General features: G+C 29.4%; 2 protein-coding genes across 5 annotated transcripts; both read right to left on the bottom strand.

Annotated features, from left to right (window-relative positions):
* Positions 1–10,501: 10,501 nt before the first annotated feature.
* On the bottom strand, positions 10,502–41,567 carry LOC147817056 (enoyl-CoA delta isomerase 2-like). 3 transcript variants are annotated; one of them, XM_087154300.1, is made up of 10 exons: positions 41,498–41,567; positions 39,928–40,030; positions 37,050–37,170; positions 33,921–34,044; positions 30,373–30,451; positions 30,243–30,293; positions 26,701–26,849; positions 21,282–21,492; positions 17,334–17,477; positions 10,502–10,802 (listed from the first exon to the last, which is right to left on the bottom strand). In XM_087154300.1, the coding sequence occupies exons 7-10, from the start codon at positions 26,703–26,705 to the stop codon at positions 10,641–10,643; spliced, it is 522 nt and encodes a 173-aa protein (XP_087010426.1). In that variant the 5' UTR covers positions 26,706–26,849; positions 30,243–30,293; positions 30,373–30,451; positions 33,921–34,044; positions 37,050–37,170; positions 39,928–40,030; positions 41,498–41,567; the 3' UTR covers positions 10,502–10,640. The 3 variants fall into 3 exon arrangements, with proteins under 3 accessions (XP_087010426.1, XP_087010428.1, XP_087010427.1); XM_087154302.1 differs by lacking the exons at positions 39,928–40,030; positions 41,498–41,567 and adding an exon at positions 38,960–39,119 and having other exon boundaries at positions 37,032–37,170; XM_087154301.1 differs by lacking the exons at positions 39,928–40,030; positions 41,498–41,567 and adding an exon at positions 38,960–39,119.
* A 1,491-nt stretch (positions 41,568–43,058) lies between these two features.
* LOC147817055 (nonsense-mediated mRNA decay factor SMG8-like) lies at positions 43,059–57,490 on the bottom strand. Of its 2 annotated transcripts, XM_087154299.1 has the most exons (7): positions 56,765–57,472; positions 51,991–52,117; positions 50,280–50,363; positions 49,194–49,261; positions 45,769–45,917; positions 44,229–44,317; positions 43,059–43,192 (listed from the first exon to the last, which is right to left on the bottom strand). In XM_087154299.1, exons 1-6 carry the CDS (start codon positions 56,836–56,838, stop codon positions 44,292–44,294), a joined length of 528 nt encoding a protein of 175 aa, XP_087010425.1. In that variant the 5' UTR covers positions 56,839–57,472; the 3' UTR covers positions 43,059–43,192; positions 44,229–44,291. The 2 variants fall into 2 exon arrangements, with proteins under 2 accessions (XP_087010425.1, XP_087010424.1); XM_087154298.1 differs by lacking the exons at positions 43,059–43,192; positions 44,229–44,317 and having other exon boundaries at positions 45,255–45,917; positions 56,765–57,490.
* Positions 57,491–66,157: the final 8,667 nt, after the last annotated feature.

Below are 66,157 nucleotides of genomic sequence, written 5' to 3'. Positions count from 1 at the left end.
TAATAGCTAATAAGCAGATAAATTTTGATTATTTTTTATTAAAGAAAACAAATAGTTTGGGGAGGAATTTAGACGAGAGAATTTTTTTTAAGTATATAAATAAAAGAAGCATTGTCATAATATGAGTAAGCAAAGTAGCACTATTTCGAAGAAGCTAACATGGAACTGGGAAGTCAGCAATTATTTTGTGGGGAGATGGGGGCCACTGGGTACCATCTCGTCTGCAGAGGATCAAAATTGGGTATAATATGAAGAAAACACAACTACTTCGATTTAGCAGGAACAACATATGACGCAATGCTAAACGAATGGAATTTAGTTGTTGTTTATTTACTTATTGTTATTAGTAGTTGTTGTTATTTGTTTTAGTTGTTGTTGTTTATTTTGTTGTATTTAGTTTCAATAACTTTTCTTTATAATGCAATAAAATCTGGCGAGCAGCTATTTAAACGATCGAACACTTCGTTTGTTTATTTGTGGCTTGAAGTTAGGCTCGCAGAAAATGCCGTTCATGGGTTAAATATAGTAGGAACAACACAACCTGTGACGTAGGCTATATTATACCCAATTGTTTGTTACATTAAACTCTAATTTCGGGAAGAGTTTGAAAATTATAGGTTAATATTATAGGGAGTAACGGAGTGTGATGTGTGTTCCTCATGATACGACTTTTGGCCCTTTTTCAGCAATTATTCGCTCTTTAACAGAGAAAAATAATTCTCTTCATACATAGAATACTTTATTCACTTACAAATATTGAAAAAGAAGTTTAAAAAATAACATTAAATAAAATAAATAAATAAATAAAAAATAATCAACATTTATCTGTTTATTCGCTATTATTCGATATTTCATGAAGGAAAAATAGTTATTTCGATTTACAGAACACTTTATTCACGCTAAATTGTCGAAAAGTATATTAAAAAACATAATATAAGATAATAAAAAAAAATTTCAAGTCGACCCTTGCAGGGTATCGAACCCAGGACTACAAATCATCCTTGTCCATAGCGCTACCAACTGCACCACGTTTCACATACCTGCTCCGCGTATATTTAGCTAAAAGCACCTATTCCATGTTAGTTAACAAAACATATTTTGGAACATTATGGGACCACTAATTAGTCTATAAAAAATTCCTTTCGTACAATTGTTTGTTACATTAGACTCTAATATCAGGCCGAGTTTGAAATTTATAGGTTAATATTAAAGGGAGTAACGGGGTGTGATGTGTGCGTGCCTCCTGATATGAATTTTGTCTCTTTTTCAGCCATTATTCGCTCTTTAACAAAGAAAAATAATTCTTTTCATATATAAAACACTTTATTCTCTTAAAAATATTGAGAAAGAAGTTAAAAAAATTACATTAAATAAAATGAATAAATAAATAAAAAATAATCAAAATTTATCTGTTTATTAGCTATTATTCGCAATTTCATACAGGAAAAATAGTTATTTCTATATACAGAACACTTCATTCACGCTAAATTGTCGAAAAGTATATTAAAAAACATAATATAAAATAAATAAAAAAATTTAAAGTCGACCCTTGCAGAGTATCGAACCCAGGACTTCCGGGACTACAAATCATCCTTGTCCATAGCGCTACCAACTGCAACACGATTCACTTACCTGCTCCGCGTATAATTAGCTTTAAGCACCTCCTCACGGTTAATCAACAAATAATATTTTGGAACATTGTGGGCCCACTAATTAGTCTATAAAAAATTCCTTCAATACAATTGTTTGTTACATTAGACTCTAATTTCAGGCCGAGTTTGAAATTTATAGGTTAATATTATAGGGAGTAACGGGGTGTAATGTTTGCGTGCCTCCTTATACGACTTTTGTCTTTTTTTCATCCATTATTCGCTCTTTAACAAAGAAAAATAATTCTTTTCACATATAAAACACTTTATTCACTTAAAAATATTGAGAAAGAAGTTAAAAAAATAACATTAAATAAAATAAATAAATGAATAAAAAATAATCAAAATTTATCTGTTTATTAGCTATTATTCGATATTTCATGAAGGAAAAATAGATATTTCTATTTAGTTGGCCCACAAAGGGCAAAAATAAGTTTTGTTGAGTGACCGGGAGTAGGTGAATTAAGCTAAATATTCATGAGGCTGGCATGTGAAGCGAGGCACGGTTGGTAGCGCCGGGTGCAAGGTTGATGTGTTGTCAAGGAGGTCCTGGGTTCGAAACCCTGTGATGGTCGATTTTAAATTTTTTTATTTATTTTATATTATTTTTTTAAAAATACTTTTCGGTATTACAACGCGAATCAAGTGTTCTGTATATAAAAATAACTATTTTTTCCTTGGAAAATAGCGAAAAATAGCTAATAAACGAATAAATTTTGGATATTTTTTATTTATTCATTTATTTTATTTTATGTTTTTTTTTTTAAACTTCTTTTTCAATATTTTTAAGTGAATAAAGTGTTCTATATGTGAAAAATGTGAAAAGAATTATTTTTCTTTGTTAAAGAGCGAATAATGGCTGAAAAAGAGACAAAATTCATATCAGGAGGCACGCACACATCACACCCCGTAACTCCCTATAATATTAACCTATAAATTTCAAACTCGGCCTGATATTAGAGTTTAATGCAACAAGCTATTGTACCAATGGGATTTTTTATAGACTATTTAGAAGGCCCACAAAGGGCAAAAATAAGTTTTGTTGACTGACCGGGAGTAGGTGTATTAAGCTAAATATTCGAGAGTCCGTCATGTGAAGCGTGGCGCAGTTGGTGGCGCTGCGTATAAAGTTGATGTGTAATCCCGGTGGTCCTGGGTTCGAGACCCTGTGAAGGTCGAATTTAAATTTTTTTTTATTTATATTATGTTGATTTTTTAAAAATACTTTTCGATATTATAACGCGAATCAAGTGTTCTGTATATAAAATTAACTATTTTTTCTTTGGGAAATAGCGAATAATAGCTAATAAACAAATAAATTTTGGATAATTTTTATTTATTCATTTATTTTATTTTATGTTATTTTTTAAACTTCTTTTTCAATATTTTTAAGTGAATAAAGTGTTCTATATGTGAAAAGAATTATTTTTCTTTGTTAAAGAGCGAATAATGACTGAAAAAGGGACAAAAGTCATATCAGGAGGCACGCACTCATCACACCCCTTAACTCCCTATAATATTAACCTATAAATTTCAAACTCAGCCAGAAATTAGAGTTTAATGCAACTAGCTATTTTACCAATGGAATTTTTTATAGACTATTTAGTAAGCCCTCAAAGGGCCAAAATAAGTTTTGTTGACTGACCGGGAGTAGGTATATTTAGCTAAATATTCATAAGGCTTGCTTGTGAAGAGTGGCGCAGTTGGTAGCACTGTGTACAAGGTTGATGTGTAATCCCGGTGGTCCGGGGTTCGAAACTCTGTGATGGTCGATTTTAAATTTTTTTATTTATATTATATTATTTTTTTAAAAATACTTTTCGGTATTATAACGCGAATCAAGTGTTCTGTATATAAAAATAACTATTTTTTCCTTGGAAAATAGCGAAAAATAGCTAATAAACGAATAAATTTTGGATATTTTTTATTTATTCATTTATTTCATTTTATGTTATTTTTTAAACTTCTTTTTCAATATTTTTAAGTGAATAAAGTGTTCTATATGTGAAAAGAATTATTTTTCTTTGTTAAAGAGCGAATAATGACTGAAAAAGGGACAAAAGTCATATCAGGAGGCACGCACTCATCACACCCCTTAACTCCCTATAATATTAACCTATAAATTTCAAACTCAGCCAGAAATTAGAGTTTAATGCAACTAGCTATTTTACCAATGGAATTTTTTATAGACTATTTAGTAAGCCCTCAAAGGGCCAAAATAAGTTTTGTTGACTAACCGGGAGTAGGTGTATTTAGCTAAATATTCGTAAGGCTTGCTTGTGAAGAGTGGCGCAGTTGGTAGCGCTGTGTACAAGGTTGATGTGTAATCCCGGAGGTCCGGGGTTCGAAACTCTGTGATGGTCGATTTTAAATTTTTTTATTTATTTTATATTATTTTTTTAAAAATACTTTTCGGTATTATAACGTGAATCAAGTGTTCTGTATATAAAATTAACTATTTTTTCTTTGGGAAATAGCGAATAATAGCTAATAAACAAATAAATTTTGGATAATTTTTATTTATTCATTTATTTTATTTTATGTGATTTTTTTAAACTTCTTTTTCAATATTTTTAAGTGAATAAAGTGTTCTATATGTGAAAAGAATTATTTTTCTTTGTTAAAGAGCGAATAATGACTGAAAAAGGGACAAAAGTCATATCAGGAGGCACGCACTCATCACTATGTTAACTCCCTATAATATTAACCTATAAATTTCAAACTCAGCCAGAAATTAGAGTTTAATGCAACTAGCTATTTTACCAATGGAATTTTTTATAGACTATTTAGTAAGCCCTCAAAGGGCCAAAATAAGTTTTGTTGACTAACCGGGAGTAGGTGTATTTAGCTAAATATTCGTAAGGCTTGCTTGTGAAGAGTGGCGCAGTTGGTAGCGCTGTGTACAAGGTTGATGTGTAATCCCGGAGGTCCGGGGTTCGAAACTCTGTGATGGTCGATTTTAAATTTTTTTATTTATTTTATATTATTTTTTTAAAAATACTTTTCGGTATTATAACGTGAATCAAGTGTTCTGTATATAAAATTAACTATTTTTTCCTTGGAAAATAGCGAAAAATAGCTAATAAACGAATAAATTTCTCATATTTTTTATTTATTCATTTATTTTATTTTATGTGATTTTTTTAAACTTCTTTTTCAATATTTTTAAGTGAATAAAGTGTTCTATATGTGAAAAGAATTATTTTTCTTTGTTAAAGAGCGAATAATGACTGAAAAAGGGACAAAAGTCATATCAGGAGGCACGCACTCATCACACCCCTTAACTCCCTATAATATTAACCTATAAATTTCAAACTCAGCCAGAAATTAGAGTTTAATGCAACTAGCTATTTTACCAATGGAATTTTTTATAGACTATTTAGTAGGCCCTCAAAGGGCCAAAATAAGTTTTGTTGACTAACCGGGAGTAGGTGTATTTAGCTAAATATTCGTGAGTCCGTCATGTGAAGAGTGGCGCAGTTGGTAGCGCTGTGTACAAGGTTGATGTGTAATCCCGGAGGTCCGGGGTTCGAAACTCTGTGATGTTCGATTTTAAATTTTTTTATTTATATTATATTATTTTTTAAAAAATACTTTTCGGTATTATAACGCGAATCAAGTGTTCTGTATATAAAAATAACTATTTTTTCCTTGGAAAATAGCGAAAAATAGCTAATAAACGAATAAATTTCTCATATTTTTTATTTATTCATTTATTTTATTTTATGTGATTTTTTTAAACTTCTTTTTCAATATTTTTAAGTGAATAAAGTGTTCTATATGTGAAAAGAATTATTTTTCTTTGTTAAAGAGCGAATAATGACTGAAAAAGGGACAAAAGTCATATCAGGAGGCACGCACTCATCACACCCCTTAACTCCCTATAATATTAACCTATAAATTTCAAACTCAGCCAGAAATTAGAGTTTAATGCAACTAGCTATTTTACCAATGGAATTTTTTATAGACTATTTAGTAGGCCCTCAAAGGGCCAAAATAAGTTTTGTTGACTAACCGGGAGTAGGTGTATTTAGCTAAATATTCGTGAGTCCGTCATGTGAAGAGTGGCGCAGTTGGTAGCGCTGTGTACAAGGTTGATGTGTAATCCCGGAGGTCCGGGGTTCGAAACTCTGTGATGTTCGATTTTAAATTTTTTTATTTATATTATATTATTTTTTAAAAAATACTTTTCGGTATTATAACGCGAATCAAGTGTTCTGTATATAAAAATAACTATTTTTTCCTTGGAAAATAGCGAAAAATAGCTAATAAACGAATAAATTTCTCATATTTTTTATTTATTCATTTATTTCATTTTATGTTATTTTTTAAACTTCTTTTTCAATATTTTTAAGTGAATAAAGTGTTCTATATGTGAAAAGAATTATTTTTCTTTGTTAAAGAGCGAATAATGACTGAAAAAGGGACAAAAGTCATATCAGGAGGCACGCACTCATCACACCCCTTAACTCCCTATAATATTAACCTATAAATTTCAAACTCAGCCAGAAATTAGAGTTTAATGCAACTAGCTATTTTACCAATGGAATTTTTTATAGACTATTTAGTAGGCCCTCAAAGGGCCAAAATAAGTTTTGTTGACTAACCGGGAGTAGGTGTATTTAGCTAAATATTCGTGAGTCCGTCATGTGAAGAGTGGCGCAGTTGGTAGCGCTGTGTACAAGGTTGATGTGTAATCCCGGAGGTCCGGGGTTCGAAACTCTGTGATGTTCGAGTTTAAATTTTTTTATTTATATTATGTTGATTTTTTAAAAATACTTTTCGATATTATAACGCGAATCAAGTGTTCTGTATATAAAAATAACTATTTTTTCTTTGGGAAATAGCGAATAATAGCTAATAAACGAATAAATTTTGGATAATTTTTATTTATTCATTTATTTCATTTTATGTGATTTTTTTAACTTCTTTTTCAATATTTTTAAGTGAATAAAGTGTTCTATATGTGAAAAGAATTATTTTTCTTTGCTAAAGAGCAAATAATGACTGAAAAAGAGACAAAATTCATATCAGGAGGCACGCACATATCACACCCCGTAACTCCCTATAATATTAACCTATAAATTTCAAACTCGGCCTGAAATTAGAGTTTAATGCAACAAGCTATTGTACCAATGGGATTTTTTATAGACTATTTAATAGGCCCACAAAGGGCCAAAATGAGTTTTGTTGACTGACCGGGAGTAGGTGTATTTAGTTAAATATTCGTAAGGCTTGCTTGTGAAGAGTGGCGCAGTTGGTAGCGCTGTGTGCAAGGTTGATGTGTAATCCCGGAGGTCCTGGGTTCGAAACTCTGCGATGTTCGAATTTAAATTTCTTTTATATTATTTTTTCAAAAATACTTTTCGATATCATAACGCGAATCAAGTGTTCTGTATATAAAAATAACTATTTTTTTTTGGGAAGTAGCGAATAATAGCTAATAAACGAATAAATTTTGAATAATTTTTATTTATTTTATTTTATGTTATTTTTTTTAACTTCTTTTTGAATATTTTTAAGTGAATAAAGTGTTCTATATATAAAAAGAATTATTTTTCTTTGTTAAAGCGCGAATAATGGCTGAAAAAGGGACAAAATTCATATCAGGAGGCACGCACACATCACACCCCGTAACTCCCTATAATATTAACCTATAAATTTCAAACTCGGGTTGAAATTAGAGTTTAATGCAACAAGCTATTGTACCAATGGAAATTTTTATAGACTGTTTAGTAGGCCCAAAATAAGTTTGTTGACTGAACCGGAGGTGGTGTTTTTCATCTTAATATTCGCTGGACTGACACGTGAAGCGTCGCACAGTTGGTGGCGCTGTGGGCAAGTTAGATATGTAGTCCCGGAGGCTTTGGGTAGGAAACCCTGCGATGGTTGACTTTCAAATTATTTTATAATATTTTTTTCGATATTTTAACGAAAATAAAGTGTTCTGTATATAACAATAGAATAGCTAGAAGCATTCATTGTTTCTTTCTCAATTTCAGTTATTTGGGCAACAAAATTAATTACTCAATTTTTTCATTACTATTTTACGTTTGCAAAACTATTTACAGCAACATCAAAAGAATCCCAGTGTTTTAAATGGTGACTGGTGTTTTAAATTCAATTTATGCTAAAAAAAAAAAAAACATCCCCAGGAGTATAGAAAAGTCTTCCAATAGTCTACTTTTCCTGATAACAGTTTCTTTTTTAGTCTTTTAATGCAAAAAAGTTGCCATACTCGCCTCATGCTGAAAATAGTTGCAGTTGAATTCAAATTGTAACAGAGGGTAAATCACACAAGCATTTTATTCTAAAAAATATATTAAATATTTTTGAAAACAAAAACTCTTCTAGAATATGCTACTTTAAGGTGCAGTGTTTAATTAATAGGCATAAAATAGCCTCATAATTAAATTGTACGTTAATTATATGTAGTTGTAACAGAGGGGACAAATAAAATACCACATCTTTGACATGCACTGCTATTGATGCTTAATTCTGTGATTTGGACTATCCTAAACACTATCTGTAAATTTTTTTTCTCTTTATCACATTTCAAGGTAAAATAAATCATCATACTCTTATGTTATTTAAAGTTGGCAGCACTGCTATAATTGAAACCCATGCTACTTCTTTGTAGTTATATTTGAAAGTTTTTATTTTACCAGACCCTGTTTAAAAAAACAAAAAGTGCATTCTTTGTTTCTTTCTCAATTTCAGTTATTTGGGCAACAAAATTAATTACTCAATTTTTTCCTTACAATTTTACACTTGCAAAACTATCTACAGCAACATCAAAAGAATCCCAGTGTTTTAAATGGTGACTGGTGTACATTAAATATGTCGGGTCCCAAAGTCCTCCAAGTTCCCAAAACAAATCAATACTTCTGTGGGTACTGATCGAGGAGTATCCTTGTATTTTGGAATAGATTCAAAATTTCAAGGCTATGAAGCTAAACATTGGGAACCGTTAACTCAAATTTGGATCTGCTGTTCAACGACGGTTATAAAATAAAAAGTCAATTGAGCGATTGTTGCAAGTCGTTATATTTAGTAATTTTATGCAAGTGTTAGGCAAACAATTGTGATTTTAATAGAAAATTCACATTTTCGTGAATAGCGCATACGCATTTTATATGGTGTTTACCTATGCATAAAATATGGATAGGTCATAGTACAGCAAAACTTCCTCAATTTTTAAGTTTGGTGCATCTGCCTTGATATGCTTCCATCAAGGTGCACATTTGGCTTTGCGGACTTTCTGTCCATTTTCGCTGATAATCATGCACTCAGCTCTACCAGAAGTCTGGCAAGAAAGTTTATCAGATGAATAAAAATTTATTACAAGTTTTTTTTTGTTTCATCAGAAACTTTGTTACTAGGCTATTTCTTTTGTTTTGGTAGTAAGGTTACAGAGTATGCATAGAACAGTACAATGTTTTCTTGGAGATACAGGTAATACACGGTTTGTTTTTATAATAGCTTTCTTCAATGCCTATGAAATATTATAAAGAGAATATCCTTCCTGAATTTCTTCTGCTTGAATCAGTGCCTTTTTATTTTTTTAAATTTAAATTTTCTCTTAAATTTTCGTTTTATATTCTTTAGCTTTCTTCATACAAATATCTTTTTTACTTGGAACATTCTATATTCTCTCATTCTTTCAGCTGCTGTTTTCCCCATATTAATTACTCACTTAAAAAACTTTTAACAATAAACTAAACACACTATTAAATAAAAACGGCACAGCGTTGTGTAAAAAGTGTGCTCTTATAATGGAGAAACTGGTTTAAACTAGTTGAATCAAGATGCATTGGCACTTGTTTACATTCCTAGAGTTCCTTTTGAATTATCAACCTATCAATTTTGTGTAATTGAGTTTTGCCCTCTCTGTTACATAAGAAACTTTAAAAAAAATTTCAAAAATATAACATAACATGATTGTATTAATAGACTTTATTGTAAAAATCAAATAATATTAAGTTAAAAAAGTTTTTTGCGTAATGAATAAAATAAACTTAAAGAATAAGAAAAAAAAAATTTTTTTTGACGGTAATCACTGCATAATTAGACTCAGGAACAGTTTATTTTACAATATAAATCAAACTATTTGTAAAATCGTAATATTTTTAATAACTTATTCTTCTTTAAAATAGAGTTTTTATTTGGTACAATAAATCAAAATCATGAATGCTCTCTATTTATAATAAATTTTACTATAATCATTAACAACTCCAAAAAACAACATATGAATTCATAAATTACAACAAATTTTCTTTAAAATGATACCAAATACAAGGATATAGCTGAAACATTGAAAATTCAATACTGGTTTCAGTTGGCATGCAATTCAACCAGGGTTGCAAAATACCCAGGTTTTCCAGAAAAACCCAACACAGGTGGGTTTTATTGGGCTTTTCATATTTTATTGGGGGTTTTTTCAAAAGAGAGGGTAAGGATAAGTAAGTATCTTATTTCAAAAAAGCTTATTTTACTAGTAATAATTAAGTTTAATTTTATGAATTGACTTCACATATAGGTAATTAATACAAATAAATTGATGCAAAAGTCTGAGAGAAGTTTCTTCTGACATCCCAAAATGTTATATGCACTCACATACATCACACATTTGAAACTTATTTTGACACAAGATATTTTTTTATTTATATTCTTACTAATCAAAACCCTCTTTAGGGTGGGTTTTACCCAGTAAAAGCCACCCGGGCTTAACCGGGTAGGTGGGTTTTTTTGCAACCTTGAATTCAACGGCACTTTAGTTGCCCTGTGGCAACACTGAATTTATTTCCCAGAAAACTTACACACAACTAATTATAAATAAGAGAGACAGAGTCTACATTGAGATATAGTTTATTTACACAATAGAACATATTGATAAAAGCATTATTATTTACATTTCTGATAATAAAATAATGTTTATTTAAAATATACTTTTACTGATTATAGAATGAAACGAGGAACATCGATATATCATCAACAGTCCTCAAAGAATCCAGAATTCAATGCACTTTGAATGGCTTTTTGGCAGGTGGGAGAAAGCCACATTTGCGGTAGAAGCATCGCCTCCGTCTCCAACACCAGGGGGAGTTGAATGTGCAATCGCATCTTTATCATTGCTTTCGTTGCTTGCACACTCTAATCAATATTAAAAAATAAAATCATATTCTTAAACAAGTAAAATATTTAAAAAAAATTTAAATTCAATTACTACATATTTTATCGAAATGAAGTTTTCAAAAGAAATTAACTTAAGACTTTGAAGTTAACTGTAAAAGGAATTTTTTGACTAAAATTCTACATTAATTCTCAGTATAAAAATATTAACTCTCTAAATAGGGTGCAGATAAAAAAATGTAATAGAGAAAAAAAATTATTTAGATTTTGAGGTTGACAGCAAAAAGTTTCTCCAAATTTTTTAGAATTTTAAACGTATTCACCTACATTAAACTTTCAAATCTTTTAACAAGGTATAGAGAAAAAATATACTACAAAATTATAAATCAGAAGAAAGGAATTCAATAATAAAGAAAAATTAAATCAAATTTTTTTTGTTTAATAATATTATGCAAAACATGCTTAGGTGTAAGAAATAATGAAAAAATATTTAAAAGAGAAAAATAATTATTCTTTAAATGAAATTCTAAAGCAGAGGTAAAGGCTATTGTGTTATATAACATCATTCTAAATTTTTTTTGAAGATAAAAATTTCAAAACATCATTTACTTAAAAAAAAAAAAAAGTATTTAAGAATCAAATGCTAATCTGAAAAATCAGAACAAATATTTTTGTAAATTTAAGGAAAAAGAATTTAAAAGGCCATTTATGTTTAAGATTAGAGACACCAAACCTCAGGATTTTGCAGTCAACTACTATAAAACAATATATATATATATATATATATATATATATATATATATATATATATATATATATATATATATATATATAAGTTCAAAATGAAGAATAAAACAAAGAAAAATTAAAGACATATGAAAAAAAGGGGGTGGGAAATAATAAGTAAAAAAAAAAAAAAAACAACAAACAATATTTTATTTAAAAAAAAAAAAAAAAAAAAAAAATGAAATGTTAATTAAAAAACCGGAAAAAAAAGATATAATCTTTTCTTCAGCCCACACGATTATATCCGCAAAACAGAGTGCTTTCTGATATTGTATCAATAAAGCCAAAGCAAAATATATTAATACAATAGTATGAGGAGCACTCAAAAAAATTTTTTTTTTTTTTTTTTATAAAGTAACTACGTAAAAATAGATCATAAAAAGTAAATATAACATGTAAAAACAGATAATAAAATAAAATAAAAAGAAAAAATAAAATAAAAATAAAAAACATTAAAAAGGGGGGACTATAAAGCGAGTAGCAAAATCATAACAACTTACTTGGACAGTTATTTTTCAAGAATGATTTAAAAATGTTTTCGCATCCATTTCGGGCCCATCCTTGGTAACTAACAAATCAAAACTCAGAATAACAAATCACTTCAGCAGTGCAGTAAGAACGACACTTTAGAACCCTTTTGTTACACTCAATTTGCGCTTTTGTTTTCATATTTTGTAATCTGGCAATCTTTCTGCGAAAACATTTTTAAATCATTCTTGAAAAATAACTGTCCAAGTAAGTTGTTATGATTTTGCTACTCGCTTTATAGTCCCCCCTTTTTAATGTTTTTTATTTTTATTTTATTTTTTCTTTTTATTTTATTTTATTATCTGTTTTTACATGTTATATTTACTTTTTATGATCTATTTTTACGTAGTTACTTTATAAAAAAAATTTTTTTTGAGTGCTCCTCACACTATTGTATTAATATATTTTGCTTTGGCTTTATTGATACAATATCAGAAAGCACTCTGTTTTGCGGATATAATCGTGTGGGCTGAAGAAAAGATTATATCTTTTTTTTCCGGCTTTTTTTCCGGTTTTTTAATTAACATTTCATTTTTTTTTTTTAAATAAAATATTGTTTGTTGTTTTTTTTTTTTACTTATTATTTCCCACCCCCTTTTTTTCATATGTCTTTAATTTTTCTTTGTTTTATTCTTCATTTTGAACTTATCTAATGAGTGCTGTTTACTTGCAGCTTAAGCGCAATAAATGTTACTTATTGTTTTTCTTAACTTTCTTAGTGTTTTCTTGTATTTATTTATTTATATATATATATATATATATATATATATATATATACTTGTATATATATATATATATATATATATATATATATATATATATATATATATATATATATATATACTTGTATATATATATATATAAATATAATATTAACATCGAGTGTCATCCAATATAAGTTTTAAAAAATGTATTTGAATTTGAGTGGATGAATAAAACATATTTTATTAACAATTGAAAATTTGAACAAGATATATTGGGAGATTGTGAACTAATAGCAGGAAATGAAAAAAAAAGTTCACAAAAAATACACATTTAAAAAAAAAAAAATTTCTGTTGGTTTATTGTCTTTTCTTTAGTTGAATTCACTGGTGAAATTTAATTTTTGAAATTAAAATGAATTTTAAATAATGTTACATTAGATCTAACAGAACAACTAATGATTTATCAGCATTTGAGTCCCAAAATATAGTTAGAAAAATGAATAAAAGAAGAAACAACATATTGAGTGGCTTCGTCTTTAATATCCCTATGTAAAAAATTAACTTGTGTACAAGAATCATGTTATGTAATGTAGTAGTATAGCATTTTTGAGAAAAGGGTAATTCTCTGCACACAAATAGACTAAAATGACATATTCAGTTTTAACTATAGATAAATGAATGTAGTTCCATATTGTTTGAAGTTGGTCCTTTTTAGATTATCCCCTAAGTCTGAAGTAAATAGCTGCCAACATGGATAGGAAAACAATCCAGTTGATTTTACGGAATAATATAAATTTCATAACTGTTGCATAGTATACAAAATATTTTACATATAGGGAATTTTAGGGATTTTTATCGTCATCAAAATACAAAAATTTGATTACACTAAAAACTATAAATGGTCTGCAATATTGGTTGACAATATAACTATAAATGGTTGACAATAGATGAATTTGAAATGCTTTTTTATTATGGTAACATATAATTTTAAATAGTAGTAGACATTATTGATGATTAAAATATTTTGTAATTTAAAAAGGGAGTTCTGTATAAAAATAATCTGAAAATTTCAGAACAAAGAAAAGCTTTAAACTGATTTCTAAAAGTGAGGCTTGCTTCATTATGTATTAGTAATACTTATTTAAATAGTCAAGCAAGCAATAAACTGAGTAAAAAATTTATTTCACCAGGGATTTTTTTTTCGAATACCTTCTCAATTTTAGGAAATTTTCAAAAATGCACAAAATTCAGAAAAATTCTTATTATACCAGTAGACAAGGAGAAACTGGCAAAATCCAGTAGAGTTGACAGCTATGGAAGTATTACTTGAATTTAATATTTTTCATTAATTTTGAAATCTATAAAATCTCATTTCCTCGCATGCAACTCTTAGCATCTTACAAATACATATACTTTTCTTTTCGATTTTTATCCTTAAAATCAACGCTTGTAGCATTCTACCTATGCATTATGTAAATTTTTTGGTCCGTCAATGAATTTTCAGAAGGATTTTCTGGAAGGTCAGAAAGGGATGTCAAAGAGGCTTTCCGAGCTCTCGAAGCTGCTGCCACAAATATGGGCCTTTCCATTAACGAAGATAAGACAAAATTTGTGGAATTTTCGTTCTTAACTGTAAATTACAGTGCCCTTTATATATTAATGGTTATACCTTTGAAAGGGTTAACGAATTCAAATACCTTGGCACTGATGTTAACGATCCAAACATACTTAAAGCAGAAATCGACAATAGAATCAAAATGGCTAATAAGCGCTTCTTTGGATCGAGGACAGCTAAGATATAATCTTCTCAGCCGAAAAACAAAGTTAAAACTCTATAAGACATTCATACTTCCTGTGCTACTTTATGGAAACTTGGACCCTAAACTCAGATATACAGCGGACACTAGATATCTTTGAAAGAAAAGTCCTGAGAGCCATCTTTGGCGCAATTCAAGAAAGGGCAATAACTTCGAGCTTTACCGACTCTATAAGCAGCCCCAAATTTCACAAATAATCTGTATTAATAGGCTGAGATGGCTGGGCCATCAATAGAGAAGTTCTGAAAATAGCGCCATGAGAATCGTCACCTTGAGAATCCTGAGGGATCACGCCCCAAAGGCAGACCCCCTACTAGATGGCTCAAGGACATCGAAAATAATTTGAAAACCCTAAAGATAAGAAATTGGAAGGGAGTTGCTCTGGATAGGAGGCGCTGACATTTGTCAGCTGTTGAGGTAGCCAAGGCTCGCAAGGAGCTGTTGCGCTGACGAAGAAGAAGAAAAAATGGATTTTTATTTGGCAAAATAGTTCAAAACTCATGATTCCTACACTCATAGTGATTTGAAATGTTTCTGAGAAAACTGCAAAAGAAATTTCATTTAAATTGGGCTAAAGTATGTAAAAAGAAACTGAATGAGCAAATTGGACAGATGTTAAGATAACATTTTTATTCCTTCATTTAAATTTATGAAGGTAATTTATTTTCTAAAAATGTATTTAAGAAAGTTTTAATTTCCTTTAATGGGATGGTTTAAGAATAGACACTGCTATTTCATTCTATTTGTGGGTATAAACAATACTATTTTCTCATTCCCTAACTATTATCATTCCTTTACAAAGAAAAAAATAACACTTGTGAGGGATTGATTTTATGTTTCTAATGACTAGTTAAGAAAGATATTTTTGTTCCTTTTTAATACTTTTGAAAGCAAAGGATTGTCATATAATTAAATACATTCATTAAAATTATTTTTTATAACTTATCATAAACAAAAATTATCATTCCTACACTTTAATAAAAATAATATTTTTTAAATATTAAAGAGTGACAGCCATGTTTTTTTATTGTTTTTGAACCTTCTGTCATATCTTACTACAAAAAAATTAGAAATTTTAGACACAATTTTTTTTAGCTATCACTACCTGAAAATAGTAAAATAGCTTATTTGTAGTGAATGACCCAAAAATCATTGATGTATACCAAGTTATTAAACAAAATTTCTAAAAGGAGTTATTATGCATCTTAAGACAGTTTTCTTAATTTATTCAGTAACTAAATCTATTATAATTAGCTCAATATATTACAAAAAATAATTTATAATTAACAATTTATCTCTGTACAGCATTGAAACAGATAGTTTAAACTACAATACTCAGTATTTAATTGAAATTTAAATGCTAGGTTGACTTATTCATAAAAATTATCCACACCAGTGGTCAGAAAAACTACATTAATTTATTAGTTTACTACAACTACTTTTTTTTTAAATGTAGTGACTACCAACTACTTTTGAATTGTAGTAACTATTTCATTGCTTACATTAACTTACATTAAATGTAAGGGAGTAATAATTAAAAAATATTTATTGCTGTATACATGAGCCAGTTTGCTAATCCCAAAATTTTTTCGTTCATTTAACCTTCAAGTTTTTGTCTTTTTCGACAGTGGATATTTATTTTAAGAAATGCAAAATTATCAAATACTTCCAAATTTTTTAGTTGCTTAATGCTCTTTTATTTCCTCTCAGAAATTAGGTACACCGAAAATGCGTTCCTTTCCTTTGAAATAACATCAACATAGCTGCATACTATACTGGATTTTGTCCATTTTAGAAAATTCCCTAAAATTGAGTAAATTTTCTTAAAAATTCCTTATTGAAATAAAATTTTGTGCAGCTTATTGCTTGCTTGAATATTTAAATAAGTGTTACTAATCCATAATGAAGCGAGCCTCATTTAGAAAAATCAGTCAACCGTCCTTGATGAATTAAATGGTTATTACTGTTCAAAAATACGAGTAAACATAATATAGTTTGTCTACGCAAAGAACCCACAACCCTACTTGAAATAGTTATACCTCATTACCATAGTCATCGTCACCAGTCTAACTTTAGTCAGGAGTTCTAACTTTAGAGAAACTATACATAATATTTCAAGTTCATTTAATGTTAGTTATAACTTAAAAATATTGCAGTTTTTCTATTTCGATGACTATAAAAATCCCTAAAATTTTCTAAATGTAAAATATACTTTGCAACAATTATCATAAAATTTCTATTGTTTCATAAAATCTACTGGATTTTTTCCTATCCATGTTGGCAGCTATGCATCAATATTTCATGAGTGAGTATTTGTATATGAAAGTGTGACATTAATTATTCATTTTTTATTATGGCTAGTTTAAATACTTATACAAGATTTTCAAGCACTTAATTTCTGTTAAAGCTCAGCTACAGGGTCATTTTCATTGATGGACGAAAAAATTAGTTACGTTAGAACCGGGTTTCTTTTCTAAAGTAACGTTAAAAGAAGTTGCCAAGAAACTATTGCTTTATTTTATCGCACTATTCACTACACTACTTTTGTAACAGAGTAGCACATTACAACACAAACTACGAAAAATAGCAGCAACTACTAGCAGCGCGATACTTCTGGTTTGAAATTTTCTAAGAAGACTAATACTAGAAGAGTTGGCAGAAACTGTTAGTTTTATGATGATATTATTTCGTAATAAAAGTATGAGAAATGAACTCACAGGTGAAGAGTTTTGAGCTATTGCTTTAACACGAGATACTAAATCTTGCGGCAAGTGACGAACCTCAACCACTTCATTAACTAGTCCAATATCTCTGGCTTGCTCGGCTGTTATGACTTGACCTCTTAAAATCAAATCCATTGCCTAAATCAGAAAATAAGCACACAAAATCAGCATTTTTTGCAGGTAAAAACCACAATTTTGATATGAATGGGTCAGAGTTTGAAAAGTTTAGGACAGAATGGATTAATCCTGGGTTTAATCTGTTTTGTCCAAAACTGTTTAAAACCCTTTTACTCCAATCACGACATATTAAAAAATATTGTGAAAAATTAAATGTTAATTTTTGAAAAAGAAACAAAATGAAGAAAATTTTTTGTTTTATTAAAAAAGTTGATTATTATTTTAAATATTGCATTACTTATCCTTATGGGAAAACATAATTTATCAGTATTAAAAGCATATTTATTCATACTTAAAGGATTAGGTATTCACTTTTGTAGTTCAATGAATTGTGAAGATTCACAAATTATAAATATTTTCCTATTATATCATTCTAATTTAACAAGTTAAAGCAAATTGTGTAAAAAGTATCAAATATTTATTAATATATGTAATTATTATGTGTACAATGATTACACAGATAGAAATTTTATCTTTTACCAAAGTTCTAGGTTTTGGACACTTCAAGACAGTTTAAGACAAGTTTAGGAAGTCCAAAACCTCAACCCTGATTTTTAAGTCAGGATTAATTTGCAGATAAACAAAATCTTGACGTATAGAACTCTTATTAGACCTATTTTGGCCAAGGGCTCTCAGACTAGGTCTGATCAGTAATACTTAAATATTTTTGAATGAAAATTTTTTGCCTAATACACTATCAAAGGTTTATTTATTTCACAAAAAAGATTTTAAAGGAGGGGAACAGAAAAAGACTTCCTAGATATTCCAAATTTGCAACAAGTTTTCCCTTAAAAGATTTTAATTGACAGCGACTTTGATAACCAACTTGGCAGACATTAGTTAGTTTTCCATATACCTATGCAGTTAATTGATTCATCAAAGTAAATTATTGTTAGATTACCTTCGAAATACCAATATAACCTGTGCATCGTCAGGGGAAACTTTCGGCAGAGAGCAGCATTCAAGAAAAGTGAAGAAATGTGACCAGTAACACTTTTTTTTCTTTAAATAGACGCTAAGTATATTTTCATGACTAACAGATAGGTCTGCGCCAAATGGCTCAGGAGACAGAGCGCTCGCCTTCCAATGAGGAGAACCGGGTTCGAATCCCAGTCGATACCGACCACAGTGCTGACGTGAAATATCCTCAGTGGTAGATGGATCATGGGTTAAAGTCCCTCCTCTCCATGTAACGCAAATGCGGGTTACCTCCATCAAAAAGTCCTCCACGAAGGCAAATTTCTCCCAATACTCGATCGAGCAGTTCCCTTGTCTTCTGGATTGGGTTCAAAATCACAAAGCTACGGAGTTGAACATTAGTAGTCGTAAACCCATAAAATTGGGTCTGCTGTTCAACGACGGTTATAAAATATAAAAATAAAATAACAAGTAGGTCTACTCCATTTTTATATTTTTTGTAAAAAATAGCACAGAATGGTAAAGACCCTTTCACATGGTGCAGTATACTTTTGTATCTCAGGGGTGATTGTGAGTCCAACTCAAAAATTTGGAAAATTTCTGGAGTAAAATCATTAACAACACATTTCAAGAAATTAATGTCTTTATAAATTTAAATCCTTGATATTTTCCCAACTTAATTTAAATGAATAATTATGTATAAGTTTACTTTTAACTCTAATCACATTTATTATTCTACCAGAAAAAATATTTACAAATGAAAGATATGCCAAGTATAAAAATTCTTAAAACAAGAACTCTTTAACGCAAGAATGTCGCTGTGATTTCCTAGAAAACTTTACAACATCTTGGAAAAAGTAAACAAACTAGCAAACCACAGCTTGACATAATAAACAATAATGTAATCATTAGCAATGGTATTACAATATCTGAGGTATTTATACAAAATACGGTAGGGCCATTAAAAAAATTAGTCACTGTCGTTAAAAAATAAACTTGTAATCCAGGCATTCTACATATCATTAAAATGGAGAAACATTGACAAGTTTAGTTGTATGCCTCCCTCTCTTTAATTATTACTTAATGAGTTATACAGAAGGTATGAATCTGGAATCTTAGCATATTTGAAGTTTACCTTCTAAATGAGCAAACTAATTTTAATAAGTATAAATTCAATGATTAGTTCAAAAGCAATATAGAGTGATTATTTTTTATTTCCCTTCTTTTTTAGTAATATTTGTATAAATGAGTATAAAATAAAGAACAAGCAAAAATCAAGCAAATATTGTTACTCATACCAGCCAACATTGGAGAAATAAAATAACGGGGATGTTACTAGCAGCATTTTTTAAGCTACAAGTAAAGTTCTTATCACGCATAATCATGTAAATCAAATTCAAAGTTGGAAATAATATCAGCACTTACAGTTAGCGAAGTAAAAAATATTTATTTAAATCTTAATCTCTAATTAAGATTTTTTAAATCATTATTTATAATTATTAAAATATAAACACTCAACATACTACAGTACTGGCAATAGCACCATCCGTTGAGGAATAAGAGAAGTATTTTTGCCATCATCAATTATTTTATCAGCCAAAAAAATTTTTTTTTTAAATTCTTCAAAAGATAAGGAGAAATTTGAGAATGTACAGGTGAACAGGAGATAGTCGTAAAATACAGGAGATATGGCAGCATGGTTGGCAAGATTTAGGACAGAGTGGATTAATCCACGGTTTAAACCTTCCTGTTCAAAACTCCTTTGTCCAAAACTGTCCAAAACCCTTATACTCAAATTATGTCAAAATTTTATCTGAACAATATTTAAGAGGTAAAATAAACATAGAACTAATAACATATTAATAATTAAATATACTAGAGGATATTTGTTTTTAAAAGTATAATGTTTTATTAATATTGTTTGACTCTTCAATTTAAACAAAGGAAGATTAATCAGTAATCAAGTTCAATTGGTCCTCTCATTCAATAGAACATAACTGAAGTTTGGCCTTGCCATACAGGTAAAAATATTAGGGACTAAGTGCTTGGTTCGTCATAAACAGGTTTATTTATCTATAGTACTATTCAAGAATACTTTTATTTTATACATGTTCAATTCTTTTAGCATAGTGCTGATACATCACCAGTGTCAGTAACTGAAACTGATGTTATGCCCTTCAAAACTGTTAGTACATTTTTCAGTTATTTTGTATTTTCAATTTCAACTCATATATTTATATTTAAAAACAATTTTTTTTAAAAATAGATGTCTTTTTTATCATCCTGTAATGCAGAAATTATAAAATTTTTTTAAAAGAAATATTGTGAAAAATAAAAGGTTGATTTTGGAACAAATTTAGTGTTTTTTTTTTTAAAGAAAAATTATTATTTTTTAATATTGCCATATTTATCCTTATGCAAAAATATTATTTTTCAGTATTAAAAGCATATTTATATTTAAAGGATTAGGTATTCACTTTTGTTGTTCAAAGAATTGTGGAGCTTCAAAAATTATAAGCCTTTTCCTATTATATTATATTATTTTCTTTTAATAAGTTATAGTAAATTGTATAAAAAATATCAAATATTTATTGATACATGTAATTATTATGTGTACAATGGTTACACCAATAGAATTTTTACCTTTTACCAAAGTTCAAGGTTTTGGACTCTTCAAGACAGTTTAGGACAGTTTTACTCAGTTTAGGACAGTTTTACCCAGTTTCAGACAGTAAAACCCACGTGTCGTGTCCAAAACCCCAACCCTGCTTGGCAGGTATGGTTACTTCACCTAATGAACTAAGTATTTTATTGGGACAGATTTGAAAGCAACATAAAGAAACTCACTATAGTTGTTCCAACAGCTTGTGGGAGGGTAAGTGTAGCACCCCCTTCTGGCATGTACCCAAGTCTTGAATATGGCATGCAAAAAGATGCATTGCTTGTGGCCAGTGTAACATCTGCATGGTTTAAAATCGTTAATCCGAGGCCATATGCAGCACCATTCACAATGGCAAATAAAGGCTTTTGGAAGTCTGCCAATGTACTAATCAAATCCCTGTAAATACATATTACTTTGAAAAACAAAATTTTATAACAGCATGTTTTAAAAATTTTGAACTAACTAAAAAATATAAAATAAATAAAAAAAATATAATATAAAGAACGAAAAATATAAATATAGAAAGAACAATGCAGAATCCAGTATGTTCATGAAAGTAAAGGACCATGTAGAACAATCAAGTTGCTAGTTTGAGTAGACAGAGGACCATATACAATGACAAAACAGTTAGTTCTTATTAGTGAACCAGCTGGAAATTGTCAGTAGTTAATTACTGGGGTCTGTCTAAGTTTTTTTTAAGAGGTATCTTTTTTGTGCAAATTTAGACACAATTTGCGTCACCGACCACGCGCTAGCTCATCGGTCGACTATGATAAATTATATGCTCTGTGTTTAGTGTGGCTTTGGGAATTCAACGGAGAGGCGCGTTTTAAGCCTATATTTTTAGTTTTAATTGCTAATATTATGTTATTTAACAGATCGATTACAGGAGAAAATGACAAAAGTTTGATTTTTAATGTCTCTTATTTATTATTTAAAATGTATATTTATGTTAAGTTGTTAAAACTGACGTCGGAAGTCTACCCACGCACGTCTAATCGTGAAATCAGCCTGGCGAATTCGAAATTTCGATAATTCTATCAATTTAAGTAGGGTATCTAAAATCCGGACTTTCAAAACCCCCAGCAGTCTGGATTTTCGAGGTTGCACTGTATATATAATGATGATGTGAGCTATATATATACATTATTATGCTAGTTACAATTGCTGGAAAAGTTAGAGAAAAAAAAGGAAAAGCTTGAACATACTTAAATGATGCCAGAAGTATATGAAATAGTTTAGTATAGCTGAAATATCATCCTTAAATATCTCATAGATTAAGCTTTGAGTGGTCATTATTTTTTAAAAAACAAAATTCCCAGCATTTTCCCTGTTATTTTAGATGATTTTTAAATTCCCTGTATTTTCCAGGTTTTCCCTGTGGAGTGGCAGTCCTGTGAAATTATTTGTGATAGTACCGCGAAAAAGAAGTAAATTTGTCCAGGACAGATCCCTGACAATGTAAAAAATCTTCAAAATGATCAACAATTCCATACTTTAGATTTCACAGTAATCCATTAATCTACAGTTAAAGAACCATTATTTCATAGTTTAAGAATTTAAAAACTAAATTATATTACAGAGCAGCACTTACTTGACAGCATTGGCAATATCACCAATAACTTCATTTTTATGATCTTCCACAAGAGGTCTTACGTCTAGCCCTAAGCAAAATGTTTGCCCAAATCCATTTAAATTAATAGCCTACAATCTTTGTCATTACCAGCTTTATTTATGGCTTCCTTCAACTCAACTAAAGTCTGTAAAAAAATTTCAGTTAACTTTTCTTACTTCACTTAACATCTTTATATTATTATTATTATTAGAAATGTTCATAACTTTTAGGCAGAAATAAAATTGAGTAAGTTACTAATATAGCTGCCAGATATATTAGTAAGCTTACTTCACTTACTAATATAGCTGCACACAAGGATAGGAAAAATATTATAAATTTCATAATAATTGTTGCATAATGTACGTTATATTATGGGGAATTTTAGGGATTTTTATAGTAATCAAAATAGAAAAACTACAATATTTTCCAGTAATGATTGTCATTAAATGTACTTGAAATGTTACGCACTATGTTTACTCATAATTTTGAAAAGTAAAAGGCATTTAATTCATAAAAGATAGTTAAAAGAGCTTTTATAATTAATTTAAAATGGAGTTCTGAATAAAAATCAACTGAACATTTTAGAACAACAAAAAAAGCTTTAAATTGATTTCTATAAATGAAGCTTGCTTCATTATGTATTTGTAATACTTATTTAAATATTCAAACAAGCAAATAATCTATTTCAATATGGATTTTTGTAAGAAACTTACTCAATTTTAGGGAATTTTCTAAAATGTACAAAAACCAGGATTGGCAAAAACCAGTAGACTACTGGAAAATCCACTACAGTTGGTAGCTCTATATTTAGTTATATTTGAATTAAGCACTTTTTACTGAAAAGAACAAATACACAAATACTTAATACTCTTAAAGAAGATCAGAGGCAGACAAAGGCAGGTAGGGGCATACGGGGCAGTTGCCCCAGGCCCCACATCAGAAGGGCAGAGCTTCAAGTGGCAAAACATGGTTTTAGAGCAACAAAAAAGCAAATTTGGAGCAGCAAAACAAATATTTGGAGAATAGTTAATAAATAGAATTAAAACAAGAATTTAATAACAAGAATTTTTAATTTTGTTCATTAATAACATATCTTATTTTTTACACTTTTTTGAAGGTCCCTGCATTAACAAATTAAGTTGCTTTTTGGTACCTTCCAATGCTGATAAATATTCTGCTATCCTCGACTTAGCCTCAGATAAGAGGATCTGCCCGCTTTCTATAATTGAGGAGTCTTTATTATTTTACCCATCTTTAATATTTTCTTCAGCTGCGGCTGAGAGATCCTGAGAAGCCTTCAATTTTTTTTGCAAATCAATTTCAGCAGCTTTCAATCTGCTTTCCTCGGTTTCAGTGTTTTTCGCTTTCTTTCTTCTCAACCTCTAATCGAGCAGAATATTTTTTAAATGTTACACGAGCCACTTTAATCATATCTTTGTCAATTTTAAAGTTATTTAAACCTCTATTTTGTTGATATGTGACACAACTTCTCTCAAACTATTAACACTATGCAAATTTAAACTTGCCTTATTGTCAAGTAGCTTTTTGTTCACACTTAAACCTCTTTCAATATCGGCATTCCCATGTGGTACGCACAAAAGAGCTTTGTTATAAGAGGATATTTGACATCAATTGGTGCATATTCATTTGAGTCAGATGAATAACCTTCTGGTTCCCCATGTAACCTTGTCCCTTCATCTAGTAACAAAGATGCCTCTCCAGGTTTTATAATGGATGGGGTTACTGTTGCCAGATATCTTATTGACTTAATAGAAGTTTCTTCCATTCTCATTACAGGATGCAACACTTTAAGATGGTACAGCAAACTATTTTTAAGAAGCAATGCTTTTAAAAAATTTTTTGCGCATGCCAAGTAAAGAGACCTGGCACCTAAATACAAAATTTTTTTCTGAAGAAGATATGGATGTCATTGCTTTTGTGGTATCTAGTTCAACATCCATTAAATTTGAAATATATTTTATAAATAAACAAATCTAGTACTATCACAAAATTAGTACTAATAAAATTTAAGCTGACAATTCTTTAAGTAATGAAATCAGAATCACATTTTTTCTGAACTTTCACTCCCTTTTATATTTTTTTTTTAACAAATTAGACCAAGTAAATAGCTTTTAAGTATTGAATTTTTTTTTATTTGATTGCTTCGAAACTATTTGACTAATTCTGATTTCATTCTAAGTTTGTATTTTGGCCTATAAAATGGCATAATTTAAAATGAAGTTAAAATTTGAGTAGCCAATAATTATAAAACTTTTTCAGCAAATACTCAATCAAATAATAAAAAATAAGAAGTATAATTGATAGCAATTTGTTGCAGAGAGTAGTCTTCAGATAAATGAGTAGCAAACTTTTTTTTGAAAAAATTAAGGACTTCGAAAAATTAAGGACCTTAAAATAGGATGATTGTTTATCATCGAATATACCACCAGTGACAGTTCTTAAAAACATCAACAAATAAAAAACAATTTTATTATAACGCATGTACTGATATAATTGCATTAATTAACAGGGTTCGCCAAAGTAGGATCAGGTAATTTCTGCAAACCCGGGTTGTGTTTTCTTAAAAAAATATTTTCAGATTGTTAAATGTTAACAACATCTGTGAAACTAAACCATATTCCATTCTTAATCATTTCATTGAAATTGAATTGTAAAATTAAGGGCAGAAATCAAGATTCAAAATTTTTTTCATACATTTAAAAAAAGAGCAAATAAAGAAATTTGAGAAAAACATTGAAATAATTATTAACACAAGTTTCTATATTTCGCTGTTAGGCACGCATCACATATTCAGTTGTGGGCCAATCATGCTAAATATTAAGCTATGACAAAAAGTTTGTCTTTCTAAAATTTTCTTCCCTCAATGCATGGTCTCATTCCAGGTGATAAAAGAATGACTTTTTTAAAAAAAAAAATATTTTTGTAAGACTGAAAAATTGTTCCTATCAAGTAATAGTGATGCAGAAAAATTAAGGACTTTTAGAAACCTTGTACCAAAATTAAGTACAGGGTATCTGCTACACTTTAGATTTTCAAATTCATGACTTTTCATGACTAATTCCAAGAACTTTTCATGACTTAATGAAGCTACTATTTTCTCCGACAAAAACAGAATAATAAATTTAAAAAGTATTATAATAACATTAATTAAAATGATAGGTATAACCAAAACTGTTATATTCTGCATCTTCATATTTATTGATTTTAAATTTTAAAAAAAAACGGAGTAAAGAAAGAGTTGAAGCAATAAAATAGCTGAAAAAATAATAGCTGAGCAAATTTTTTTTCTTTTGCAGAATTATATTCTAAAGATACTTTTTGCACTCATCATAAAGGAAAGAAATACTCCTGATTTTTCTGTTTTCATTTCGGAATAAAAAAAATTTGCCAATGACTGGCTTGCTCAAACTAGAATTTTAAATTAATAAAATAAAAAATTATAATAATTCTGAAATCACAGAAGTTTAAAAGATACTTCGCTCCAGAAATTATGTTTTTCCTTTCATTTTTTGAAAGAACACCATAATATTTAAAGAACATGATAAAAACTTTTTATATTTTAATAAAATATGACTCTGGGGATTTTGTTACAAATTCGGATATTCGGAACACCATAAAATTGGGGGGGGGGGGGATTCCATTTTAAAAATAAAATTTTTCGGCGACCTAAATCCATGATTTTTTTTTTTTAAAAAAAAAATAGTTAAAATCATGACAAATTTTGCTAAATACCGAAATTCAGACTTTCCAGGTGCGCGGATAACCTGTAAGTACTTTTAAGGGCCCTTATTTTCTAAAATAAAAATTAAGCAGTTTTTAAGGACTTTTAAGGACCATGGGAACCCACCCATGAGTATTAGACTATTCTTTTTTTTCCCTTTGAAAAACACTTTTTACGCATGAATGAGATATTACAAGAGCTAATTAAATTGTATCAATGCTGCAAATAATAATAATAATAATATTACCTCATGAGTGAGGAATATAGATTTCCCTCTGGTGATTTTCAAAACAATCTGGATGTAATCATTATCACGGGTAACATTTATGGTTCGAAAATGACAGGTGAACACTCGGGGAGGAACTTTTACTTTTTTCTCAGCACGTCCTTCCTTTTCTAAAATAATAAACATTTAAAAAAAAAAAAATCTGTATAACATGTCATAGAATAAAATTACTAAAGTTAGAGAAAAATACTGAGTTGGCAAGGTTTAGGACAAAATGGATTAAACCACGGTTTAAACTGTCCTGTCTAAAATCTGCTTGCTCAAAACTTTTTTAACCCGAAAAAAATTCTTTTATTCAAATTATGTCGCAATTAAAAATAAGTATTGTTGAAAATAAAGTTACTTTTTGCACAGGAAAAATGAAGCTAAAGTTTTTGTTTTATTAAAAAAAGTTGATTATTATTTTTAATACTGTATTATTTATCCTTGTGCAAAAACATTATTTAACAGTATTAAAAGCATATTTAGTCATATTTAAAGGTATTCACTTTTGTTGTTCATTGAATTGTGGAGATTCACAAATTATAAATCTTTTCCTATTATATCATTCTAATTTAACAAGTTAAAGCAAATTGTGTAAAAAGTAACAAATATTTATTAATCTATACAATTATTATGTGTAAAATTGTTACGCATATAGAATTAAATTACCTTTTACCAATGTTCAAGGTTTTGGACACTTTAAGACAGTTATAGTCAGTTTAGGAGAGTAATATCCACGTGTCCTGTCCAAAATCCCAACACTGGAAAAATATTGCGGTACCTCAATATATTGTGCTTTATTCTATCCCACATTTAAGAACTTTTTTAAATCATAAAAATGTCTTACAATAGAGGATTCCTAAACCTTTCTAAGACGACCCCCCCCCACAGCAAGATTTAAAAATTTGTCATAATAAATTTTATAATATTAGGACAGATGCAAAATTTATGGAAGCCTATAGTAACTTTAATGTACTACATTTGTTAAATCCCTTTAGTAGTATAACTGTTATTAACCAATCAGTATTACACCCGCTTTTAGAAAAAGAACTAAAAGTGTTCTCTCTTCCAAAGAAGGAACTAAAGTCTTCTTTTTTCAAAAGGGCTATTTTTACACAACGACAACTTTATGTTCATGCTAACAGTATTCTTAAAAAGCACATGCAATATTATTACAGGGTAGAGTCCCTGAAATTGTGCCCCCATGTCTTTTAAAAATAGTAGCTTTTTCAATACAATAACAAACGTATGGAACCGGAGTGGGTGAAATTTGAAATGCAACAAAATTGGAAGCTGGTTCGTTTCCCCGTGATCACTGAAGATATTTGATTTAAGGAAGCCTCTCCTGATATCTTATATTATTTCGATCTACTTCCGTAGCTTGTACAATCTGTTCTTGAAATTTGACAAAGACTCACTAGTCTTTTGGGCACAGGTGTATTCAAGTACTCCGGTGACATATTTTCTAAGGGCATCGCTGGGAGACAGGCCAGGTTCGTTAATTCCATCTTAGAGTCAAACTAACCTCATCGCATTCACGCAACAAGGTGTAGGTAAAAACTATTGCTGATGAAAGTCCTCTCGTTGGTATAATGTGACAGTTTAGACAGAAAAGTACCAACTCAATAACTGTTCACGTTATCTGACTAGGCCTAAAATAATGTTTCATTGCAACTACTGTCGTTAAATTAAGTTATTTAATGTTGGCTGCATGTCATGGCTTATAAGCTTTAGTTGAAGAATAGATAACATAAATTAAATAACGTCATCTCAAAGATGGTTACAATGGGATTCAACCCCATTACCAATACACTACCCATTGTTTGATGGAATGGTGAGATTGTGTGTCCAGGGCTGCCCAAGCTGTTAAAGGACAATAAAACTAAGCAAGGTGCTTTAGTATGGCTGGGTCATGTAATGAGTAGGTATTGTAAATAATGGGTACAGAATAAAGCATAACTGAATGTTATAAATAAGTTTATAACATTTATATATAATAATGTTTTGAAAAGCGTTAAAATGAAGAAATTCGAAGTCAGTACCAGAAACTAGTGAACCCTACAAGAGGAAATAATTATAGGCCTAATAGGGGGCCCACAATGTCACCCTACAGGTTACAATGTATGTATATATGTAATAGCCCTAAAATGAAGAAATTCGTAGTCAATATTATGTATTACAATATTGTCCATAATACAAGGTGTTTAAAAAGTTCCGGACCCATTTTGATGTTTAATAATTCATAAAATAATAAAGATTGATTAAAATTAATAACAGAAATGGTTAGATAGACTCAAAAAGTTTCATGACCCTTGTCAATGAACTTCCATGTGTGCCCCTTCGTCGCACGGAGAATATCAAGTCGATAGTCAATTTCACGTCAGGTTAGCGGCAAGTATGTCGGCATCCACAGAAGCTATTGCGGTTGTAACTCTGGCTTTTAGGTCATCAATGTTCGACACGATCCTCCTGTAAACATAAAACCAGCGACGTTATATCAGGTGATCTGGGGGGCCAAGGAATTGGATCTCCTCGCCCAATCCATCTTACTGGAAATGGTCATTCAAAGAACTACGAACGATGATAACCCAATGAGGTGGTGCACCATCTTGTTGCAAAAAGACATATGGCTGAAGCTCTTCTAGTTGTGGAAATACAAAATTTTCCAACATGTCTAAGTATACGACTAATGAGGCCGTCTTTTCTGTAAAAAAGAAAGGCCCAATGACTCGGTCGTGCATTAGTCCACACCACACATTAACCTTTAGGGAGTCCCTTTGTGTCTCCTGGTATTCATGGGGGTTTTCAGATCCCATATGCGTACATTATGGCGATTAACAACGCCAGAAACATGAAAGGATGCTTCATCAGAGAACATTATGCACTTCAGAAAATCAGCACCATTTTCTATCCTTCCTACCATATCTGTTGTAAACCTCTAAAAAAGAAGGGGGCACACGTGGAAGTTCATTGAAAAGGGTGATGAAACTTTTTGAGTCTATATAACCATTTATGTTATTAATTTTAATCTATCTTTATTATTTTATGAGTTATTAAACATCAAAATGGGTCCGGTACTTTATAAACACCCTGTATTCAAATTGGACCACGTATTGTATTACCGTACTGTTTAGTTACCGAGAAAAAGTAACTAAAAACAAAATTCATCAAAAAAGACAATATTTTACAAGCAAATACACTACAGTAGAGAATAAAAGAAAGATAGTAAATATACAAGTACAAAGTAATAGCAATCATATGTGTTCACCTTTAAGACAAGTCTAAATATTTTTAGACGCAAAAATAACTAGTAATGCATATTTTTTCAAAACATATTTTACATTTTTGTTAAAAAAATATAATTGATATGTTTTAAAACTAAATAAATAACAATAAAAACCAAATTGAAGAGAATTTAATTGTTTCAAAGAATAATTTACTTAATATAGCTTAATTAGTAGATTGTATCACTACAAGGATTTAAAATTAAAAAATTAGAACATAAAATGATCATTAATTACCTAAAAAACGTTTTTTATTTTCATATTTCCTAATTCTTTCGTTAGTGCTACCTAAGATAAAAAAAGAAATTAAATCAAATTTTTTATCCATATTTTTTTTTCTTCAAATACAATATTAAAGTGTTAATACCAGTTTAAATCTTTCAATTGGAATTTTGAAAGATAAGGAACCAAGTCTACTTGTAGCTGTCTCATACTAAGAGAAGAACCTGAAAAGAATATATAAAAAGCTTAATTCATAAGCTGCAAAAAAATCCAAGTTGTCTAATAAAATACAAATTAAAAAGTTACCAATAATTCATAACCATAAATACCCATTTTAAAAACAAATAAATGTAAATTTTGAATATTTTAGCTGGATCTAGGAATCTAGCATAAAATTCACAAGTCTAAAAAAGTTAAAGCTTTCCAGAAAGATCAATGCTTCCTTATAATGAAAATTAACTCCAGAAATATTTTCTCTGAGAATTTCAAGATATAGTAAGAATATTTTAATAGATTTTGAGCATAATGAAACTTTATTAAAAAAAAATGATGTTATTTATGCCCATACAAATTTCATACCAACTATAATGTCCTGAAGATTTAGTAGCTTTTAAAATGAGCTTTGGTTCCTTTTGAATTGAGGCAGTATGACATAGTATCCGTTTTAGTAGTAGAAAAAATAAAACAATAATTTTTTTTCCAAGAAAAAAAAAACTATTTTCATAGAATTTAATGAATATTTTCAAGCAAGGAAGCATTGATTGTAATATTATGAAAAAAAAAAACAACAAAATGACTATTAACCTTCAACCACTCACATAAGTACAGTGAAGTTCAGATATTTTTAATTAAGAGGGACAGCCTTTCAGGGATGAGAGTAGTCAGAAAGTAAAAAAGAGGAAATAAAATATTAAAATATATATATATATAAACAAAAATTTGACAAAAAAAAGTGCGATTTTTAAACTTGTGACCATGTGATTATAAATCCTGATATGAGGCTTTTAAATCACGTAAATATAAAACCCTACATCTAATTTAAAAAATGCGAAGATACAAATCATGATGCGTAATTTTTAGATCACGATGCATAATTTCTAAATCGCGCGATATTACAACCGCAAAAACGAATCACGACATTGGATTTTAAGCTCGCGTGAATACGAATTGCTACATAGGGTTTTAAAAGCTCGTAAATACAAATCGCGATATTGGTTTCTTAAATCTCGTAAATAAGAATCGCAATGTAACAATAAGAATCGCAACGTTCAACTTTTAAATCTGGTAAATACGAAAATCGATGTTTGATAATAAAATAGAGATTTAAAAAATTCATAAATACAAAACACGATATTGGATTTTTAAATCTCGTAAGTAAGAATCATAATGTACGATATTTAAATAGCGCAAATAAGAATCGCAATGCGCAACTTTTAAATCGGGTAAATACGAAAATCGATGATTGATATTAAAATCGCGTGAATAAAAATCGGGATATTTGTTGAGTCTGGACTTGGGATTTCTAAAAGGGTTGTTTGTATTGTTTTTGCTAAGACATAATAAATGAAAATTTACAAGATTAATTGAATGAGCAAATAAATATTTTCACCGCAAATCCACCTCTATTTTTTTTCTCTTTTTTTGTTTGTTTTCACGCCAGAATACAAGAAGCAGCGACGTCTGAATTACGAAAATACGAGCTATCCCGCCGACGGATAAAAAATACGGAAAAAAAAATGCGAAACTTTTAGAGAATTGGAGTTTTTGATATAAAGGCTGAAATTCCCAGAGACAAAAAAAATCTGATCCCTGTATAAAGGTCAACCAGTTTTATCCCAAGGAAATGATTTTTAGAGAAACTTCAGAGAGAGGAATAAGGACTTCAATCATTTCGCTCCGCGGAAAATTAAATTCCTCATAAAATATTTAAACTTGTGCAAAAAAAAAAAAAAACTGCGGAAATTAGCGGGAAAAATGGAAAAATCTGAAAAAAAGCGGAAATCCGCGAATCCGCGGAAGAATCTCATCCTTGCAGAAAGTAAAAAAGAGGAAATCCTAGAATATATATATATACGAAAATTTGACAAAAAAGTGCGATTTTTAAACTTGTAAACTATGTGATTATAAATCCCGATATGAGGTTTTTAAATCACGTGAATATGAAACTCTACATCGAATTTAAAAAATTCGAAAATACAAATCATGATGCGTAATTTTTAGATCACGATGCATAATTTTAAAATCGCGCGTTATTACAACCGCAAAAACGAATCACGACATTGGATTTTAAGCTCGCGTAGCTACATAAGGTTTTAAAAGCCCGTAAATACAAATCGCGGTATTGGTTTTTTAAATCTCGTAAATAAGAATCGCAATGTACAATATTTAAATCGCCTGAATACGAATCGCTGGAATCGCTTGAATATTGGTTTTAAATCAGGTAAATACGAAAATCGATGTTTGATAATAAAATCGCAATTTTAAAAGTGCATAAATACAAAACACGATATTGGATTTTTAAATCTCGTAAATACGAGTCATAATGTACGATATTTAAAAAGCGTAAATAAGAACTGCAACGCGCAACTTTTAAATCAGGTACATACGAAAATCGATGATTGATATTAAAATCGCGTGAATAAAAATCGAAATATTTGCGGAGTCTGGACTTGGGATTTCTAAAAGGCTTGTTTGTATTGTTTTTTGTTTAGACTTAATAAATAAAAATTTACAAGATTAATTGAATGAGCAAATAAATATTTTCACCGCAAATCCACCTCTACTTTTTTTTTCTCTTTTTTTGTTTGCTTTCATTCCAGAATACAAGAAGCAGTGACGTCTGAATTACGAAAATACGAGCTATCCCGCCGACGGATAAAAAATACGGAAAATCTTATTTTCTGTGCATGAAATCGGAGAAAATAGCTAATATAAGTAAAAATGCGGAAGGGTTAGCAGCTAGGACGTAGTTTGAATTTTCTGTTTTTCTTTGAAAATCGTAAATAAATATAATTATTTTACTTCAACGACTGAATTTTCACAAAAAAGCGGGATATTTATTAAAAAAAAAAAAAAAACGAAACTTTTAGAGAATCGGAGTTTTTGATAAAAAGGTTGAAATTCGAGAGACAAAAGGGAAAAAAATCTCATTCCTGTATAAAGGTCAACCAGTTTTATCCCAAGGAATTGATTTTTAGAGAAATTTCAGAGGGAGGAATGAGAACTTCAATAATTTCGATCCGCGGAAAATTAAATTCCTCATAAAATATTTTAACTTGTGCAAAAAAATATTTCAGCGGAAATTAGCGGGAAAAATGGAAAAATCTGAAAAAAAGCGGAAATCCGCGAATCCGCGGAAGAATCTCATCCCTGGCCTTTGGAAGCACTTTGGGTTTATAATTTTTCATTCCTGGAAGGAAAAAAAAAAAGGGGGGGGGGTATCTATCAAAATAAAGTTTCGCCTCTAATGTAGAGAGATTTTTGCAACTGCCTTTGCTACAGAGATTTATCTACAGATTATTTATATCTACAGATTATTTATATCTATTTATTTATATCTATAGAGATTTTTGCAATCGCCTTTGCTGGAAGGTAAAACAATAATAATAACAAATAAATTAATAAAACACAAAAAAATGAAAGCAGATGTAAAATTACATAATATTAATTTTGGCAAAGAATCTTCATTTATACCTTAGAAAAACTTTCATAAAACTGAGGTTTGTGCAGTCCTCTTCACCTCTGATTATTCACAGAGAATAAATTGAACATCAGACCTCTAGATGCCAAAGACACCATCATTCATTGTGTCACGACTCTGAAACAAATATATATAAATAATCCAACAGTAATGGAAGAGTTTTTAGTTTTTTCACTTTCAATTTTTGGAATTTTTTTAAAATTTCTCGAGAAATACTTAGAGCATTATTTAGTAACTTCATTTTTTTTAGTTCATTAAATTTTTCATACTTAGCAATAAAATTTAAAGCTTTCAGAAGTTTGAGACACCAACAATAAATCACAAAAAGAAAAATAGTATTTTTGATCACCCTATGCCAGGAAATCAGTTAAGAAGCTTTTAATTTGTATTGATTATTTTGGTTATCACTATTTATATTATGCTAAATATTTATGGAGATTATAAAAAACTTTTTTCTTTGTCCCATGTTTTTTTGCTGTAACTTTAAAAATATTCTACTAAAGTAAACAAAATTTTTAGAGATATTTCAGAATATTTACAAAACTATTGATTTAATATTTTAAAAAACTTCCATAAAAACTGCTTAAGATATGAGTATTTAAAGTAGTTCTTTAATACTGCGCATGCAGAGAAAATTTTTTCAGAATTTTGTAGTGAATTGTATTTGGCAACTAATGAAAATATTCTGATTTGAATATCTTAAAAATTTAAAAAGTTTCAGGCAATTTTCTAAGTAGTTTTTGTACAAAAGTAAGCTCAAAACGATAAGGGTTCTTCTACAAGTTTCATTTTGTATTATGAAACAAGATTTATTAAAAATGTCACCGGCAAAAACAGATACGGCTTGAAAATTAAATTTGTGAAAAATCCTAATCATTTTGTGATTTTTTTAAAAAAGTACAAAAATTATTTAGAAAATTGGTTGAAACGTTTTAAATTTTTAAGTTTCAATTATTTAAATTTTTTTTTATCTCTTTTCCTTAGTAGCTAAATACAATTCCTTACAAAATTACAGTATAAAAAAATAACTTTATAAAGTCATATTTTATGCAGTTTTTGTCAAACTTATTTCAAATTTTAAAACTATAATTTTGTAATAAATTTTAAACTGTTCCAAAAAATTTGCTTAATTTTATATAATAATCTTAAAGCTAATAACGTAAAACAAAAACATATATTTTTTATAAAATTGTCCATATTTCCAGAAATATTTAAGCTAAGTTTAGGAAATTTTGTGTTGCTTTCTCAAAGTAAGATATCAATCAAAGTAATTGATACAAGTTACAAGCTTAGTTCATAGGATGTTTAAAAATACTTGTTTTCTTTTGTAATTTATTGTCAGTCCCTCAAATCTCTGAAAGCATTAACCTTTATTGCTAAGTAGGAAAAATCGCACAAACTAAACACCTCTAAAGTTAATAAATAGTTTTCTGAGCATTTATTGAGAAATTTTAAAATATGTCAAAAACTGAAAGTGTCTCTACCATTATTTTAGGGTAGTGTGTATATATTAACAAACTAAATCTGATTACTTTTTTAAATGTAGGAAAATATTTAAAAAAAAAAAAGGATTTTATTTATTTTCACATTGAGGTTAATAAAAACATTTACAACAGGAGATGCCTAATTATAACAAAACATCAGTTATCTTGATTAATATTATATGACATACTCTGTAATTGTCATGTTGAAAGATTTCATTGAAAACCAATTTAATCTTTATTATGGTTTTCTATAATCAGCTATATCACTGATTCATAAATTCATGTCAAAATGAAATGCATTGTGGATAATGTAAATACAAATAACAATGAATTCCTAAATTTGCTAGAATAAAAATCATAATGTGCAATTTGAAAACAATGTGAATGCAAAGCACATAGTATAATTCATAAATTGAAGGAATAAGACTAACTCTGATTATTAGTAACTTACATGAGCAGATGAGTTATTTTTAAATATACAGAGAAATTACAAAGAAGATAGAGTGATAGAAATAAAATGAGTTTCCTTCTGTTATCAGCTGACATGTGACTAATGCAATGTTATGGTAATGGGAGGTCAGAATAAAAAATCCATCTATTTTATAAGTTAAAAATCTCTCTACATTTAAATAAATATAAATTATTTATGGAAAAAAGGAATTTTCAGCTAACTTTTCAAAATTACATAAATGAGTCTAATTGAAAAACCCTCCCCCCCCCAAAAAAAAAAGAATTGAATAAATAAAGTAAATATTAAGATTAGTTGTTCGTTAAATATTTTGAAATTTTTTTAAAAAAAAGGCAAAGATTATTTAGTCTTCAGACAAAAGAGTACACACATGGCTGAAAGAAATTAGAATTTTTATGTGATTAGCTTTATGATAAGTTCTGATTATGATTATGATTTGATATGACATGATTTTTTATGATCAAGATAAGTTTTTCTTTAGAAAATAACGATTAAATTAAAATTTAATAACTCTAAGACCAATATAATGTTTTTTAAAAAGAAGAAAAATGTAATGCATATCATCAGATGAATGAATATGGGACTTTAAGAACTCCTTATTATACTGCTCAGAGATTTTCCTTAACTAAATTAAATAACGCAGGAAAAAAAATTCAATAGAAACAAGTGATTCTAAAATTAGGGAGTGGAGTACTGCAAATAAATCAAATGTCACATGACTTTCAGTAGCAGATTTTTTCTAACCGGAAACATATTGAATAAGAAACAAGAATTTGTCAAGAAAATTTCTACGAAATGGTTTCTTTAATGAACATATAACATTAAAAAAACACCTCAAAAAACTATTGAAATTCTTACATTACTTTCTAAATGAGTAAAGTTAAAATTGAGTAGAGCGTTAGTAATTGTTAATTGAGTAGTAATTGTTAAAGCAAAAATTGAGTAGAAGAAAGTTTGGAAAAGCTAATGGGCACACCATTGAAATTTAAGCAAATGTAACTATAAAAACAGAGTGATTGGCTTTCAGAAGAGAATTATTTTGGGGGTTATTGTTCTCAAACATTTGTGAACTGAAAGATACATAAGAGCTTTGTTCACTATTTCTCAAAATTTTTAATCATATTATTAGCAGTTTCAAAAAAGATACATACAATCCATGGAGCACTCACATAATCAGCATCACTTAACCAAAGTGCACATTCAAAGTTAGCTTCAATGTTATCAACAAAGGGAATTCTCTTTCAAAAACAAAGTAAGAGATTTTGCAGAAATTGATGTCGTATAAAACACCTAAAAATATACAATACAAGATTATAAAACACCAGTAAATGAATTAAGGCTATAATTATTAAATACAGTCATTACTGCGACCAATACATCTATTTCATAGACACAATGTTATTTTAACGCGGGTTAGAAAATCTGAATTAAACTGTTGATTCCAATATAATATGAAATTTTTGTTTAATTTTTTATAAGAAAATCACATCAAATACAGGTGTTAAAAATTTTTGCTCTTTTAAACATTTGGTTTTAAAATAATGAAAATATGAAAGCACTCAGTAGTAGTAAAAATCATAATATTTTCAAAAACAAAAATATCAGATGTTTTCATATATATATGCAACATTTTGGTATATTTTCAATATGAAAGTTAAACTTACTTTTGATAAATGTTGAATTATTCATTCCAATATAACATGGAATTTTTGTTTAATTTTTTGTAAGAAAACCACGTTAAAAACTGGAGTTAAATATTTTTGCTTTTTCAAAGGAAAATTTTTTTCATAGGCAAAAATTCAATGGATAGCAAAAGTTTCATGGAAGTCCACCTATTCTTTTGACATTAGTGCAAATGAACATAGAGCATATTGAATTCCACATGAAAGTACGAAAGAACCATCATTTCTTAAATTAGACGTTGTGGCATAACTACCACTATAAATATTAAATACAAATTCACTATTATATAAGACATGTTAACTTGACTCTATCATGAGGTAACTTTTGATGGATGGCGGTTGACATAGTCTATAAATAAATCCCACATTGGTGACGCGATTCTATTTTGAGGTACCTTTTGATAGATGAAGGTTACCAATAGTCGATAATTAATCCCCCTCAATGGTGAGAAGATGGACGGTCCACATTAAAACAGTTGATTTGCTTAATATAAACTGCTCAAAGAAAAAAAAAGAAGAAAAATAGATCCGGTGAAGTAAATAAAGTCTCCAGGTAATAATCAATGTAGGAAAAAAATATAATGAGCAAAAATGTTATAAATAAATAAACAGCATGAATCAACTAGTGAAATTCATTCATCGAATTCTATCACAGAAAAAACTCTGGAAGGGGAGTAATGTGGCGTAACTACCACTATAAATATTAAATACCAATTCACTATTATATAAGACATGTTAACTGGACTCTATCATGAGGTACCTTTTGACAGATGACAGTTGACATAGTCTATAAATAAATCCCACAATGTATTCTATGGTAAAAAGGATAGTGGAATTTAAGTTACTCTTCATTATTAAAAATATGTAATGCATTCTTGTGCAGTCTTCTGTGTGTGATACATTAATAACATTAGTACATTTCTTTCATGAATCATATTTTTCAAGTTTAAAAATTGTACTCAATCGTTTTAAAAAGTGTTGTAATAAATAATTTATTTTGGAGATAAATCATGTATTCTTTTTTACTTTATTTTTGCTCAGATTTAAGAGTTTTCTGGACATACGTTATTTAGCGGAAATATATTATAATCAGCATAACGTCATTTGCTTAGAAGATAAATTAAAAATTTAGAAAGGAGTAGATAGAAGAATAAAATTTTTGTCAAAATAAGTTCTGCATTTATGAGTAAATATATACAGTAATTCTATACATCTACAATGCAGCGACTTCTTGCTCAGAAGTGCAATTTAATTTAGACCATGTGGACGGGTCGCCATTTTGAGGGTCAATTTTATAGTTAAGTACAGTATATTATAAGTTAAATATATTCGACTTTAAGCAGCAGATTAGAATCAAAAGCTCAAAAATTTGTGAGTCAAAAAATCAGAATGGGTACCTGTTGGGAGGGAAAAAGCTTACAGATAGAGTATAATACATTGTCTAAAACAAATCTCACACAACAAATGCATTGTATGACACAAAAGATGACATCACATGGGAAAATGGTAACACTAGTACCAATTCGAAATCAAATGTAACAGTGGGAGGTGACAAATCATTTTCATAATACAATAATGACAGTTTGAGCATTTAAATTCTCATATATGCATTAAAAAATTTAATGCTGGTAAAACAAATGAATTATTCACTTCTTATTAGTTCTCATTGTAAATTGTTTAAAAAATTCCATGTTGTTGTCGCTGTTGGCCATTAAGGCACTCAGTGATGTGATTGCTCTTGTTTTTCAGTGGGCCATCCATGGTCAAGAATTCGACTTCTGTCACACCTGTTTATAAGGCGAATCCATTCATACAACCTTCCATTTATCCACATATCGTAATTTTGACCAGAACCAGAGAATGATCAATCTCCTTTCCAAAACCCCCAGAGGTATAATTTGTTGTTGGGACATGGAAGACTTTGTGACCTGGCAGATTTAATGAGCACCAGTCACCATTTACAATACAGAGAGTCTTCGGCAGGCTGGATTCGGACTCCCATTCTCACGAAATTGAGTGCAGTGCCATACCAACCAGGCTATCCTGGTTTCAATTCCTGAAGTCCATGTCTGATATCAATAAAACCTTTTACACTATTTTTTGTGTGAAACAAAACGTGTTAAGAATTTGGAGTGTGGCTTAGACTTGAAAGCAGTTTAGATTTGAATTGAGTATTTATTTCTGAATTGTTTATTTCAGGATTATAAATGAAAGGATTCTTCTCAAACATTTTTAGACAAGTAGGAAGTACGTGGTGATTTGACTTATTTGAAGCATCACCTAAATAAAACAAACAACATCATCTAAATTATTTAGCAAGGGCCAAAATCAATATTGAATCCCATAGGAAATAAACGAAACTTACGCTTTGGGTAACGAATTTCTCCCACTGCATGAAACAGAGAGGAATCCCATTTACTCCCATCTTAAGAGGAAGAAACCCTCTCTTGCTAAGGGCTTTTTAAAGTCTAAAAAAATATTGATAATTTTAAAACAGGAAAAGAAAATTAACAGCAAAATGAAACTGATAATCCACACAAGATTTTTATGGGTGGAGTGCAAACAGTTGCAGTTAGAGACATCAAATTTAATGTGAAAATAAATATTGAAACTCGTAAAAGTAAGAGAAAGAAAAATTTTCGAACATTAATTAATTTTTCATGACACAATATGTTACGATTGTTTTCTGATATGTGCAGTATTTTTACAAATTAAGACATTCTATTACCTAAATTGTACGAAATAAAGTGTTAAACATCCTAAAGGTCATGTTTTTTTTTCTCATCATGAAGTTCACACAATTTATTACACAAAGCATCTCATTTTCCTCAGGTCGATTTTTGGCAAAATAATTTGAAAAATCTACCTTTTTTTAAAATGTTTTAAATTGCGACATACAAGAATCTACAACAGCCATGAAATTCACATAAGAATAATATTTGCACTCTGATTTAAAACAGAAATGCTAAAAAATATTATGTGGCTTTTTAAACGTCAGAAAAAAATATAACTTTAATTTCAAAAGCTTAATGAACGAAGAAAGACAAATTCTCTATCCACTTTTTCTGTTAACATTTAATTTCTTTAATTAAAAGTCAACTGTAATATTGTTCAGCCATTTTTGCATTCCTTTTAACTTTATTTATATTTTCTTTTTTTTCCATCTGGATATTTTTGTACACAAGTTATTGAATAAATTTCGTAATTTTACTTTCTCACTTTTAAATGGAAATTTTTTTCTTTCTCTTTTATTTTAAAAACTAAGTAATTTAGAGAATTTTCTTTTATCTAGTATTTTTTATGCTTTAAATATAGTTAATTTCAACTTAAGATTTTTCACATATTTCTTCTTCTTTTTGTTTTAGATAACATATCGCTAAGAGCTTCTGAAATGTTTTAGTCATTATGTAATAAGTATATCATAGCATTTCTGCATAGGCATGAAGTTTAAAAAGTTATCTTTTGCATTTTACAAACAAACAATATTCATATCCCACTATACTCTCTTACATTTGTATTGCACTAGCTAAGTTTTTGTGCTAACTGAAAAAAAAAAAACTCTTAGAAATATAAAAACCTTTAAGGGAATAAATTTAAAGTTTCTTTATTTTGATATGATAGACTTTACTAATGTTTCTAAGTGATTTCTAAAAATTGCAACAAAAATAAAAGTCAACTCCAAGATAACCCTATCAATTCCATAGTGTTTTTGTTGCACACAAAATGAGAATCACATGTTTATTAAAATGTGAATCATTATCTAAATAATGTATAAGACATGCATAGAATTTATGGCATTCTGTATACATTCAACAATATTTTCAATTTCAGACTTGCTTAGTATTTTGTAGCTGGAATGCACCTAAAATTTAAAAGAAATGAAACATATTCATTTGTCTCCTTCAATGAGATCTGAAGTATAAAAGACCCCTTACCTTTGGTGAATTATTAATTTTTGTAAGCACTTTTATCATTAAGGTAGGGGCAATTGCATCAAAACTAAAAAAAAGTAAAAAAGTATTTCAAAAACAGATTATTAATAACAAGAAAAACACAAAGCTTAACAACAAAATCTTTTGAATTAACATTTTCCAATTACACAAAATAAATTAAATACTTATATAAAATAAGTATTAACAAAATAAACAGTGAATCATTTTACTAAAACTTTTTCTTTTGTACTTATTATATTTTGTACTTATTGTACTTATTAGTATTAATTTAGAAAAAGCCCACTTTCATCAAATAGGGAAGCAATCATTCGATGCTAGTAGACACTATCTTCTAATTTTTAAATGTATATTTGTGTAATTATGAATATGCTCAGGGTTTAAAAAATAAATTTAAAAAAATAAATAAACAAAAAAATATCTACTAGTTGACGTTTACGAAGCTTAATTCAGCACAATTTTAAGATGCACATACAGCTTAATTCTACACAGGTATGTAATATTAATAAAATTATGCATGAATTTATAATTAAATAAAAAAAGTAACATTTAGATATCGGTACTATATTGAAAATTAAAACTTTATAGTTCAATATAAAATTGTTCCGATGTTGCAACTTAAAGTTAAATTAGTCTCTTTAGCATCCTATACTTGAAGCACTAAAAACTTTCCCTCACAAAATTACAGATTTAAGTTTACATTATAAAGAGAGAAAGTTAGTTTTATGAAAGCTAGAAAAAAATTCCTCTTTATTCATTTCTTGGAAAGATGTGTTGTTTATGAAGGAACAAAATTTTCAGCATTTATTTAATTTTGATGATGATTTAATTCCATAAAAACAATACACTATTTCCATACAAGAATACAGTCGTTTCAATCAAATTGTTTTGGTTTTTTATTAATTCCTTCTAAAATTACGCAAAAAGTAGAAAAAATTATTGTAGATTAGTTGCAAACAATAAAATTTCCTAGCTCTAGAAAATTTGGTTTTAAGCAGATTATTACAGATATTCTCAAAAGCCATACTTTTTTTCCCCTTCAGATTTATGATTTTTGATTTATGCAGATTTTTTTTTGTGGGTTAACCTAGAATACCACCCACGTTTAGCCTGTCAGCAGCACAGCTTGGATTGAACAAATCCAAAGCTAGAAAATATATTGCAATTTAAATATGAAATTTGTAGTAAAACACAGAACAAGAAGTAGAATAATTCATGAAAGAAGTTTTTTTACAACAAAAAAACTTTTACAATTGCATTTTTAAAAAAAAAAAAAAAAAATTTTTGTAAAATTAAGAAATTGCAAAAATAACAAAACATTTCTTAACAATAATCTATAGCAAATGCTGTTGTTTTCTTCAGCAATGAGGCACTTTTTCTAGGTGATTTTCCCTTTACTTTTATAAAACATGTATAGTCAAGAGCTAAAAAAAGTTTAATGTTACAAGAGATAATAAGAAATAATTATTGTAAATGAGGTTGACTTCGAAGACATTTGTTCTGTAAAAAAAGAAGTTTAATAAGCGAAATTAAATGAAAGTCATACCCAAGTCTTTAGCCATTTGGCAGTGGTACCTTATTTGAGACAAAAAGAATCCAATAAAATCTGAGAGATATCGCTTTGTGGAGAATATGTAGACAAACTCTTGATTAGCAGGAACTGCAAACAGAGAGTTTCCACTGCAAAATTAATATTTATGTAATAAATATATGTGTGTATATATACAATCCCTAAGCCAAATTATTAGACACATTATAAGATTCTAAGTAAAATCTTAATTATCAGGTGATACTATACAGCTTTATTGCTTTTACGCAACTGAAACCGGTTTGCACTTGTTTACATTAGTGTATCAATGGGTTATCATTGTAATGCAATACATTAAAAATAAATACAAATAGGAAGTATATTAAAAAATCACCTGAGTAAAAGCCCATTACATGTATGTTTAAATATAAGAGTATTGCAAGCAAACTCTTGCAAAACATGTAATTTTTGAAAAACTACAATGCGTCTAATAATTTGGTCTAATTATTACAATATAATAATATAAAACCTGATATGATAAATATTCTATATGTCTATGGCAATGCATGACTTATTGGCTATATAGTATTTAAAGAATATTTAAAATACTAATTTAAAATATAGATATAGTCTAATAAATAATATTTAATTTCAGATTAATATTTTATTTATATATTTAATATATAAATATTAATAAGAAAATATTAATATATTAAAGTAGAAATTATAATTTTGAGCAGAAAAAACAAATTTTCAAATCGTATACTTCCTTTCTTTCTTTTTTTAATTCGAAATATCTGATGCTTGCAAAGAATCTTGAAATAGACTTACTTAATTTTTTACAATTAGTGCAATTATCATTTTAGTTTTTTGATTACTTTTAGTGCAATTATTATTGAAATGGAAATATATTGATTTGTTGCTATAATTAATTTCTTTTTTAACTTTTAATTTATTTATTTTTTGTTAACTTTAAGATAAGTGCATTAAAATCAAATTTAACGTTGTAAAAGTTTCATAAAAAAAGAGACAAAAAAGTAATAAAATATGCATATAATATATTTTTAAAAAAAATTTCTGATCAATTTGGACTTTCAGTAATTTAAATTACAAACTTAACATAACGTGTTGACTGAACTAAAAAGTTCACTGTAGATTTCAAAGAAAATATTGATAGAAATTAAATACCTGACATTAGTTATAACTCTGCTTTTTCTCAATATTCTATAAATTTCATCCTCCAATGAGTGCTCAAGTTTTTTGAGAGGGGATTGTTTCTATAGAAATTTAAAAAAATAATATTTGTACATGACCATATCTATATTATATAAAACGCTAATACGTACGTATGTATGTATCAATAAAACCGATGATATTTCTTTTCTCGCGCTGGCAACAGTTTTCATTTTTAATTGTTAGGTTTCGGCGCGCAAGAGCACGTAGTGAGCAACCAGATAACAATAACCAGAGTGAGCATTATCAGGTTGTTCAATTCAGATTCATGCACTAAAAACATGACAATATTTAATTTAAACTCAATTAGAAGTGAGAATGCTTTAAAAGGCCGCTGTTGGATTGATATTTTTCTACTGGGAGCTACCTAAACGTCTAAAAAACGTTTAAGTGTTTGTATTGAATGCATTGAATTTTTTTATATTTCGCGTTTATTTATGCATTGAATTTTCACGCTTTAAAATGCAGAATATTAGTGAAGCAATATTTGATAATTTATTTTGCTAATATGTTTCTTATTTAGCTAATGTTTCGATTTTTTCACCATGTACAATCTAAACAGCTAATATGCTTTTTTAAAAGCCGATAAGAACATTGGTAGAATTCTTCTACTTAAGTACAATACTATGTCTTTGATGATAAAATACTATGTCTTTGATGATAAAATACTATGTCTTTGATGATAATATATTATGTCTTTGTGCTAGAACATTGTGTTCATTGGCGAGCGAGCGCAGCGAGCCATGGTTCACGGCGTGAACCACATAGGATTGAGTAGCAATTCTCGTGGGTTGGCGAGCGTTAGCGAGCAGGGGGCGGAGCCTGCTCGTAAGACATAAAACTTCAAATGATAATTGGCTATTCTACTGGAAGACGACATGAATATAGCATAAATGAACAACAAGCAAATATAAATTAAGTAAACGAAATTGAATACTATTAATTATCTGGGCTTAAACCAGAATTTTTATAAAAATTCTCTTTTCTATGAAATTATGATAATCTACTCATAATTATGATAATCTAAAATAATGATAAATTGGATCCTTCAGCCAGAATCTTGTTTTTAATTTTGCGAAAAAATTCCAAAAAATATCTGTCCTTCAAGAAAATAAAGTTCTTAAATTGAAAATAAATGCAAAACCATACCAAGCCTCTTAAAGTTATTTTTTATTTTATAACCGTCCTTGAACAGAAAAACCAAATTTGGGTTTATGACTGCATTGTTCAACTTTGTAGCATTGTAATTTTAAACATAATCCAGAAGACAAGGGAACTCCTGGATCAAGTACAGGGATAAATTTGCCTTTGTGGAGGACTTTTTGCTGGAACTAACCCACATTTGCGTTACATTGAGAGGAAGAATACAAGAACCTCCCCTAGTTAGCCTGACGGCAAGGGGACTCTAACCCATGATCCGTCTACCAGTGAGGATATTACACGTCAGTACTGTGGCCAGTGCAAGCTGGATGCCAGTAATTTTTTAACAACATACTTTTGGTCTTGTTGAAAATTCGCCAGAAGTCAAATTGTCGGGTGGAGTGTACAAAGGAGAAGATTCGAACACAAAGAGAGCATGGTCTCCATTCTGTAGAAAGTTCCAAATCGGATAGAACTTCTTTAAACCAGGGCAATGCTTTCAATCTGAAAGAAGAAGGAAAAAAACTAACACACATGAAATACAATATCGCAAGATAGTAAAAATAACAACCACTAAACAAGGACAAAATATTCAGACATGTACTCAATGGCATTAAATTTGAGCTGACTATGTCTGTCAAAAACATGCCCAGAACAGATGGGCTAACGCTCAGTTTTAAAAAGAATAAACCCACTTAGACTTATAACCCACTGACAGTTCTGCATGTAAAAAGTCGCATTTTAATGTGCAGTCTTCTCCACATAGCAAAACTGGTTTTTACTTGTTACTATATAGGAGAAAAACATTCCTCCCAATTTTACTCATTTGCTAAACTGCCAGTGGGATAATACAAGCTCAAGATAATACTTAATTTGCAAAACAAAGGCTAAAATTCTTAAAAAATTATAAACCAAAATTTAGGTAAATATAAGATACATTATTTGAGATGATCTATTTTTGAATCATGACATTTGATACTATTATCGTAGAAGAATTGGTGAAAATTTCTGAATAGTGAAAATTTCTTTTGTACTTAACATAGAATATTTAACTTAACACTCTTTTAATGAGTTATACATTCGTATTAAATTAAAAGGCAGGTTACACATTGATTGCTAAGAAAATAATAAGAATATTTAAATTTGCTTTTAATAAAATGAGATAAAAATTAAATAATTGACTTATTTTAATTATAAGAGAATTAAGAATGATTAAAAAAAATTAAACCATAAAATTAAAGAAATTTTAAAAGTTAGGAAATATGTAAGGCCTATAACAGCATCATAACTATTAAATTACTTATACAGTTGAACCTGTTTATCTTGAAAACCCCTATATCTCGATATTTCTAAAATTCCCTACATTTACTGTCTAAAATCAATGTATTTTTCAGGTTTATGTCATATTTTTTCCCCTTCAAATCCTTCGTTTCTCGAATTTCTAATAATACAGTACAAATGTCAAAACTTTCCTTATCAGTAGAACTTGCTACAGAGATGCATTTTGTGAACACACAGGAAGTAGGGATGAACTGGTTGGGGTGTTTCTTGGAATTTCAATCACTATCCCTGCACTTTCTTTAACTAGAAAAGAATACAATGATTCTGGCATTAAGTGAGGGGTTAATGAGTAGTGACTAGACCACCAGGGGTGAGCTTTTCAATATAGATATGAAAGCTAAGAATTCATTTTCACCTCAAAATTGCAACCAATGGATCAAAGGATAATTAGGAGTTTTAAAGTGAACTGTAGAAAACAGTTGGTATGCAAACTTGTAGACGCCATTGATGAAAAAATTTCTCTTCCAAAATTAAATGTGTTGAATGCTATCAGAATTACTGTTTTGCCTGGAGAAATGTGTCTCTAAAATTTATCCAAAAAGGTTTTAAGAATTGCTGTGCAGATGATGAACAAGAGGTTGAAGGCATTAGTAAAGAAGAAGAAACTGCTGATGCTGAAAATACAGTGCCAGATTTGCCAGAATGGAATGCAATAAAATCTGGATTTAATGTTGGCATTAATTTTGAAGAATTTTACAAGTGAACAGCTGCCTGGCAACATGCGGAACATTGACAGATGCAGAAATCATAGATAATGTCAAAGGAATATCAGATGATGAGGAAGAAGCTGAAGATCATATTAATGAACCAAAAGTGAATGCAACAGAGGTAGAAAAAAAGCTGTAGAATTCTAATAAAATATTCTTGAATCCCAGGAAAATGTTATCTATTTGGGCTTTCCGCTCTTTCTAACCTTTAAAAGAATAATCGAAACAAATAAAGTTATACATCAAAAATCTTTTAAAAATTACTTTCAGTGTTAAATGTATGTTAAAAAAATATTATGTAAATAGATGTTATGTAAATATATGTGGTATAAGTAATTTGAAGAAATGCCCATATTTTTCTACTAAAAACAATTAAAGCACTTTTAATAGAATTTCTTAATTAAATTAAATATTTTTAAATTACCTGTATAACTCGAAACCTCTTTAACTCAAATTTTTCTGCCTTTCCTGTGAGATTCGAGATAAACAGGTTAAACTGTATTAAAAAATTCAGACATATATAATCGAATAATATAATTTTGAACTATGTGTTTGATTTGAAGGTAAGAAAATATATGAAAATTTTTATCAAGAGCCTGGCTTTTTATCTGATAACTCTTTTCAGCAAAATACAAAATTTGAGAGAATTCAGTTGAATAGTTACTGATAAATCAAATTTAAAACATACAACCTTTTCAAAATTCGATTTTTTAGGAATTATTCAATCGATTTCTCACAAATTTTGTATTTTTTTAGTTAAAATTATAATTTTTAAAAATATGCAAAAAAATGTATAGATTACAATTTAAAATATTTTCCACTTTTAAATAAAATAATAAATATTTACTAAAAGTTATATATTGCATGGAATTATATTGAGCTATGGTGAAATATGCAAAACGTAAAATTAACATTACGGAGTACAGAAATATGAATCCCTTGGAAAAAAGTTATGTTTATTCAGAGAAAGTATGTTTTTGTGTCTGATTTTGTATGTAAAATAATATTATCTGCACTAATTATTTATCATATTTGAGGTCAAACCTTTGAAATTGTAAAATTGAGCCCTAGAATATGAAGATCTGATCATTAGATCAAAAGTTACTTAGGGTAGTCTGTTTCTTTGTACATTTATAAGAACCTCATCAATTGATTGGCAAAACAATAATACAGATTAATCAAACAGAGCTATATTTAACATTAATGCTTTTAATTAAAACTGATTCAACACTTACATCAAGGAAAAGCAGCAATTTAATTTGATACTTAAAATTATTTTCATTTTTTTCCTGTTATAAATACAAAAAAAAAAAAAAATTATATTTGGTTTAATACTTTTGACATGAATTTTCATGTGAGCTACTTTTTTTTTCTAGCTAGAGAATTACAGGTTCCAGAGGATATGCCAGCCTATTCATCAGATGGCTTTATATTATGTCAGAAATTTAATGTCCATCATTTTCATGCCTTCAACTAAAGTAAAAAATATCACGCAAGTGATTAAAATAATCTCTTTATCGAAATCCCACATGAACCACTCTCCATTTAATAATTGTCCTTTACTTTCCGTGGAGATAGCGGGATTAAAATAGGGTGAATCTCGTAGATTAAATTTTTATAGATTGCTGAATACGATTAATTATCTTTTTATTTTATTAGATTCTTGAGCAGCCATAACCAGATTTAAGCATATAAGTACTGCATATTAAAAAAAGAAATGAAATAAGAATACCTAATTGTGTCTAGAGCTCTGAAAAGCTGGATGTAGCTAACATCAAAACCTGCTTTTGGATATATTGTCTGAAAAAAAGATTTGAGAAAAAGATTAAGTTCGTCAATTAAAAAAAAAAATCAATACATAAACTAAGTATGCTGAAAAGAATAAAATAGTTTAAATAAAAAAAGAACATTGGTTAATTAGATGCTACTTTTTTTTAGATTTTACTTATTGCCTGATCTTTGATTGCCTGTAAAAAATAAAAAAGAAAGTAAGTAATTAATTAATTGGTATATAAAAATAATGTTTCAAGCTGAAAGGCATACATTGAAAGCTAAAATAACTGCACAATTTTCATTTATCTTTTATTATCTTCAGTTCTGTAAGATTAAGCAAATTATTAAATTATATTATATTATGCAAAACATGATTTCATAAGTTTATCCCATCAAGCTAAAATTTAAGCATCATCTAGTTCTAACTCATGTTATTCATAATACACTAAAATCAAACAATTTTCACAATTATTCTTATTTTGAATATTTAACATGATATATTTCAACTACTATTAATTTTAAACTATTCAATTTTATAGAACCATTTTTCAAAAGCCTAATTAAACAAAATAAACATGTGGTTTCAGATAATTTAAGAAGAAATACTAAAACGGTGACAAAACCTTTACATGCTATTGATCTTTAAGCTTACTTTACATAATGAGTAAAAATAATGAACTAAGTGTATGCAATAAATGTGGCTCTTGATCAAACAGAGCTATACGCAAGCAAACATCAGAGATGTTATCTCTTAATGTTTGAAAAAGAATTGTATACAGATTAATTTGTAGCAATATCTAAAGTTGAAACAATATTAAAAATTAACTTTTTAAATGACCTTCCCAAACAAACTAATTGACATTTTAGGAAAACTTTTAGGCTTGAGGGAGTTCCTCTTTACACCTACTTTAAAAATTCCAAAACTCCAACACAAATGATTTTTTAGTTATAGGATTGATGCACAGTTGGACAGACACGCAAATTATTTTTTTTATTAAATAGACGATAAAGAAGCAAAAAAAAAAAAATTTTTTTTAATGCTTACAATGATTATATGAGAAACACAGAACAGAGTAAGTAATATTTTAGCAAAATCCAGATGCAAATCACTCCATACTTCTAAGAAGCTCTACAAATATAAACTTAATTATTTATTTATTGATACATGAAGGAAAAAACTTATTTTGTTTAAAGATTAAAATGTCAACTACTTAAAGAGGTTAAGGAATGTTTCTATTACTTTTTTAAAAGCTGTACTGGAAAAATCAAGCTACGAATTAATTAATATATGATATCCGTCGTTGAACAGCTGACCCACTTTTGGGTTTACGACAACTAATGCTCAACTCTGTAGCCTTGCAAATTTTGAATCAATCCAGAAGAGAAGGAAACTCCTGGATCAGTAACCCCAGAGGTATTGATTTGTTATGAGAACACGGAAGATTTTGCGACTCGACTGATTTAACGTGCATCAGTCACCATTTACTACATGGGGAGTCTTTGGCCGGGGGGGATCAAACCCAAGAACTCTTGGACTTGGGCCCAGTGCCCTACTAACCAGGCTATTCCGGCCTAATTAATTCATATTGTAAAATATAACAAAGTCACACAATTTTAACTGATAGAAGGGAGACAAGTGGAAAATATAAAATTACAGCAAATTAGTATGACAAAAAAATATTGGTTCACTTCATTGGAATGTTCTATCCCTTGAGCCATCATGACTCAAGAGTCTAATAAGTTGTGAAAGATAGGAATGTCTAGAGAAAAGTACTGCAGAAAGCCTGAGCTCACCCCGGGCTACTGAGCTATTTAAAAGGGAATAAGAGCAAATTTAATGATAATTAATATACACGTTTAATTGGGAAGATGCACAAGTTCCCGCGCTTTGTTTAATTTAAAAAAATTGCATTTAAAATGAAATATTTTGCCATAATCTTTTGTGTTATTCAAATGAGAATTTTTCGCTCTAAAAAATAGTGTATTTTGCTTTTTTGTTGACTTTATTTTTGTTACTTTTTAGAGCATTTAAATGGAGTGTCAAGTCGACAAAAACGAGCATTTCCGACCCCACATTCATTTTGAGTTTAATCGAGGTGCCGAAGCTACAGAAGCTGCTAGAGAGAGCAAGCACAGAACTACTCAAATGCTTCACGTGGCGTTTCATTCAATAATGACGTCGAATTATGGGCTTGGTTGGATGACTTTTTCGAGACGCTTTCAGGTGATTTCTGTCAAAGAGGCATCGTTAAACTGGTTGAATGTTGAGAGGAAGTGATACACAACAATGGAGAGAACATTATTGATTAAATTGTTATTTTATGTAAAAAAATTAAGTTTAAGTAAAAAAAAATTTTTTCTAAGAAAGCGGGAACTTATGCATTAACCCAATATTAATATAGGTGCCATTATAAAAAAAAAATTTGATAAGTTATCTTTTTCAATTCTCAAACTGCCTTGGTACAAAATATATGAATAGAAGTTTATCTTTCATGCATATTTTTGGTATTAATATTAGACAAAATATTTCTACTAAATCTATCATAATTAAGGTTGATTATTAATGTCACGCTAGAGCTGTGCAATCGGTGACAGCAAATCCTGACAATTTATCACTGAGAACAACTTAGTCAATATTTAAAAGGGTTGGGAAAAAACCCCGAAAAGTAATTAAAATATATGCTTAGTTATCAATAAACCAAGTGAGTGAAAATTAAACAAGCGAAGTAAATTAAAACACAAATTTTGATTTTTACCTTTGTTTCCAACTCTGTTCCTAACTCTTTGCATTTACGAACTAAAACACTTGTATCAGATATGCCAGTTGCTTGAAGAAATATGGCACTGACAGAAGGATCGTAATATCCTTTTACTTCACAACTCCTCTTGAAAGTAAAAGATCAGTATTATGATGGTTATGAATTACTGTAAATTTATATTAATAAAAATATGAATTTCAAATAATTATTGAGAGCATTATTGAAACAAATTGACAGACTTAATTTAAAATGTTTTTTTTTTCATTTTTTAAAACAGGGTTGCCAGTTAAATTTGGAAGAAAAAAAATTCTTGGCACGCGTTATACGCAATATATTAAGAAGAAACACAATTATTGTTCTCTTCTTTGAGCTATTTTGGGCTAACTATACTAGTTTAAATAGCTGGTATAACTTTGAGGAAAAAGAAGGAACAGCTGAACATACTTAATGGTATCATAAATAAAATAATAGCTGAATTATCATCTTTAAATAACCCATAGATTGTTTTCTGAGAGTTCTGAATATTTCAAAAAACAAAAATAAGAAATAAAATTCCCAGTTTGTAAGGAAAAATTTAAAATTTACAGAATTTTCTCTGTTATTTTAGGTGACTTTTAAATTCCCTGTATTTTCCCTGTGGAGTGGCAATCCTGTAATAGAAAATAGTAAAAAACATATAGATTATAAATGTTATAATAGACAAAGTATTACACAAAAAAGACAAAAAATAAAATACTAATAGTTGAAATAATGTGTGAATAAATTTATTTTTTAAATATGCAGTCAAAACTTCATTTATTAAATGTGTTTCTCTCACTTTAAACAAAGGTTTTATTATGAAATAATTACACAAAATGAGCCCTATGCTTATCTTAAGATTATGTTGAATTTTTTATGGTAAGTGTCAGCTTTTGGATGAAATAGGGTGCATAGCCAGATTTTTCAACAAAAAACAAGCATTGTCATACTTTAACTGACGATAATGATGCTCGATCAATGTTATTGTACGGTTGCCGCTCAAATTTGGAGGAAAAAAATTAACTGTGTCTTTCCTGTACACATTATACACACTATATTATGAGGAAACAAAATCATTGTTTTTGTGTGTAGCTAAATTGAACTAACTATGCTAGTCTTAATTAAAATTTTGAGGGAAAAAAAGGAACAGCTGAACAATTTTAAATAATGTCATAGTAAATGAAATAGTTTAGTATAGCTGAAATATCTTCCCTAAATATCCCGCAGATTGCTCTTTGAGTGGTAACCTTTTTTTAAAAAAAGAAGAAAATAAAAATTGAATTCCGAGTTTGTAAAGAAAAGCTCAAAATTTCTTTCATTTTGCCTGGTTAATTTTGGTGATTTTTAAATTCTCGGTATTTTCCACTTTTTTTCCTCTTCTCCCTGTAGAATGGCGACCCCGTTTTAAACATAGTCATTTTTTTTTACATTTGAAACATATACAAATGCTTTTTTGCATCATAATAATATTTAGGCTGCAAAATTTTTAAGTTTTACATTTCAAGTTATAGGCATCAATTTAAGTGTTTTTTCATTACAAGTTTAGTGTAACTGCAATGCAGTCAGAGAGTAATGATTGTTGTTATAGTTAATTTACATCGCACTAGAGCTGCACAATGGGCTATTGGCGACAGTCTGGGAAACATCCCGGAGGATGATCCGAAGACATGCCATCACAATTTTGATCCTCTGCAGAGGGGATGGTACCCCCGCTTCGGCAGCCCGACGACCTGCACACGAAGTCGAGCACTTTACGGTAGAGAAGTTTAATGATAACGATACTGCGGACCTTCTGTCCCTACACAGACTAATCCAAGTGGTCACCCACCCGCATACTGACCGCAGCCAGTGATGCTTGACTTTGGTGATCTGCTGGGAACCGTGTCTTAATGATCAGTCCACTGCGGGACAAATTATTAAAGTATTGTTCGCCTTAAAAAAATATTTATAGGCTATTTTTTATTTATTATATATTCCTTATAATACTTTTTTGTTAATTACTGCTACAGATTTCATGGTATTTAATTATGTTTTAATGTGATTGATGATGATTTCCAAAATGCGACATAGAAAATAATTAGTACGCTATATTATTAGAAGAATTCAGGGAAGTCTTGCCGAGTACTGATATCACCACCACTTTCTCATTTTTCACTTTTTCTTCCAAATAGAATTTTCTAAACATAAAATAAAAATTATTAGTAACAATGGTTTCAGATGAATTATGTTCAGAAAGTGCAATGAAAAAATAAAACAGCATTATATAGATTTTCAAGTAGCAGCAATTTTAAACTTTTAAGAAAAATAAATTCAGGCATGAAAACTGCTTACTTTATGGAAATGTGCACTTTTAGAAACCCATCTTCAAAGTGGAAAATACAGATAGTAGTTTTAAAGATACTTATTTTGTTAGATTAAACAAAAAATTATTATGAAGTAAATGTTGTTGTAATTTAGTAAAGTGTACAATGTTTATTGTCCAGGTCTCAAATTTAAAAAAAAAAATTACAATAATTTTTAAAAAAAAATAAAATTTAGATCAGTGGTTCCTGAATTTTTTTGTCCTGTAGACCCCTTGCCATGTTTTTCGGTTTTGGGCAGATCCCTTGCTTACCTGATATTGATTTTTTGTAAATTCATCAACTACAAATGTATATCTAACAGCTGGTATAGTGCTACTCACTGTGAAAGATTTAAATTTCTAACTGTAATGAAGTGTAGTGTGAAAAAGTTAAGAAAAAACACACGTTAATTTTATACATTTATTAATTAAATTCAAACTAATTTTTATTAATATGTAAATGGAACAAAATAGGGCACTATAAAACCTGTACTCCGTTACTAATATTATAATTGGGGAAATAAGTTTGTATACAAAACCGTAGTAGTGTACTGTCGGTTTGCTTATTAAGTTTTCTCGTAAGAACTGAGCAACTAATTTTCCGTATCTTGAGCGCAGATAAAATTGGAGGTCTAGCTAGCTAAAGAGTTGACACATCTTGTGAGGCTACAATTTACAGCGACAAAATACTTTTTTGTTACAAAACAGAACCTTACACGCAGAGAAAATAAAAACATACACGAACAGAGCTGCAGGCAACTGCTAGTTCATAATAATTCAGTTTCGTATATCGAAAAATTATCCTAATAACTTAAATTTCAATAATATTCTTGGTTCATAGCTACTTTTATAAATTATGTAGATAGATATATATCTTCATATTATAAGGTAGTATAATGTAAGTAATTATGCACTACCAGTGTATGTTGATTAGTCCACTCATGAAATGCCAAAATTAAAAGTCACGACCTGCTTATATGAGATCAACTATCGTTGGTCCCCATCTTCATTTCAAGGACCCTCAATTTTTTTTTCACTTGACATGAACTTCTCGTAGGTTATCATCGATCTCTGGGGATCGATATAGACCACTTTGGGAGTCACCGACTTAGATAATCATTATTTGTCCCAGAAACAGAGTGATTCTGAATTACCCGGGGTCAAAATATTTCATAACATTAATCTATTTTTTCTTTCTTCCAATAAAGTGAGATATTTCCAGATCAGTATCTGCTCGAACCAACTTACATGGAATAGGCTACTAGTTTTATAGTTAAAATTGTATAATTCTGACTTTTTTTTTCTCCATGAGCTACTACTTGGTTTTAAAAACTAAAGGGTAAACAATTCATACAAGAGAAGACAGAACTGATTTAGAGAAGGCATATTATTTTCTGTTTTGGTTAAATGTAGGGGTGCAGAGCCGTGATGGCTCAGAGGATAGAGCGTTTGTCTTCTAATGCCAGCCATGGCTGGTCAAAATGAATTACGCATCCAACTTGCACCGGCCACTGTGCAGACATAAAATATCCTCAGTGGTAGACGGATTATGGGTTAAAGTCTCCTTGTAGTGAGGCTAACTGTGAAAAACCGCAAAATGATTAGTTCCATAAAATGTCTTTCAAAAATGCAAATTTCTACCAATACTTAATCCAGGCGTTTTCTTATCTTCTGGATTGGGTTCAAAATTACAAAGCTACGTAGTTGAACGTTAGTAGTCGTAAACTCAAAAATTAGGCAGCTGTTGAACCACGGTTATAAAAAAAAACCATTTCTGCAGAGATATCATTACAACAATCTTTCTAGAAAAAACATTAAATTTAAAAAATTGTACCTATTAACATTGTACCATAATCATGTACCTTTTAACATTGAAAGGAAAATTTATTAAAAGTGCATAAAAAAAATTACTTCAATTAAACCTTAAAATTATAATATTTTTGTTACAAAATTCTGATTCTTAAAAGAACCATCCTAAGGTTCTAGTTAATTGAGTTGAAACTATAGTATGACAATTTAAGTTCGTTAATTTGTGCTTTATGCTGTAGTGTACATAGCACAAAATATCACCCTCTCCTTTCTTGGAAGTATTTTGATAAGACTATCAGGTTTTCCAGATTGATAACATTCTCAGATTTTTCTGCGGTACCCTGATCAGGAACCACAATAATTATTTACATCTTTTTTTGGAAAGAATGCTTCAATATACTTAGAATCACCTATGCTTATGTTTACGGAAATTCTATTATTCTTATTCAAAATTAGAAGGGCAAAAAAGAACTTTAGGACGAAATTATTATGAAGATACTGATTACGAAATCACCCCAATTTTCATTTAAAAAAATTTTCAGCAGAGATCAATAACTGAATTACTTTCAAGCAATTTAAAAAATAATTAAAAGCACGCCTTACTTTAAATCTTTATTGACTAGATCAAATAAACTAAAATCTATAGTGTTTTCATCCTCTGTTGGAGTTGACATCATAAAAATCTTCTAATATTCTTTTTAAAAGTAGTAAAATTTAAATAACCAGAAACACCTCATTGGCTAATAACAACACATCTGAAATTGCTGCAAAGAGGAAGATACTGTTTTGAAGCTATCGCCTGTTTATTTCTGCTCCAGTTATGTGTTACTCACTAATAGTTAACGATGGTACTTGTCTCAGTCGATTACCGAAGTCAAACAACACTGGTGTTGAATTTACAATCACAACACTCGAAAGCGTAATCTGGGAAGAAAACCTTTGATTCCATGTTTCAATCCTTCCCCTTTATCCCTCTTCTCAGTTGTATTGGACTGTACTACGATATTTCCTCCTTTCTTAAAATGTTTTCGTATTTATTTACCACAAATATTTTTCTTAATTTCCATGACGCTTTTTTTGGAACTATGTTCTATGTGGTTTTCAGTTCCATACAATTTCCTAGTGTAAAAGATTTCAATCTATTTGAAAATCAAGACGGAAGCTAACGTACTTCCTTCTCCTATGACTCTCCACACGCAAAGATAAAAGCATTCTTGACCATCCTCCTTAGTCCTTAATGTAATGGTGAAGGCATGTAAAGTGAATGCAACACTCGAATACGCCAGGGAGAGACCGGTTTCATGCCTTTAGCCCTTCTCCCTTCCCTCTCCTCCCCTTTTCAGTTGTATAGGAATGTACTACGATATTTTCCCTTTTCTTAATATTTTTCCTTTTTATGTAATAAATATACTTTTTAAAATTTTCGTGATACCTTTCTTTAGAACTATGTTTAATGCAGTTTTCAGTTCCATATAATTTTCCAAGCTAAAAGATTTTAATCTATATGAAAATCAAGAGAGAAACTAACCTTCTTCCTTCCTCTGTAACTTTCCACACGCTAATGGGGAAAGCATGTGAAGTGTTGCCATAGGTACAGAGTACAGAGTTCTGCACCTGCAGCCCATTTCGATCGCCAATAGGTACACAGTTTATGGGCAATGTTGCTCGCCTTTGTGACTTTGGTTCACAGGTGCCCACTGGGTAACGCTAAATGAGTAAATTCCGGCATCTTCATAGGCAAATATTAAAATTCAGTGCCTGCCATTGGGGGAAAGGTAGACAGTTTAGCTGTGCGCCACCTGTAGCCGATTTCGATCGCTACACGTGCTTAGAAAATTTCCGCTGTGTATCCCTTCGCTTTTGCAGCGTTAAGAGTTTTAGTATTAAAATTATGATTTAAATTTTCGTCTAATATTATCATTCGAATAGTGACTTCTGCACGTTAAATCTATCGGGGTCACAATGTCCTCCAAGTTCCCATTACAAATCAATATCTCTGTCTGTACTGATCTAGGGGTCTATTCAGTAAAATACTTTTTAAAAATGCTTTATATATATTTCTTAGTGGCATATGTATATATTTTTCAAAATTTCGACAGCTAACCTTTGATCTGGTATTAGTATCAACGTTGTCAGTTGAACCCAAAAATTATAAAAAATTATTAATTGGCAGCAATCAATAATAATTAGAAAGGAACACCTATAGACGAAGTAGACAATACTATACATTATACATTAAATGTAGGCCATACAGAATTTTGTTATCGCCTCATATTGTAATTTACACCATCTTTGATTTCAGCGACACCTGTGCTAACTATTATATGGAGAGAGACAGGGCCAAAATGAAATATTTTTAAAAAATGCTTTATAGATATTTCTCACATATGTATATATTTTTCGAAATTTTGACACCCATCCTTTAATTTGGCATCAGTATCCAAGTTGTCGTTTGAACCGAAAAATTATAGAAAATTATTAAAGTGTCCACCAAATGATCCCCTTAAAACCAGTTATTAATAATAATTAGAAAGCAATGGATAGGAATGCCTATAGTCGAAATAGACTATACTATACATTAAATGTAGGCCATACAGAATTTCTTTCCCACCTCATATCGTATTTTACATCATCTTCGATTTCAGCGACACCTGTGCTAACTATTATATGGAGAGAGACAGGGACAAAATAAAATATTTTTTTAAAAATGCTTTATAAATATTTTTCTGCTTATGTATATATTTTTTGAAATTTCGACAGCTAACCTTTGATCTGGTATTAGTATCAACATTGTCAGTTGAACCCAAAAATTATAAATAGTTATTAAAGTGTCCACCAAATGAACCCCTTAAATCCAGTTATTAATAATAATTAGAAAGCAATGGATAGGAATGGCTATATTCGAAATAGACTATACTATACATTAAATGTAGGACATACAGAATTTCTTTCCCCATATCGTATTTTACACCATCATCGATCTTAGCGACACCTGTGCTAACTATATATAGAGAGTGATAAGGACAGATTAAAATACTTTTTAAAAATGCTTTATAGATATATCTTCTGGTGGTCAAAATATAATTTATTTTCATGTATATCATGTGGTAATAGCAAAACGTTTCATCTTTATTGATTGAAATGAACTGAAGTTGCCTCTCTTTTATATTTTTTTATTTTATTTTATAACCGTCGTTGAACAGCCGACCCAATTTCATGGGTTTACGACTACTTACGTTCAACTCCGTAGCCTTGTAATTTTGAACCAATCCAGAAGACAGGGAAACTCCCCAGAGGTATTGATTTGTTGCGGGAACATGGAGGACTTTGAGACTCGACAGATTTAACGTGCATCAGTATCCACTTACTACACGGGGAGTCTTCGGCCGGCGAGGATCGAACCCACGACGTCTTGGATATGGGCCCAGCGAAGATCTGAAAAAATTGAGTATTTAAAAGTAAATAACTTTGTTTGATATACAGTTCCTGGCCATATTATTAGACGCACTCTAAGATTCTATGTAAAATCTTAATTATAATGAAATATTATAGAGTTTTATTATTTTTATGTGACTGAAACCGGTTTGCACTTGCTTACGTTAGTGTATCAATGGGTTAACATTGTCATGCAATACGTTAAAAATAAATACAAATGTAAAAAATCTCCTCTATAAAAATCCATTACATGTATGTTCAAATATAAAAGTATAAACTCGTGCAAAACATTTAATTATTAATATACTACAGAGAGTCGAATAATTTGGTCTAATTGTTATAATATAATACCTGTTATAATAAATATTCTATATTTATATAATATATCCTCTAATTTATATGATATCTCTTCTAATGTAACCAATTGATACACGACCGTAGCCAAGTGCAAAAAGTTACGTAAAAACAATACAACTGTATAGAGCAGGGATGGGGAAACTACGGCCCGCGGGCCAACTGTGGCCCGCTGGAGGATTTGATCCGGCCCGCGGATAGGATTTTTATTTGCCGATCAGCGGCAAATATAAACAATATACATCCATTTTATTGTCGACTATGTTTAAAATTATTTCTGTTTTTCCTTTTTTAACAAAGTACTGATGACATTTTTACTTTCTCTATTTTTGTTCTACAAAACATAAATTGATGGAAATAGTTAGCACAGACAGCTTCTATTGGTAAAATGTTGAAAGCAGAAGTTCTTTATAGAATAGCCGTAGATTGGCTCCAACTAGCGTTTGTCCTTCTCGAGGAGCTGACTTATGGAATCAAATATAGGTAAATTGTACTTCACATTTGGCAGACTGCGCATTTTACTCTCCAAAGAGAGGACAATCTAACAATCATCTGAAGCAGTTGTTTCTAAATATGCCTAAGTTGGACAAATCATTACCAAAAGCTAGTTTCCAAAATTTAAAATTTCACTCCCAGAAAATCAGTGCTATGTTAGCTTAATCTTATATACGTGAACAAGAGTTTTCAATTATGAACCTTGGAAAAAATTATTTCAGAAGTAGACTAACAGAAAAAGATTTAGCCTTGTTCCTTAAAATAAGCACATCTAACTTCGAACCTTAATATAAGGAACTTTTAGAAATGAAATCGCAATTTCCTTCATCCCACTAAATATTTAAATTAAAACTTGTATATCGCTTTTTTTTCTTTCTTAAATTTTGAAGATCTTATTTGGCCCACCAAACATTTTTTTTTCTTGATTTTTGGCCCTCGACCAAAAAAGTTTGCCCATCCCTGGTATAGAGTATCGCCTGATAGTTAAGATTTTACATAGAATCTTAGCGTCTAATGATTTGGCCAGAGACTCTATAAAGAGCGAAGAAATGAGATGCTTTAACTAGATAAAGCAGTTATAGTTGCCATTTTTTATTCAACTATCGTCTTGACTACGCTAAACTACCGCGTTTTTCTATGTTTACCCTTTTATTAAGATATTTTCACTCATGACCAGGCTTAAAGATGAATATTTTTAGAATCATCTAAAGTACACGCAATAGGGCTAACTAATCAAATTAATTTTAAAGCAATTTAAAACAAAAAATTATTACGAAATTCTTTGAATTACTAAAGAAGAAAGCGGGACTGAAGATTTCAAAACACGTTTGATGGCTGGAAGAAAAAGAGGGGTTGTAAGACGATAAGGAGAAAAATTTTCAAGCTTTCCTCGATATCCTTAGTTGTTTTGATCTCGCTTTCCTCACTAGTTATTTGATTGATATCAGCAACCTTGTACCAGTAGGCGTGGCTGAAAGGACTTTCTCTACATTATAAATTTTTTTTTGAGGAGTTGGATGTCTCAACTTGCTTTATTGAAGAGGAAAGAACTACCACTATAAATATTAAATACCCTTGTATAAGACATTGATTCTACCTTTTGATAGATGAAGGTTGACATAGTCCCTTCAGTGGTGAATCGGGCGTGATTTCCAACATTGATGGATGATCCACGGTCCACATTAAACAGTTGATTTGATTAAAAATTTACTGCTCAAAAAAAAAAAAAAAAAAAAAAAAATCCGGTGAAGTAAATAAAGTTTCCCGGTCAATAAACAATATTGAAGAAGAAAATAAATAATGATTTTATAATTAATTTTTATTAATTAACAACAGATTAGAAAATTTAATGGGCTGTGCTTCAAATGATGGATGGATTTATATTTTGCGCAAATTATAAACATTAATTTTATGATTTTTTTTAAATTTTACATTAATTTCCTTTTTTTTTTAGGTTTTTTTTAAAAAAAAAATTATTGCTACGAAATCTTTTTTTACAATTTACTTTAAGTATTTTTAAAAACTGAAAATAATCTAAATTTTTAAATGTGAAATCTTTATGACAGACATTCATTTTAATGCAAACTGATGTGTAATCTTTCTCAATAAACTTAAGTGTATCAAACCATTTAAAATCTGTATTTAGTATGTGTTTTGTAATTATTCTTAGGTGTGTCTTTAAACACTTATTTGTGTTTTGTAACCAAAAAGGAATTTTTTTTTAAATAGGATAACATTTTACATTCTAGTCAGGGCTCGAAAAAACTCAGAAATTTTACCCGTCCCCGAGGACGGCTTGCCCAACAATGTACCCGTCCTCCTTTGAAACTAACCCGTAGCTTCTAAATAAATAAAAATATAATTTTCTCTTATTTATTATAATTTTCGAAAGGCAAATGAATTAGTAGTTACTTGGATTACATTATGCAGTAATAAACGAAATACTAGGTTAATACATAATAGTAACCTAGTATTTCTTTTATGAAATAATTTAAATGACTAAGGTCAAGTTATCTGGAATGTCAATTTATCCGAGGGTACTGCGTTTTTTAAATGAATCAAATATGACGTTTGCCAGTTCTACAATCAAGCCAATGATTTACAGAGGTTTCTGCATAGAAATCGGAAGGGGGTTTTCCATTTAGGTAGATGTTCATAATTACGTTTAACGCTTCTTGTTTAAGACCAGTAAGTAATGTGGGTTTTTTTCTGTAAGTTCATTGCTGAAAATCCCCTTTTAAACACTGCAGTACTCCCAGACAGAGAAAACATCAATTCTAATAACAAGAATTGAAAATGTATCACGAAAATTAACGGGAAAATGGCCGTCCGCGCGGACGTCGGATTCGAGAAATTCGTTGTCCGCGGGAAATTTTTGACCGCCGAGGACGGGTGGACGGGCTGTTTTTCGAGCCTTGATTCCAGTGTTAAATTTACAATATTTTGTAGTCCCAGTTATATGTGAACAAGTAAGTTATTTTCATAAATATACAGGGTTATAAATAATTCCCACCGGGGTTTCGAAGTAAGTAGTAAAGAAAAGAAGACGAATATGAAAAAAAGAAACATGTGAAATTATTCCGAAACTATTCAAGTTTTACTTACATACATTACAGGTGTTCTATGTGTGAACCCTTGGTCACACGGCATACATCAATGCGATAGTCCAGTTCCTGCCGGAGGGAATTATGAATAACCCTGTATTAGACAACATGATACATAAATAGATAAAATAACGATTAGAGATGAAGTACACACATTTTTAGAATGGGCCCCGGCCGAAAATCCTGAAGGGTGAAGTTACGGTACTGGCCTTATCTCTTCCCAAAAAGCCTGTCAATTTTGACATCACTTCTAACATGGACTTTTATTAACTTAACTTTTTAATTCATCCTGTACGTAAATAAAAAAAATATTCTGGTTAAAAATTCCAAACTACAAGTATTGCTATAAAGTAAAAATTACATAGCATCCCTTTCCACATAACCCCCGCTGTTATCTCTCACGTGGTATTATCTCTTTTGTTCTACTTTTTTCTTTCAAATCCTTTCTGAAAACAAACTCATATTTTAGCCTACACCGGATTGGTTTTAAATTTTATATCGGGGGTGTCCGAATTTGCAACTGTGTACAAATCTACATTTCCTTTCTCACAGGGTAATTCCACTCTCCTAGAAGCGTTGATTTAATAGTCACTTCAATCCTTCGCCACCTGCTCCTTATCTCCTACTTTCTTTCCAGGAGTCCTTGTATATATTGTAAATAATTTTTATGTTTCTTATTATTATCTTTCGTATTATTATCATCCCTATTTAATGTTTTATATGTATTTTGCGATTTATATTATATAACTCAGTTCAAATTTGTTAACTCATGTACTATGCGATTTCTTAATCATGCGATTATATGACGCTCCCCCTTCCCTTCCTCCTCCTTTTCAACCGAGATGAAAGAGCAGACAGCCTTATCAGGCTAGGTACTCTGAAAAAATTTAATAGTTACAGTTTCCAGGATTCATAAAATACTATCACTACTCCGGACCCCCCAGAGTGATGCGCACTCCTCTCTTGTCGGAATTCTCGCCTGCAAGGTCCCCTTCCCTCACAAACCTTATCTCATTCATCCTCTTAATGTTCCTTAATAACCTCCTCGGTCACCGGTATCTTGTTCATACATTTGACCACCACTGGGATTTTTCCACTCTCATTTCCTCTCTCTCTCTCTCTCTCTCTCTCTCTCTCTTTGCTCACTCCTTTGAAGAGACTCGTGCCGCTCCGATTTCAGTCAGTGACGTCGGCGATGTAACTACCATTCTTTTTTTAAAACTCATTTCGATGCATTCATTGTTTTCTATATTCATTTTGAGGTTTCTTATCTGATTGCAAACATTTAACAGTGGAAGTTAAATATCAGCTTGCGCGATAGTGACTGGCAAGAATTATTTTAAAACACAAAATGAGGAAACTCAATTTTCCATGTTTTATTTCAGAAAACATAAAGGTGATATCAAATAAACTGTAAAATGTACTAGATTGCAATGAATTATGTTTCATGTTTTCTTTCTTTTTTTTTCTTTTTTTTTAAGACGCTTAAAAATTTCGCCATTGAAATCGATACCGTCTCGACACTTTAAAATAGAAGGGGGAAAAATGTACAAATAGAAAGAAAATAAAATCCTGAACTTCAAAAATAGTTGATTTTATTCAGTAAATTTTGTTCTGTTGAATCTAGTCTCAAAATGTTACTAAACATATATATATATATATATATTTTGATTTTGAAAGTTTTAAAAATATTCTGAAAAACTTTAGTAGTCTAATTTTTAAATGCAAAAACTGCTTAAATTTGATAACCACATACATAAAGAGCTTTCAATGAATAAAAATAATTACATGAAATAACGGAATTTAGCTTGATAACATGCTAGTACACAATGAGAAAAATTCTTTAACCGACGCAAATCGGACACCGGTATTCCTTATTTTCAAGCTCTCTAATTAAAAGTAAAATATATATTTTGAATTCGAAAAAAAAAATGCAATAGTTACTGAAAAATCGGTACGTTATACTAAAATATAAAATCCAAGTGTAAAATATTCAGTCATATTTCAAAAATTTGATTTTATAAATTACCTGTAATATTGGAAAATTAGGATTGATATTTAATAATGGTTATAAAAAGATCTCCGCCCCCCACCTCAGCATTTAGAAAATTCTAAAGCAACTAAGGAAACCCTTTGAGCAGTTAATTCTTTAAATTTTGTTCTATTGAACCTAGTCACAAAATTTTACTAAAACTTTTTCTGAAAGTTTTTAATTTAAACTTTAAAGATTAGACTAATAAAGCTACTTAAATACAAAAACTTTTTAAATTTGGAAACTAGGCGTAAAAGAGCTTTCAATGAATAAAAAGAATTACATAAAATAACGGAACTTAGTTTGTTAACCTAACAATACGCAATTCCTTAACCTTTGACGCAGATGAGACACTTTAATTGCAAGTAAAAATATATTTCGGTATAATAAATCATAAAATTAGTCTAATATTTACTAAAAATCTTAAATATTCTGAAATCTATTCTGAAATATATAATTCAAATAGTAGTTTTAATTTTTTCATTTATAGTCAAAAATTTAATAAGTGATTTTGTTAATTAAGGAAACTTCAATGATGAATTACTATTTCTTAGATGTAATTAATTTCTAATAAGTGTAAATTTGTAAATTTTGAAGTGAGCCGCGTTACAAGAATTTTACCTTTACAGCAAAAAAAAAAAAAAAAAAAAAAAAAAAAATGACATTCTCTATTTCATAACCAGAAATGATCAAAATGTTAAATATATTATTTTCATTTGTTTTGACTTTTATACTTTTTAATGAAAAATAAAAGAGTTAACACTTCATTAACTTTATTGAAAATGTGTGCACTTTAGTCAGTAGATTGCTTATCATAGTGGAGAATTTATAGAACTAAAATATTACGTTCTAATAATAATGGAAAATTAAAGTTTAATAAAGGTTTTGACAAGGTCTCTTCCCAGCCCTTCAGCATTTGGAAAATTAGAATTCTGTAGAAACTAAGTGAACAGTTGATTTCATTTAGTAAATATTGTTCCATTTAACCTATTCATAAAATTTAAATTTTTTTTAAAGTTTTTGTAAGTTTTAAACATGCTTTAAAATTTAAGAAACTTTATTAATCTAATCTTTAAA

The sequence above is a fragment of the Parasteatoda tepidariorum genome, chromosome 1 (genome assembly GCF_982258835.1).
Source record: "Parasteatoda tepidariorum strain Cologne lab strain chromosome 1, Ptep-v5.0, whole genome shotgun sequence".
NCBI lineage: Eukaryota > Metazoa > Arthropoda > Arachnida > Araneae > Theridiidae > Parasteatoda > Parasteatoda tepidariorum.
Note: the sequence above shows the minus strand (reverse complement) of the source record. Positions and strands in the feature narration are given on the sequence as shown.

What these genes read in the sequence shown, in the direction of transcription:
- LOC147817055 (XM_087154298.1), bottom strand. Translation starts at nt 56,838, where the DNA reads ATGATGTCAACTCCAACAGAGGATGAAAACACTATAGATTTTAGTTTA. An exon ending in CTAGTCAATAAAGATTTAAA is followed by an intron (nt 52,118 to 56,764) that starts GTAAGGCGTGCT and finishes TACTTTCAAGAG; the next exon opens with GAGTTGTGAAGTAAAAGGAT. An exon ending in GAACAGAGTTGGAAACAAAG is followed by an intron (nt 50,364 to 51,990) that starts GTAAAAATCAAA and finishes TTATATTTGTAG; the next exon opens with AGCTTCTTAGAAGTATGGAG.
- LOC147817056 (XM_087154300.1), bottom strand. An exon ending in AAGCTGTTGGAACAACTATA is followed by an intron (nt 17,478 to 21,281) that starts GTGAGTTTCTTT and finishes TTTCTGATTTAG; the next exon opens with GCAATGGATTTGATTTTAAG. An exon ending in TAGCTCAAAACTCTTCACCT is followed by an intron (nt 10,803 to 17,333) that starts GTGAGTTCATTT and finishes AATATTGATTAG; the next exon opens with AGTGTGCAAGCAACGAAAGC.